This window comes from Sminthopsis crassicaudata, chromosome 3, assembly GCF_048593235.1.
Source record: "Sminthopsis crassicaudata isolate SCR6 chromosome 3, ASM4859323v1, whole genome shotgun sequence".
NCBI lineage: Eukaryota > Metazoa > Chordata > Mammalia > Dasyuromorphia > Dasyuridae > Sminthopsis > Sminthopsis crassicaudata.
In genome coordinates this window covers 165729557-165801645 of record NC_133619.1, presented here as the reverse complement: position 1 = coordinate 165801645, position 72089 = coordinate 165729557, and the positions used below count along the sequence as shown (strand labels likewise).

Below are 72089 nucleotides of genomic sequence, written 5' to 3'. Positions count from 1 at the left end.
ATTTAAGGTTTCACCCTAAATCTGTTTTCATTTTGGCTTTTCTCTTTCTGTATATAATATCATCGTTCCATCATTCATACAGAATCCTACATTTGAAGCCTGGTTTCATATTTGATTCTCCTTGCCCCCTGATTTCTCATGCTCAAAAAATGATCAAGTCATATTAATTTCATTACTATAGCATCTTTAGTATCAGTCTTTCCCTCTCTATTACCATTATCATTTGGCAGGGTTACTATAACAGTTTTCTAAGGATGTTTCTATTTCAATTACCCCTCACCCCTATTAATTATTTCATTCCTCACTGCTATAGGAAACTTAGGAAAAGAAATATTTCTCTTTTGAAAAATATTCAGTGACTTTCTGTTATCTAACAAATAAAGTTGTGTTTCCTTTGACTGGCATCCAAAGTCCTCTACCATCTGACACCACCCAAATTTTATAGCTCTATCCCATTTTTTTTTCCCTTCCTTGTATCTATGGCCCAAACAAACTAGCCTACTATAAAAATTCTGGACTTTCCCAACTTTGTGCCTTTTCTCATTCTCCTTCTTCCTCTTCAGCTGTTGAATTCATAGCAGGAATTTTTTTTTCCAAGTCCTGGATTATCTCTCCTCCCTCTTTAGCAATTTGGCAAAATCTAAGGATTCTTTCCAGAATAATTATAGTTATCAACATTTACATACATTAACAAGTTTGTGAAGCCTCATTTGAAAACCTTTAAAATCAAACTCAAATGCATTCTCTTTTAGGATGTCATCTTTAATGATCTTTCTCCTTAACCTTCACTTAGCATTTTTGCTTTATGATTTCAATGCACTTATCATGCAATATTGTAAGTCACAGTAGATTGTATGTTATTCTTCTACAAAACTTCAAACTTCATGAGCGAAGTGACCATGTTTTATCTATTTTTTTTTATTTCCCTTAGCACCCATTATAGTGCACTGTTCACATTACATTTAATAAATTTATTAAATGACATGGTAATATACACATTAAGATAATACTCTCCCAATGTTCTAATACAACATATATATATATTTATATATTCTAATAGATTCACTTTACTAGTCCTAATACATCCCAGTACAATATTAACTCCTTTTTTTCTGGATTCTATTAATGAAGCCTAAGGTTCTTTAGTTTTATTTATTTATTGTTCTCATCAGTATTGTCAACCATATGGCAGTATTAACCTAAGAATGCTTTCAATTAAAACTCCTTTCCTAATGAACTGTTATTCTATGTTTAATTCATTATATTCATGGTTAATAGAGTCAAGAACAGGGCCCTGAGGATTTTTGTTCAAATTCAAAATGATACATTAATATTCTTTAGATATAGTTACTGTAACAGATAACAATTCAATTCATCTTGCTTGGGTTGCTTGTGCTATCCACAAAAATGTCAATCATGAAATCCAGCTATTTTCAGAATCATTGCAGATAACTGGCATGGCCAGATCATCTTTATGAAACAAAGGGGAAAGGCCAAATGATCCAGCCAACTCCTAGAGAAGTGTCAGTTCCCTTAAGTTCATTGGGATAATGAATTACTTCCTAGGAGACAGGCAGCATAGTGGAGCAAAACATTAGGCATCAGGATACCAAGGCTTTGAATTCTAGCTCTGTTAACCACTAACTGTATGACCTTCAGCAATTTAACTTCCTTAGAACTACTTTCCTTATCTCTAGGGTTTCTCTAGATCTAATTATTTATGACTCTTTTATAACTACCAATCCAGGCTGTTTATGATTACATATGAGCTACTGCTCTTTCCCCTCGAAGAACTGGCACTACTTTTCCTCTCTCAATCTTGCCCTTTCAACACTGGTACCAGCAGTAATATTCTATCTCCTCTGTTTTTTTTCAAATGTCCTGCCTTCCCACAAAAGACCTACCAATCAGACTCCAAAACTTTGGTTGTTCCATATCTGAGCCTGAAAATAATTATTGCCTGGCATCTTCTGTAACTGGAAGAATTTTCCAAGTAGAGATCCCTCTTACTTCCTGAGGTCTCCTCACTAATAACTTTTAGCTCCTAAAGTGAGGTTTCTGTTGGCTTTGATCTCCATTCTCTTACTACTGGACTTTATTATTCCAGACTGCTTGAAAGATACAATTGATAAGCTCTATCTATGGCATTTTTCTGATTTCATAACTATAGAAAATGAACTTTGTTTGGTATGAATTCTTAGAGAAGAGTGCAGGCTTTCAGTGTTTTTCATTTCATTTTCCAACTATTCATAAAACATTCAATAATCTATGTGAGAACTATCTTCTCACTTATATCTTGTGCTTCAGTTTTCTCTCAACTTTAATTGTTCTATTTTTTTCACTCTAAATAGAGAAAACAAAAATGAAATAAAAGTTGAGTACTTCAACTTTTTTTTGTCTGACTACTGTTAACATTACATTATTTATTTCAAGTAGTAGGTTTATCCATGTTCTAATTCTTCTTTACCTAAATATATGTAAGAGATTTTTGTTTGTTTGTTTTTTAAAAATCATGATTGGCAAGCCATTCTCCAATTGAAAAATGGTCAAAGGATACGAAGACAATTTTCAGATGATGAAATTGAAACTATTTCCACTCGTATGAGTGTTCCAAATCACTATTGATGAGAGAAATGAAAATTAAGACAACTCTAAGATATCGTTATACAACTGTCAGACTGGCTAAGATGACAGGAACAAATAATGATGAATATTGGAGGGGATGTGGGAAAACTGGGACAATGATGCATTGTTGGTGGAGTTGTGAAAGAATCCAACCATTCTGGAGAGCAATCTGGAATTATGCCCAAAAAGTTATCAAAATGTGCATACCCTTTGATCCAAGCAGTGCTACTACTGGGCTTATATCCCAAGGAAATACTAAAGAAGAGAAAGGGACCTGTATGTGCCAAAATGTTTGTGGCAGCCCTTTTTGTAGTGGCTAGAAACTGGAAAATGAATGGATGCCCATCAATTAGAGAATGGTTGGGTAAATTATGGCATATGAACGTTATGGAATATTATTTTTCTGTAAGAAATGACCAACAAGAGGAATACAGAGAGGCTTGGAGAGACTTACATGAACTGATGCTGAGTGAAATGAGCAGAACTAGGAGATCGTTATATACTTCAACAACAATACTGTATGAGGATGTTTTCTGATGGACGTGGATATCTTCAACATAGAGAAGAGCTAATCCAATTCCAATTGATCAATGATGGACAGAATCAGCTACACCCCGAGAAGGAACACTGGGAAATGAGTGTATACTGTTAGCATTTTTTGTTTTTCTCCCCAGGTTATTTTTACCTTCTGAATCCAATTCTTCCTTTGCAACAACAACAACAAAATTCGGTTCTGCACATATATATTATACCTAGGATGTACTATAACATATTTAATATGTATGGGAATGCCTGCCATCTAGGTGAGGGGGTGGAGGGAAGGAGGGGAAAAATTCAGAACAAAAAGGAGTACAAGGGATAATGTTGTAAAAAAAAAATTACCTATGCATATGTACTGTCAAAAAATGTTATAACTATAAAATTAATAAAAATAAATTTAAAAACAAATAAATTAATTAATAAATAAAAATCATGATTGGTAAATTACCCTTCTTCCAATTTTGATACATATCCCTTAAAGTGTGGTTTATTCAAGAGTTTTCTATGGAGCTACATCCATCTCTTTAGATAACATTTTCTTTACAATTGCTCTCCATTTTATTTTCAGAAATCAGTTTTTCAGAGTCTCTCATATTGTTTCAGCTGTCTTTGCTTTTATAATCTTAAGCCATAGTAGTATACTTAAACAGAACATTTCACAAGGTCTCCATTACTTCCATTTCACGAAACATTTCCTCTTTCAAGTTGTACATTTAATGACATTTATTTTTCTTTCTGAGGAAAAAACAAAATGAAAACAAACAAACAAACTTTGCTAATAAGGCATAAGTCATCTTGATTTCTGCAAGACCTTAACTATCAGTTTCATTTGAAAATGCTTCTTCATTTTATTTGGTGACCACTTTAAGTCTTGGTGCTCATGAACCAATGTAGAATATGTGTGTGTGTGTGTGTGTGTATCCTCTAAAGAATCATTTTTCTTCCTAGTTTTAACTATTTTTGTCCCGAATAAAATAAACACCCCACAAAGTACATTTCCATTTATAAAGTAGAGCTGAAAGAATATTGTATGTGAAAATGTTAATAACTCATAGATTTCACTTTTTAAAATATCTAACATATTCAATGTTACTTTCAAAACTTTCTTGAATGATGCTTTTTGAACGTCTTTCAGTATACTCTTCTCCTAATTTCAAAAATGCTTCAATGACACTACTTTTTTATAATCCTATTAATGATTCTATTCTCAAGTTCTCCTACCAAATATATAAAGAAAACAATCCTTATAACAAGTAAGCATAGATAAGCAAAACAAATGCACACATTTGCCATGTATAAAAAATGCATGTCCTATTTGATAAAATGAATCCATCATCCCTCTGGGTAATATATTTCCTCCCAAACCTGTGGAGTCATGATTGGTCATTCTATTGATTAGAGTTAAGTCTTTCAGAGTTGTTTTCTTTAAACTATTATTGCACAAAATCACTACCTCATTCCATTCATTTGTTTCTGCATCAGTTATACATTTCTCCTCCTAGGTTTCTCTAAACCTATGACATTTATCATTTATTATAAAATTGTATTTACAGATCATAATTTGTTCAGTTAATTCAAAAAATAATGGCCACTCCCTGTTTCTAACTCTTTGCTATAACAAAATAGATGTCATTTAAAATATTTTTTTCAATTTCTTTGTCAAGAACAAGATATAGTGGTTATAGAACTATAGTTGCTATAGAACTAGTAGTGATATTGCTAGGACAAGGAGTTAACTGCTTACTCTGAGGGCATATTTCCAAATTGTTATCTAGAATCAAGCTTCTAAAAAGCTTCTAAAAAAGTGCACAATTGTGTCTCTCTCCATAGCCCTTGCAATGATTGTGACTTCCTCTTCTCCTTTGACAATCATACACATATTAGGTAGAGATTCAGAACTATTTTAATTTTAAATTCTCGACTTCTTAGTGATTTAGAGCACTAGAGAATAGTTATCATTTTATATTTTATTTTATTATATACCTAATTTGTTACACTGATTAACCTATTTTTTGGTATGTACTAGATTTGATGATTAGAGCTTTGCAATACATTTTGAGATCTGGTTCTGCTAGTGTTTGAGTAATATATATTTATGTATATATGTATATGTAGGCATACATACATATATATATATATATATATGTATATATATATATATATGTTTTCATTTACTTAGGTATAGTTTTTATTTCTTCAAATACTATTCTGTAAATTGTATTTATATAGCTCCAGTATCTGATAGGTAAGTTCCTAAATATTTTATTCATTGTGTATACATTTTAAATGGAATTTCTCCTACTATTTCTTCCTAATGGGTTTAGTAGTAATATGCCAAGAGGCTGATTACTTCTTTGCGTTTATTTTATATATATATATATATATATATATATATATATATATATATATATATATATATATATATATATATAGCAACTTTGCTGAAATTGAGGATTCTGAGTTTATATATGCAACTTTGCTGAAAATTATTGTCTGTGGAGGTAGAGCCAAGATAGTGGAGAGGACACATCCTTCTTTCTGAGCTTTCCTGCTACCTTCACATAAATTATAAAATTCAGTCTCTGAAATCGTGCTTGACTGGAAGGATATTGGGAGTGCAGCAAATTGTCAGCAGAAAATAAATTCAAAGATTGCCAGAAAAGGTCTGTTTTGATTGGGTGGCAGCACAGGAGGAGGCCAGACACAGGCAGGGAGGCAAAATGGGGAGTCCAATGCATGCTGAACAGTCCAGGAGTGGGATGTAGTCTCCATACGGTGAAGAATCTACAGAGAAGATTCTACCACAGTGTTGGCTACTCTGCCCTGGTTGCAATTCAGAAGATCAGCAAAGAAATTATAAAACATCCAACACATGCAAAAGGTAGAGTATACCCCAAAGAGACAGAGTCTCACTGGATCTGGCCATGCCGACCCAGCACCTGGGAGTGACTCAGTACCAAGTCAGCGCCATCACAGTACAACCGCTGTTCTGATGCTACTTCCTGGTGTCTATAGAGAAAGCCCCTCCTTGCCCTAAAAGCAGATCCCAACATTTTTTTTTAAATCACTAAAAAGGCAAGGCAGGCTCTAACTATAGATCGCTTCTATAGTGAAAGAGAACAAATTTCAAACCCTAAGGAGAATAAAAACAGATTGTCTCTAGATGAAGCCCCAAAGGGGAATATAACGTTCCCCACCACACAAGGCTCTCCTAGAAGAAATTTAAAAGGATCTTAAAAGAGAGCTAGAAGAAAAATGGGGTAAGGAAAGGAAAACTCTGTACCAGATCTAAAACTATATTATAAAGCAATGATCATCAAAACCATTTGGTACTGGCTAAGAAATAAGACTAGTCGATCAGTGAAATAGGTTAGGTTCACAGGACAAAACAGTCAATAACTATACCAATCTAGTGTTTGACAAACCTAAAGACCTCAGCTTTTGGGATAAAAATTCTCTATTTGACAAAAACTGCTGGGAAAATTGGAAATTAGTGTAACAGAAACTAGGCATTGGCCCACACGTAACATCATATCCCAAGATACGGTCAAAATTGGTTCATGATCTAGACATAACAAAAAATGATATTATAAATAAATTAGAAGAACATAAGATAGGATAGAAGAACAGTCCTTCTCAGACCTGTGGAGGAGGAAGGAATTTGTGACCAAAGAAGAACTAGAGATCTATACTGATCATAAAATAGATAGTTTTGATATCAAGTTAAAAAGTTTTTATACAAACAAAACTAATGCAGACAAGATTAGAAGGGAAGCAACAAAATGGGAAAACATTTTTACATTCAAAGGTTCTGATAAATGCTTCATTTTCAAAATATATGGAGAACTGAATTGACTAAAACTTATAAAAAAATCAAGCCATTCTCCAATTGATAAATGATAACAGGATATGAACAGACAATTTACAGATTAAGAAATTTCTAGTCATGTGAAAAGGTGCTCCAAATAACTATTGATCAGAGAAAGGCAAATTAAGACAACTCTGAGATACCACTACACATCTCTCAGAATGGTTAAGAATGCAGGAAAAGATAATGACCAATGTTGGAGGAGATGTGGGAAAATTGGGACACTGATACATTGTTGGTGGAATTGTGAATGGATCCAACCATTCTGAAGAGCAATTTGGGACTATGCTTAAAGTTATCAAACTGTGCATACTCTTTGATCCAGCAGTATTACTAATAGGGCTTATCTCCCAAAGAGATCTTAAAGAAGAGAAAGGGGACCTACATGTGCAATATTATGGCAGTCCTTTTTGTAGTGGTGAGAAACTGGAAACTGAATGGATGCTCATCAACTGGAGAATGGCTGAATAAACTGTTGCATATGAATGTTATGGAATATTATTGTTCTGTAAGAAATGGCCAACAGGATGATTTCAGAGAAGCCTGGAGAGACTTACATGAATTGATGCTAAGTGAAAGAAGCAGAACCAGAAGATTATTATACATGGCGACAAGATTATACAAAGATCAACTCTGATGGATGTGACTGTCTTCAACAATGAGATGATTCAAACCAGTTCCACTTGTTTAGTAAAGAAGAGAATCAGCTACACCCAGAGAGAGAACTATGGGAAATGAGTGTACCCACAAACATAGCATTTCCACTCTTTCTGTTATTGTTTGCTTGCATTTTTGTTTTGCTCCTCAGGTTTTTTCTTCTTTCTTTCTAGATCTGATTTTTCTTGTGCAGCAAGATAACTGTATAAATATGTATACATATATTAGATTTAACATATACTTTAACATATTTAACATGTATTGGACTACCTGCCATCTAGGGGAAGGGGTTGGGGGAAGGAAGGGAAAAGTTGGAACAGAAGGTTTTACAAGGGTCAGTGTTGAAAAATTACCCATGCATATGTTTTGTAAATAAAAATCTATAATAAAATAAAAAAATAAAAATAAAAAGTAATATATATATATAGAAAATTATTCTCAATTTTACTTGTATTTTTAGCGTTCTTTATGTAGACCATGATATCATATACAAAAACAATAACTGTGTTTTCTCTTTACCTATAATTATTTCCTCAATTTCTTTTTATTCACCATTGCTACAGTTAGCATTTATGGCATCATGTTAAGCAAAAGTAGTGATAATGATTAATTATATCCTTAAAAAGAAAACTAAGCTCTACCTTATAGAGATTTACAATTTCACATGGAATCTTATTTTTTCTTGATTTACTATGTATATGAGGATGGTCATTTTATTTAATGTTTGTTAAATTCAGAAACAAAGCAAACATATAACACTAGCTCTTGGATTTATATATTTACAATATAAAGAAAAATCCATTTATTCTTTTTCTTGAGTGTTTTTTGTTGTTGTTGTTGTTGTTTTTGTGCTGAAACAATTGGGGTTAAGTGACTTGCCCAAGGTCACACAGCTAAGTAGTATTAAGTGTCTAAAGTGTCCACATTTGAATTTAGGTCCTCCTGATTCAGTCGATGATCTATCCACTGTGCCATTTAGCTGTCCCCCTTTTTAATGTTTTAAACAGAAATGAATACTAGTTTTTGTCAAAATCTTTCTTGTATCTACTAATATAATTATATATTTGAGTTTCTTGTAATTTATTATGTTTATAGTTTATCTGACCATGAGCCCACTTTGCTTTTCTAATATAAATTCTACCTATTCATAAGATATGCTTTTTTTATTGCACTGTTGTAGACTCTTTGCCAACATTTTATTTCAAATTATCAGATTGATAGGTATTATCGGATATTGGATTAGGTCTATTGGTATATAGTTTTCCTTTTCTTTGTGTCTCCTAGTTTAGTACCACAGAAACAAATTGATAGTATAGAATCTTTTACTATTTTTGCAAACAGGTTACAAAAGTCTTATGTGATTATCCTATTTGGATACCTTACTAAGTACGTGACATCTTTCTTATTTCTTGAGGTATTTTTTCCTTTAATCTAGGCTTTTTAGGTTTGCCTATAATGTTCTTGGGAGTCTTCATTTTGCAGTTTCTTTCAGAAGACGCTTAATAGATTCTATTTTCAATTTGTTCTTCAGGTCTAGGTCTAGGCAAACTTAATTCATAGTATTTCTTAAAATATTGAATATAACAACATTTCTGACATGCAGCTAAAGATATCATTAGGACAATATTTCTCTAAACACTTGGTTCAGTCATGTCCAATTCTTCATGACTCTAGGTAAAATACTGTACATAGGGTTTTCTTTTTTCTTTTCTTTTCTTTTTCTTTTTCTTTTTTTTTTTTTTTTTTTTTTTTTTTGCTGAGGCAATTGGGGTTAAGTGACTTACCCAGGGTCATATAATTAGGCAGTGTTAAGTGTCTGAGATCAGATTTGAACTCAGGTCCTCCTGAGGCTGGTGCTCTATTCACTGTGCCATCTAGCTGCTCCTCCATGAGACTTTCTTGGCAAGGTGTTTGAGTGGCTTACCATTTCTTTTTCCAGTGGATTAAGTCAAACAAAGAGTTAATTGACTCACCCAAGGTTACACAGAGTAAGTATTTGAGGCCAAATTTGAACTCGGGTCTTCCTGATGAGTCCCAGAGCTTCATCTACTGAGTCACCTAGCTGACTCCTTTTTAAAATACACAAAAATACATTAATCAATTAAAAAAAAAAAGCTAAACAAAACAAAGAATAGATCAATGAATTGAGAAGGGAACAAATAAAAAAGCCAAGAAAAACAAAAGATGGCCAAAAAAACCTAAACACCAAAACAGATATCCTGAAAGTCAAAGAAAAGAATAACAAAATTGAAAATAACAAGTCTAAAAAATATTAAATTGATAAAATTATAACATTTAAAAACTAAATTAACTAAATTAAATCTTGATTAATAAAAGAAAAAGCAAATAAATATTAAAATGAAGAAAACATAATTCACAGCAAATAAAAGATGAAATAAGAGAAACAGAAACATTGTTAATCAAATGCCACGAAAAGTGAGAAATAAATGGATGACTTTATAAAAATATAAAGCAAGTAAATTGTCAGGACAAGAAATGCATATTTAAAATAACTCAATATCAAACCAAGAAATTGAAGAGGTCCAGGGGATACCTAAAAGATCAAAATCCCAAGACCAGCTATATTTATAAATGAATGCTATTAAACATGAAAGAAAATTTCCTAAATTTTATAGACCACATAAGAATAATAAAAGATTCTAAAAAATTCTATGATAAAAAATATGATCTTGATAGTGGAACCATGGAAATAAAGAAAATAAAACTATAGATCAATACCCTAATTACTATTGACACAAATATATTAAACATATTTGTTTCATTGTAATGAAATATAAATAAGTAAATATATATATAAATATATGTAATAAATATACATTACATATATTTATAAATGTTATTTATTATCTATTACATATAATAAATATTATCTATTTTATAATATAATAACATAAACAATATATTTTTATAAATAAATATGTATAAATATACAAAGCAAATAAATATAAATAAAAATTTTAAAAATAAATTAAAACTATTTTAATAACAAAATTAAAAAAAAAAACTATTAAGATCTTGAAAAGATGCCTGAAAAGGCATTTAACAAAATCCAAAATTTATTTTGGTTTAAAAAAAAAAAAAAACAAGTTAAAAAATAGAATGCATTGAATAAATGCGCCATTCTTTAATGTGGTAAGGTGTTTTCACCAAAACACATGAACAATTTCAAGAAGAAAACATGTAATGGAGAAAGTTTAAGGGAGATTAAAGGAAAAGCAAAGATTTCTATTATTGTTACTATAATAAAATTCTAGAAATGCCATCCATAGCAATGCACACACACAAATTAAATCAAAGAAATAAGCATAGAAAAAGAATAAAACTATCACTTTTTGAAAATGATATATGTCCATCACACATGACACAAAAGAGTCATCCGATATCAATTAAAACAATTACTAATTTTTTCATTATAAGCTTTTTATATACAAAACATATACATGGGTAATTTTTCAACATTGACCCTTGAAAATATTTCTATTTCAATTTTTCTCCTCCTTCCCACTCCCCCAAATGGCAGGTAGTTCCATACATGTTAAATATGTAAAAGTATATATTAAGTACAATACATGTATGTATATTTATACAGTTATCTTGTTGCACAAGAAAGATCGGATTTAGAAAGAAGGTAAAATAATCTGAGAAGAAAAAAATGCAAGCATACAATAATAGAGTGGAAATGGTATATTGTGGTCCATACTCATTTCTCAGTGTTCTTTCTCAGGTGTAACTGGTTCTATTCATTACAGATCAATTGGAACTGATTTGGATCCTCTCATTGTTGAAGATATCCACATCTATCAGAACTGATCATGTAGTAGTGTTGTTGAAGTGTATAATGATCTCCTGGTTTTGCTCTTTTCACTCAGCATTAGTTCATGTATGTCTCTACAAAACTCTCTGTATTCATCCTGTTGGTCATTTCTTACAGAACAATAATATTCTATAACATTCATATACCACAGTTTATTCAGCCATTCTCCAATTGATGGGCATCCATTCAATTTCCAGTTTCTGGGCCCTACAAAAAGAACTGCCACAAACATTTTTGCACATACGTGTCCCTTTCCCTTCTTTAAGATCTCTTTGGGATATAAGCCCAGTAGTAACACTGCTGGATCAAAGGGTATGCACAGTTTGGTAACTTTTTGAGCATAGTTCCAAATCGCTCTCCAGAATGGTTGGATTCATTCGTAACTCCAACACAATGTATCAGTGTCCCAGTTTTCCCACATTCCCTCCAGCATTCGTCATTATCTTTTCCTCTCATCTCAGACATTCTGAGAGATGTGTAGTGGTATCTCAGAGTTGTCTTAATTTGCCTTTCTCTGATCAATAGTGATTTGAAGCACCTTGTCATATGACTAGAAATAGTTTCAATTTCTTAATCTGAAAATTGTCTGCTCATATCCTTTGACCATTTATCAATTGGAGAATGGTTTGATTTCTTATAGAGTCAATTCTCTCTATATTTTGGAAATGAGGCCTCTATCAGAACTGTTAGCTATAAAAATATTTTCCCAGTACATTGTTTCCCTTCTAATCCTGTCCGCATTAGTTTTATTTGTATAAAAAGCTTTTTAACTTAATATAATTGAAATTTTCTATTTTGTGATCAATAATGACCTATAGTTCTTCTTTGGTCACAAATTCCTTCCTCCTCCACAAGTCTGAGAGGTAAACTATGTTCTTCTAATTTATTTATATTCTCATTCTTTTTGCCTAGATCATGAACCCATTTTGACCTTATCTTGGTGTATGGTGTTAGGTGTGGGTCAATACCTAATTTCTGCCATACTAATTTCCAATTTTCCCAGCAATTTTTGTCAAATAATGAATTCTTATCCCAAAAGCTGGGGTCTTTGGGTCCGTCAAACACTTGATTGCTATAGTTGATGACTATTTTGTCCTATGAACCTAACCTAGTCCACTGATCAACTAGTCTATTTCTTAGCCAATATCAAATGGTTTTGGTGACCACTGCTTTATAACATAGTTTTAGATCAGGTACAGTGAGGCCACCTTCATTTGATTTTTTTTTTCATTAGTTACCTTCAAATTCTTGACCTTTTGTTCTTCCAGATGAATTTTGTTATTTTTTCTAGGTCATTAAAACAGTTTCTTGGGAGTCTGATTAGTATAACACTAAATAAATAGAATAGTTTAGGTAGTATTTTTATCTTTATTATATTCACTCGACCTATCCAGGAGCATTTAATATTTTCCAATTGTTTAGATCCAACTCAATTACTAATTTTTAACAAAGGATCGGGATATAAAATAAATCCACATAAATCATCAATATTTCTATATATTATGAATGAAACAACAAGAAAATTAAAAAATATATATATATAATTCACAGTAACTTCAAAACACCTAAGATATTTTTAAGTCTACCGACCACAACTTTGAAAAGAAATATATGAGTAGAATGTGGAGTGAAGTGAGCAAAAACCAGGGGAACAATTTTGCAAATATAAATAACTTCAAAAAAAAAAACACCTTGAGAATTATAATCTATTTAAAAGTATCAAATTCAAATAGAAAATATCCCTGTAGGCTATCCAATGACTTAGAAAACATCAAATTAACTATACCTATGCTGTACTGTATTTTTATTTATTTTCTAATTACACTTGAATCTAGTTGGGGCTGCACTCGGGAATCTTACTGTGGCTTACAGCCTGTGGGCTAAGAGTTTGATACTTCTAAATGATAACCAGACTCAGGAGGACTGATGTAGAATCAAGCTACTTACTTAATTCCTGATAGCCTGAAGAATAAGACAGTTTTGGAAATAATTTGTCCACGTATAATTTTTGACTATGCTTACGTTAGAAAAGTTTTATTTTCCCTTTTTCTTGGAGGATGTAGTGGGAAGTAATGGTTATCAGGAAAAAAAAAATAAAGGGTCATTGAAACAAGTTATTGAAATGCAATGGAAAGAAGAGGAGAGCCAGAATAATCACAGACAACTAGAATAGCTTTGAAAATTTTTCATTTTTTAAAAAATCTAAAAATTATCTTTTTTAAACTATTGTTTCAGTTCTACAAATTCTAATATATTTTGTGTCATATTTGTGGATTTCTTTGAAGCTTTGCTGGTAGATGATGTGAACTTATCTTTTGAATTTACTTCTTAAGCATTTGGGTGTCCATAATATTTTCTTATCATGTGTATATTCTTTTCTTTGCTTATTTTTCCAATCTTACTTCATGAGTTGAAAATTTATGTCTAGGCCTGACTGTGCATTGGAATGAACAATGAGGCCTGCCTTTTGATTGAACTATATTATAGTCAATCTGAGTAAAAAGGACTGTGTTCTTTAAGCCCAGAGTTGCTGGACATTTTGATGTGCTGAGGCAGTATATGATGAATAGCCTGCATTAACTTGGGTGGATATGTATGGCCTGTGCTGGGAAACTTTGGATGCAGAAGTTGACTTGATATTTCTTGCCAAGACACTGATCCAGGTTCCCATCAAGGTTACACATATGCAGCCTGAGACTCTAGAGTTCTCTTTCACAACTCTGGTCCCTATTCCTTCAGTAAAAAAAGACTTACCTAAATCAAGCTTGAGTTCTTCTGGTTGTCACTTCACTGATATCTGAAGGCTTCTAGGTATCTCTCTGGATAAACTTGAATTGGAAAAATACACTTACTGTAGTTTCTACTTCATTATTTGAGGCACTACCCTTTAAAAAAAAAATCCTTGTTGAAATAGATATAAGTGAACTGTCTGACTCCCATTCAACTACGTCATCTTGAGTCATTTTCAATTTTGATAGTATTTTCTACAACTGACATAATTCAGTTCATCATCATGCTTTAGATTACTACCAAAATATTGCAAGCATCCTTACATTGAACATATAATTTCATTGTTCTTTAAAAGTACTGAATGATTATTCATTATGATTATATGTTGTAATTATAGAAAATTTGTTTATTCTATGAACAGTAAAATAAAGTATCTGTAAAAAGCATTTAGCATAGTTTCTGATATATAGTATGCTCTACATAAATGTTTATTTCCTTCCCTTCTCTACTTGCATAGCTTTACATAAATGCTAGTTACTATTTTCTCATCATCATTATGACCCTCTCCATCTCAAACAATAAAGTAATCTAAACAAAATATTAAGAATTACAAGAAGGAAAATGAAACTAACCCATAAGAATCTGACCAACCCCCTCCCCCCCAAAAAAAAAGCTGTATTAGGAAACTTCCTTTCCCTAGTTTCACCAAATACTCCGTCTTGTTAGGCCCACATTTCAAGATATGATTTCATAAGTATCAGTTCTATGTTCCAATCTGTTCCACATGTATGTGCCAAGAGGAAGAGAGCATTGAATTTGTTCAGTACTACCAATGGAAAAGTGGAAAATTGTTGATCTTGGTGTGACACTAGTGGGCAGTCAGGTAAAATCCTATTTAGTATGGAGTAAAAGAGATGTCTTTATGATGTCCAAGACAAAGGAGAAATATAAACCCAAGTTTGGTCATTTCCCCTCAGATAATCCACATGTTACGGATCCAGTGAAACCCTATTACAAATCCTTTATTGAAAGTGGTCACTGAAATTATCCAGCTTTGGAGTGATATGAGAAAATGAATGGCACTGAGAGAAGTGCCAAACAGTGAGGCTCTTACAAGCCTAAGTAGAATGAAAGGAAAGGAACAATTGGCAAAAATGATGAAAGAGAATTTGAGTTCACTTCAGGTAAAATTATCAGGCAAGTAAAGATATAAAAATAAGGAAAAATCTTGGAAAAGATAATACAATTAATAAATCAACAAGATAAAATATAGTGACTTGAAATGACAGACAAAAGAGAAAGGAAAACAATACATTTAAGAGTAATCCCATATAAGTGGGTCAATAGTAAGAAACTTCAGAATGGTTCAAAAAAGAAATGAAGTTAAAGGACAAATTAGAGTAAAAATAAGAGCTCTCAAATAAAAAAAAAAAAACCCTCAAATGCAAGAGAAGATTCAGAACATATGATAGAGGATCTATAGAAAATAACAAAGCACTGAAAAAAGAATGGCAGAGTTGCAACTCAAAAATACAGTTAATAAAAGAAATCTGACAGAATAAAAGCACAATCCTACTGTGTTTTGAAGAACACAAATTCTATCCAAACCAAACTGATTTTTAAGATTGGATTCACAGTTATAATTTAAGATATATAGTTTTTCTGCACTGTCCTGCCCCCCCCTCAGATAAATTTAAAAACCCGTGTACATACAAAAGAAAACAAGAAAACTGCTAATTTGGTATTAGAAAAAGGATGGATTCAGGGTTTGAAGGGGAAATGGAAAAGAACACAAAGTACTGCTCAATAGAATCCATAAAATGCCAAAAAGAAACATCAAGAATAGCTGACCAAAAGGCAAAATGTTCCAATTTTACAATTTTAGCATCATCAAGTCTTTCACCCACCAAGGTGAATCAGTTTAATTCATTCAGTAATACTCTTCATCCATTAAAATGAAATTTGAATATTTTTTTTAAAATACATTTTTCCTCTTTCTTCTGAGGATCATGCAAAAACAAAACAAAACAAAACAGAAAACCAAAACAGAAAAGACCAAAAAATAAAAATCAATGAAACCAACAAAAATTATATCACATTCACCAAACAAGTTAACTTCATGTGGAAAGAAGTACAGAAAATGTAAAACCTACTTTAACATTTTCTTCATTTTAGAAGACATGATGTGTTAAATCATTACTAATATAAACAAGAAGAAAACTAACCATAAAGTATACTGATTACACAACTTCAAAAATGACTACAAAGTGGCTTTCATTTTCTGGTGCACTATCTTTTTTGAAGCATGAAAAGCATGGGTCCTCCTCAATGTAAAGAAATATCTCATAAACCAAAATAGGAGTATTAAATTAAGTTCTACATAAAGCTGAATTCCAATTATCTGAACTTATTTTGAGATATGATTGTATCATAAAAAACAAAGGAGATAAGTTTGTATCTCAAAATATAAAACCCTGCAAATCCAACATCAATAATAAAAAGAATGTGAATAATTACTTTTAATGAAATCAGAAGTTACGTAGTATATTCAAAGTATGAATATTTCAAACAAAAGAAACAGAAATTTTTAAAAATTATATTCAATAAAACTAAACTATGAATTAATACTCTTATAATGTTGAAAGTGAGAAAAGCCTTCTTTAAAAGAAACAACTCATTAATTGAAGGCTGACCTCCTGAACAAAACTTATAGATTGAACATTTTAAGCTTAGAAGAAAGGATTATTTTTTGCTTTTCTTCATGTCCCTAATTGTAAGGGCCCTTTAAATGGGCGGACACAGTACATTGGGAGATTGAGGCCCAGAAGTAATTTCTGTGGATATTAGGACTGCCTTATAGGTGGGATCTTGGCCACGATGAGATAGCTTCGTAATGGGTGACTCTCTCGCTGATTGGCTGTGTGTTTGACCTCACAGGCCCTTTATAAGCCCACTGCAGGCAGCAGTCGCTCTCTTTAACCTGGCACTCTTCACCCTGGCTCCCTAGCCTAGGTGGCCAAGCCAAGATGAGTAGCCAAAAGAGGTAAGAATTTTGGTAGTGAACACGTGGGTCTTCTGACCAGGTGTTCACTCGGGAACCAACAAGTCAGGGCATCAAGTCAGGGCATTATGTGAGTAGGTATAATAAAGGCTTTTAAGATTACACGCGGCTATTCTTGAGCGTGCTACCGGTTATTAAGCTATAGATTCAAGAGATTGTGGCCAGAGACTTTTGAAGGCCTCAGAGGAGGCGAGCTGGGTAGAGTTGACACTGCAAAGGACAGTGGTCAAAGGTACTCTGTTGGGTCTAGGACTGACTAGTAATTGTAACTGCCAGGAGAACACGCTACACCTAATACTTAGCAAATTGTCTGGCATACAGTATGTGCTCATTGTTTGTTCAGCTGAAGTTTATGAGCAAAAGAATATAAAGACATTAAAGAGCCATGCGGGGAGGGGGAAAGGGACATACTGAAAGAAGTCAGAGGAAAAAGAGAGAAAATAAGCAGAGAACAAGACAATCAAACTTGCATAGTTTGGGAATAAGACAAGAGGGCAATTTATTTTTGTTTAGTCCTTAATCTTGTGGCTTTGTATTGTACTTCCTCTGTGATAAGAGTGAAGCAGATGGAATGATCAAGGAAGAACAATTTATAATTTTTTGTTGGAGAAATAAATAAATTGGTAGAATTGGTTCAATAGACAGTATGATATGATAGTTTTGGAAAAGGTGGTTAAGAAGACTTAGATTTTAATCTTACTAAGATATGATGAATAAGCTAATCTCTTTGAAACTTAATTATCTCATCAATAAAATGGAGAAATAGCCCCTATCAAATCACAAATTTGTAAGGAACAAATGAGATATGTACACCACCATAAAATCATAGACTTATTATCCTGCTCCCATAGGCAAAAATCTTGCTTCGTAGTGTACAAAACAAGCAAAAATAGAGGCTACTATAAAGATAATGGCACCTTGTATAGCAACACCTGTTAGGGAATGAAGAAATAAGGATCTTTGAGAAAAAGTTAAGATCGTCATCAACCGATTTGTGATTCCTTTGGTACAAGGGATTCTAAGGGAAAAAACTCTGCAAACATCAATTAGCACCACCTTCTACAGCTTACAATCTCAGAGATTTGCCTGGGATAGTCAGAGGGATATTTGGTGACATGAATGTGAAAAGGGAAACAGAAAAAACAAAACAACACTACATATATATGTATATATATATATATGCATATGTGTATGTATATGTATTTTAATAGACAAGGAATGGTCACTGACAAATTAATTTAAAGATAAGCTATGACATTAATTAAGACCAAAATGTATAGAGGGTCACAGTCAGTAGAGAAACTCTGGGGAACCTGCTAACAATGTCTGGTTTCACTCTCCATCTCTTTAAGGGCTCTCAGCCTTCCTGAGAAGTCAGGGGGCAGTGACTGTTAGGATTACAAGGTGAGTTCTCACCTTGTCACTGTCCAGACAACCTGAGTTCTCACCTTGTAATCCTAACATCCCTTGTAATCCAAAAAGTGACAACCTGTGTTGAGATTGAAGAAGAGTGATATCAGGTGGAAGAGTGATACCAGGTAGCAAACTACATACAACAGCAAATTGTATATGTGGTCCCACGCTAGCAGTGTTGTTTTTGTTGCATTATAAAAACGGAAAAGCCCTTGAAATAAATGGACTCCATTTTTCCACCATCCTCAGAAGTCTCGCCTCATCACTTCTCTGTTAGAAAGGTACATTTTGTCACCCCAACTTGGGGGCTCTAGAAAGCAGGTCACAACAAAAGTGAATATAACAAAAAGGTACAGATGATACTAAATTACATGGAAATAGATTGGCTATAAATAAATAGATTTGTTGAAAATAAGCTGTTGATTCTGTAAACATAAATTTTCACTGAGGTCTTTTTTTTTTTTTAACACAATAAAAATGTTTCCCACCATCTCTCTACGGGACACTTGATATAACAAATAATGTTTAAAAAAAATAGAGGGAGAATGTTTTAAAAAATAGAGACAGAGAAAGGGTTTTTAAAAATTAGTAAAACATCAGTCAACAAGCATTTATTGAGTAATTACTGTGTGCCAGGCTCTATATTAAGCACTAAGCACACACACACAAAGCAAAGGATAGTCCCTGCTCTCAAGAAGCACACATTCTAACAAGGAAGACAACATACAATTTTAAAGAAAGAACATATATAAAGTATTAATTGAAAAGCATTAAGCAGGATGGCAGAAAGATATAGATAAGACTTGAAGGTAAACAGGAAACTCAAGAGGAAGAGTTAAGGAAATTGAGTTCCAGGCACGGAGGACAGATAGTGAAAATGCCCCAAAGCAGGAGATGGAGTATCTTTGTTCAAGGAACAAGTCCCTGGCACATAAAATTTGCTTAATAAGTATTTATTGATTGATTGAAGGAGCAAGAAAGTCACTATCACTAGAATGAAGCCTCTATGTATTTGGGGGATGAGAAGTTTAAGGTGTAAGACAAGAAAAGTAGGAAGAATTCAAGTTATAAAACACTTTAAAAGCAAAAGAATTTCATATTTGAGTGCAAATTCAATAAGGAACTGATTAAATAAGAGAGTAAAGAGCTAAGAAATGCATTTTAGAAAGATGAATTTGAATAACTGAATGGAGGATGCATTGGAATGGGGAAGGACATGAGAGAAGGAGACAAATAAACTACTGTAACAGTCCAGGTATGAAGTGATGAGGACCCTATACCAAAGGGTGGTAATGTCAAGTGAAAGAGGAGAATTTATGAGAGTTATTGAAGAGATAGAAACAATAAGACTTGTCAACTGATTGAATTTTTTTTTTGGTGGGGGTGGGGGAGGGAGAGTTGAGTGTGATAGTCAAGACTGACAACTACATTTTAAGCCTGGCTAATTGAGAGGATGGTGCTACCCTGAATAATATTAGGAATTGAGGAAAAGGAGAAAATTTTGGGGAAAAGATAAGAATTCAATTTTGTATATGTCGAGTTTAAGATTAAACATCCAGTTTGATATTTCTATTAGGCAGTTGAAGATGTGAGTCTTGGGGTTAGGATAGAGAATGGGAAAGGACAAAAAAATCTGAGTATCAAGTACACAGAGATAATAGTATGGGTGGGAACAGATTTGAAATATAACAGAAAGAAGAGAAGAAAGTCCAAAGCAAAACCCTGGGAGGTATGCAAAGTTAATGGATACAACCTGAATAAAGATTCAGAAAAGAAAATTGAGAAGTCAACCAAAGCAGGCTGAGAACCTCAAACTATTACAAAAGTCTGAAAATATATGCAATGTATCCATCCAGTAGTATTTAAGTGCCACATACTTTAAAGTTTACTCTGCATTATTAACTGTTCTCTCAATCACTCTTTTAAACCTAAGCAACCAACAAAACAATAAATCAAGCCTTTATTTCTAATATTTATGAATTTCTAAGGTGTAAATGTTCACATTGAAAGTATAAAAGTCAGGATGTTTGGAAGAATGATCAAACAAAAAAAAAATCACACCATAAAAAGCTATTATGGTGACAGGGAAGCTTATGCTATAAACCTAGAAGACAAAACTGACTCTAAAATGTTTACAAGCTAACCCTCAAAGAATAACACAGGTCGAGCATATTCAACTACAATTTCTGGAAATTACAAAAAGTTTAAAATGTTTTGTTTTGTTTTCCAAATGAAATTAGAGTGCTTTAAAAAAAAAAAAAAAAAAAAAAAAAAAGGAAGAAATGAGCAATATTGAAGGATCGGAAAAGGTTTTTGTTTAGCTTAACAACATAAAATATTAAATACAAAGCCCAAAGATGAGAAAATATAGAAGAAAATCAAAGTTTTATCATAGCAAAAACAAATGATCTGAAAACAGACCGAGGAAAAAATAATGAAGAATCACTAAACTACCTTAATGCTATGGCCAAAATAATTTTTTTTAAAGGCCTACACATAATATTTCATGACATCTTAAAACTGCCCACATCTCTTAGAACCAGATAACAAAATGGAAATAGAAAGAATTCACCAGTTATCTTCTGAGAGAAATCCCAATATGAATATTCTTATGAACATTATAGTTACAATCTAGTGTTTCCAAATGTCAAAGAAAAAATATCATCAGCAGTCAAAAACAGATATTTCAAATATCAAAAATTCATAGTTAAGACCATATATGATTTAGCAACTACTACTATAAGGGAGTGGAAGTCTTGTGAAAAGACATTCCAGAAGGCAAAAAGGATAAATAATAAAGTACTCATCAAAACTGAGTATAATCATACAGAAGGGGAAAAAAATAGGCCTTTAATAAAAGAAAACTTCCAAATATTCCTGAAGAAAAAAATCAGAATTGTATAGAAACTTTGAAATTGAAACACAGGAATTAAAGAGAAACAAAACATAAATACCAATGAACTACACAGAAAATGGATCACACAAATATAAAGTGCTCACATTCAAATATAGGTAGGTAAGACATGTATCCTCTTTTGAATCCTATCATCATCAAAGGTGAGGAGAGTCTAATTAGACAAAAGGCATTTTGTCTAATTACATTAAAATACACTGGGAGAGAGGAGAAGGAAAAGGAAGGTTAAGGAAATATCTTGTAATATAAACAAAAAATTAACCAGGCCCAAGATTTAACAGGGATAGAGCAAACTGTATTATCATTGGACAACTGTAAAGTTATTTTAATGACCCTAAGCTTTTCCTTTTAAACAAAAGTGGGCTGGGTCACATTTAGAAAATTGCATAGCATTTTCAAATAATCTCAAACTGCCAAGCATTTGCTTTTTAATATCCTCATTCTACCAGTGATACTTTATAGCTATGAAATATTATAAAGTCCATAGAATTGCAATTGTTGCAGAATCAATAGGCAACGGCATATACCTATTGAGTGTAAATAAACCACGTTTATTACTGATGACTTGCACATCATATTAAGATTTTTTTATGTATGGAAAAGGAGGATAATCATATAATAAGAGTAAGGGAAAATAAGATATATGACAAAGCACTAGAAATAAACAAAAGTATTGCTAAAAAGTTGAGAAGATCATGAAGGATAAGTTTTTATAAAGAATAAAGAAGGATCATATGGACTAAGGTGCTAAGGGGTTATTCTCTAAATCAAAAGAAATTCCATCTACTATGAAAGCACAGAAGCATTTATTTGAAATTAGTACTTAATTCAATAGAACAGGGAAGTTAACATAATATGTTAGAGCTGTAATGTTTGGAGCAATTGAGAGAGAACAATTAAAAATATTTTTGACTTTTTGATCGGCAAACACTGATGATTTCTCATACAGAAAGCTTATGATTTAAAGCAAAAAATTTAAAACAAATAGAATATAATAAAATCCTATATCAAAGTATTTATTTATGGTTGACTAATAGTGTACAATTATTGCAGGTTTGTGTTTACAGAGGGGAATCATTACAAGAATCATTTTAGGCAAAAAAGATTTGATTCCATTAACTATCCAATTCAGTGAAAAAGATTTTTCTTTTAAAGTGAATTGCTGAATTTCCAGTTGATGGTGAACAACTAGAAAGTACTCAGATATGTTTGTAGATTATACAAATAGATGCCACTGATACTTGGGATCGTTACATTCTATCAGAGATAGAATTAAAATGAATAGAATAAAAGGAATACAGAAGGGTTAAAGATGCTTTTATAAAATTTAAAGTAAAGGATTGCAAGTACAGAGAGGAACTCAACAAACCATGCTAAGATCTAGAGACCAGGTTCAAAAGACCTTTAAATTTTGTCTCATTATTAAATAAAGGATAAGCGGCTATGAGTCCAGGATTCTCATTTAACTCATGGATTTTTGTTAAGATGAGTGAGAAAATGTGTCAAGTGTTTTATAAATATTAAAATGCTATATAAATGTCAAGTATTGTTGTTATTCACAGTTTTACCTTCTTATTCTCCTTGTTTCCTTTTCACATATCAAAGTTAAAAAATAAAAAGTTGAAGCCTTAGAGTAGGTATTTTCCCTTTGAATTGATTGTCTTACTGGATTTTATATTCTATGTCCTCCACTATATTTTAAATAAGGATTAGGTATATGTAGGTACCATGATAAACACACACTAAGGGAAATGAATATGTGTTATACAAAACTTTCTTGATTTTTGGTTCCCCATATTAGCAATTCCAATAAGGAAGATTTTAACATATGATTAAATCCAAATAATTTTGGTTTTAGATATACTACATTGCCTCAAAAATTGAAGATAGGGAGATAGGGCCAAGATGGTTGAGTAAAGGCAGGAACTCACCTAATATCTCCCCTACACTGTTCCAAATTTCTTTAATGATTTTAAATAAATTTTAGAGCATCAGAACACCCAAAAAGATGGAGAACATTTTCCAACCGAAGACAACTTGGAAGGTCAGCAGAAAAGGTCTGTGGAGCCACAGTGGGAGCTCAATGCTTAGTCCCAGTGGAGGAAGCACCAGCCTCAGCCACACACCAGTAAAGTCAGAACAGGTCTAGCAATCTATATCAATGTCAGTCCAGTCCAGACATACCCAACACAACTCAGATGGTCAGCAGAAAATTTCTGTGGAAGCAGAGTGGGAGTCCAGCTCTAGCACAGCCACAACCTTGGACCCAGTCTGATCCCAGCTTCAGCAAAGTAGGATCTCTGAATCACTCACAATACTGGTGGCTTCCAAAACTCTCAGCCCAGAGATATCTAAGAGGACTTTGAAGGTCAGCAGAAAGTCTGTGGCAATGAGTGAGAGTCTAGCATGCAACCTTAGCTTAGGCCATGCCAGCCCTGGTCCCAGAGCCAGCTAAGGACTCTGTTGCATTAGCATACTAGATCTTATAACCAAGTAGAGATACTCCTAATAGTTACAAAGCAGAAAAGACCTATCTAAAGACCTATCCTTAGAAGAATCTCTGAATAGCTTGGGACAGTATATCCTCCACAATGGAAACACAGTCTTAGTTTAAAAAAAAGTTAAAAGCTGATTAATAGGCTAGGAAAATGAGCAGAATACAAAAAAGAGAAGGGGGGGGGGTAAGGGAAATTAGGAAAAGAATTGAGAGTGGATCAAAAGGAAATACAAAAAGCTAATGAGGAGACGAATGCCTTAAAAGCAAAATTGGCCAGTAGAGAAAGGAAGTATACTGAGGAAAGCAAATCCTTAAAAATTAGAAATGAGGAAAGGAAGCTAATGACTTTGTGAGAAATCGAGTAACAATAAAGTGAAACAAGAAGAAAAATGAAACTATAGAGAAAAAAATGAAATCCCTCATTGGAAAAACAAATGACTTGGAAAATAGATCCAGGAGAGATAATTTTAAAATAATTGGTCTGAGAGTCATGATCAAAAAAAAAAAAAAAAAAAAAAAAAAAAGAGCCTTTCAAGAAATTATATTTTAGATATTTTAGAACCAGAGGGCAAAATAGAAATTGAAAGAATTCACCAATCACCTCTTAAAAGAGATTTCAAAATAAAAACTCCCAGGATTATTGCCAAATTTACAGATCAAGAAAATATAGCAAGAATCCAAAAAGAAAATTCATGCATTATGGAGTCACAATTCAGGATAATATAAATTTTGACAGTTTCCACAGTAAAGGAGTTATTAGGAGTACAACCAAAAAAATCACCCACCCAGCAAAACAGAGTATAATCCTTCAGATATAAAGGTGGTCATTCAGTGAAATAAAAGGATTTTGAAGTGCTCATGATGAAAAAATCAGAACTTAAAGAAAAATTTAATTTTTAAATACAGGATTCTGGAGAAGCATAAAGAGGTAATCAAGAAAGTGATATCTTATTTGTTTTACATTCTTACATGGGAGGATGATATTTCCAACTCATGAAAACTTTCTCATTATTGTGGCAGTTAGGAGGAGTATATATAGATAAAGAACACAAGACTAAATTGAATATGAAGGGATATCTAAAAAAAATGGTAAAATTAAGGAGAGAGGAAGGCACTGAGAGGCAAAGGGAAAAGTGGAATGGTGTAAATTATCTGCCACAAAAAAAAGGGGGGGGGCAAGAAAAAGCTTTTAGACTGATTATTTCCTCTTTGAACCAATTCTGATGATAGTTAAGGTTCACTCACTCATCCTCTCTTTCCCTTCTTTCCCCCAGTGTAAAAAGAATCTGAAGCAAGTTTCTCTGATAAGGCCTCATTTCTCAAACAGAAGAAACTGAGTCAAACTTATTAAAAAATAAGAACTACATCCCAATTGGTAAATGACCAAAAGATATGATCTGTGACCAAAGAGTTATAAATTCATGTTGACCCAACACCACTACTACTAGTCATTAATATAAATTAGAATAAAAAAAAAAAAAAAAGGAAAATGACCTATATAAACAAACAAAAAAAAATTTATAGCAGCTCTCTTCTCAGGACAAAAAAAAATTCCATCAATTGGGGAATGGCTCAATGAAGTGTGGTATGTGTTTGTGATGGAATGTTACTGCTTTATTGAAAATGGTGAGGAAGATGTTCTCAGAAAAAAAACGAAAAAAAACTTGAAAGTCATCCTTCTTTTGTTTCCAGTCTTCTTATACTTCCTTACCCCTAACCTCATCTATATACATCTCCCATACTTTGTGATCCAAAGACAGTGGCCTACTTTGTGGTTCATCAAGACACTCAATTCTTCCAACTCCACACATTTTTCATTGGCTATACTTCATTCCTGAAGTTTGTTTTCCTCATTTTTAGCCTCCAGTTCTCTGGCTTCCTTAAAGTTCCAGAAAACCCTACTTTTTAAAAGAAGCCTTTCTTGATCCTACCTTCTGTATATTGACATCTCCAATTTCTTATACTTTGCAGACCTCTTACCTATTTAGATATATATTTTGCTTTTACATAGTTGCTTGCCATATTGTTTCCTCCATTCCACTGTGAAATGATCAAGACCAGATCTCCAGTACTTAGTATAGTGCTGGGCATATAATGACTCATCTGACTCATTTTCCCCTATCCATTCTATCAATACTTTTAATCTCCACTCACTCATCACTGTCAATGCCACCACTTTAAATCAATGTCATATCTATCACTTGGATTAAACAATAATCTAACAAGATTTCCTTACTTCATCTTTTCCCCTTTAATTTATAATATAGTACAAGTATTTTCATGTGATTCCACTACTTAAAATCTAGAACAAGCATTCATCATCTTACTAAATGACAAAGTGAAGCTCTCAACAATCCAGCTTTGATCTATCTTTACAGATTCACTCCATACTGTTCTACTTCTCAGCCAAACTGGATTTGAAAGGAGACAAGAGCATATCTAATATTTTAGTAAAACATTCTTTAGTTGCACTTTTCGAACTAGAATGTCCTGTCTTCTCTTCAACCTCAACTCAAACTATTATGTGCTAGTAAATCATTTTGTATGACTTATTTGAGATACGTGTCTAATATTCCCCTTCCAGATTGTAAATTCTTAAGAGCATGAAAATTCTTGTACAAAGTAAAAGTTTACTGCAATTATAAGAATTCTAGGGCAAGTCCTCTGATAATAAAATGCCAAAGTCTCACAAGTATAGCACTAAATGAGCTTCAACTTAGAAATACACTTAAATCTTATTAAACTGAAGTAATGGGAATTATTCTAGGATGGCTATATAGTGTCTATCTGGGGACTTCTCTACCCTCTAGCATTTTTAGGGTTTCCTTTTCCCAGTATCTAATTTGGAATATCCCCATAACAAATTTCGCTACTAAGGAGTATGAGGTTGCAAATTCACCAAAGATTTGGCAAATTTTTTAAAAAGTTTGGTAATTCCTTTTATTAGCATAATTAAGTGAATAAAAGGGAATTCTTGGAAATTTTTAAAGAGCTGTCAATTTATCAACCCACTTACAATATTCCAATACCAGATTCACTTTTCTCAGTGACTGAAAATGCTTTGAGGCTTTCTCCTATTACCATCAGCTAATAATATTGAGGGAATTCACACTAATTTAAGTATTAGCCTAAACTAAATAATTAAGCAATTTACCACAGGAAAAAAATTCTAATTTATAGATTTAAACAATGCCAGAACAGAATGTTAAATTGTTCAATAAATTTGGAACATTTATTTTTGTCATTAACAAGACATGACTTACTATGGAATTTAAAATACTCTAGCAGGAAATAAAAACAACCAACTACAGATTTTTTAGACATTACTCAAACTTTTAATGTATCAATTTATTGCATATGTCAGTACAGAAAAATAGAAAGTGTTCTTTAAAATAAATTTGTTGTAAAAAAATCAAAATGTAAATGTTTAAGACTGCCATGGTTAGCACATAAATATACCGCAATGTTTAAATTTAATTTATAAAATGCATTACACCACTATTTGAAATAAGAATGGCAAGGAAATGAAAAAATATATGACTTACATTATGACTTCAGAATCTTTTTTTTTTCAACAACCTGAATTTACTTTACGTAGAGAATTTAATTTTCAGTTACACTGTACTGATGGGAATTCTGCTAGCATTAAAATAATTTTCAACACCACATACCACTCTTCCTTGTTAAATGGGTATTTATATATGGCACTTTTGTAAAGTGTCTCTTGTATACAATCCTATTTTAAAGTATACATAGTTCTAAAAATATGAAATATAAATGGAGGTATATTTGTGTCACTTGGCCAAGATGGATTGATTTATGGGTAAAATGAGTTTGCATTAATTTCACCATATGAATTAATGTATGACACTTTTGATTAGCCAAGAGATGCTGATGTGCATATATTATATATAAACAAACAAGTGCATTTCACTGACTATCCTTTCAACTGGGAGATTTATAAATAGATGTTTGTGCTATGTCATTTTGTAACTTTACCTGAGTGATATGAAGGAAGATAGCTCAATTTAACTGGATAATCTGAAAGCATTATTTGCATTTTTTTCAAAATTTCATAAATGATGCCAAAAATAACGAGTTGCTGAATCCTTATTAGTAGTCTCCATTCATGACCTAGAAAAAAAAGTGATTTCTGAGAGACATGCTCATGATCTTATCCCAAATTCACTTCCAACTATAATGGAATGCAATTTAAAATAGTATTACAAAATATTACTATCAGATTTTACAAGATAAAAATTTACATAAAATTGGTTATGGCCTTTATTTCTTGTAAACCCGAAAATAAGTCTATTCCCTCTACTGTTACTGACCAACTGGATAGACAAGTAAATATTAAATAAAACAATAAAATGTTTGCCAATTCTACCAAGCCAGAAGACAGCAAAAGAACTAGTGAACAGCATAAAGATGCACAAAATTAAAGTTGGAAAATATATAATTATCAATGACCAAGATGTCTAGTATAAAACAAGGTAAGCTTTTCTAGACATTAAAATCCAAGTTCCATCCCCTGATTTTGTTTTTAAAGAAACAATAAATGCAATATAATTTAAAAACTACTTCCAGGCCTCAGGGTGATAGCATCAATTAGTGTCTCAAAGAAATTTATGTATTTTAAAAGGGCTGTAAGAGCTTTTAACGCATGCTGGTCAAGTTTCTTGCTTATCAAACTCATTTTGTTGCAAATCTCTAATATAATGAAGCCTATTTAGATTTCCTTTTCTGGATATGTTTCCTTCCTCCTATAACTTCTATTGTTGCAGTGTTTGATATTATCAGAGAACAAAAGCAAATTTGTTTTCTTTTATAGTTCATGTCCTTATCCTGACAAGATTCTTAAAAATGGGATCATGCTAGATTTTAAGATAGATTTTCCCCAAAATAACAATTGCATACTAAATTTAAATTTCATGGGGTAACATTCTTATGGCAACTATTACATAAATTAAATCAAAAAATTTATATAGGTATTTCCATTATTTCTTGCAGACTGTCTCAAAGAGAACAATTGTATTCATTTTATCATGACCAAATGATCACTTTTGGCCACAAAACATGAGATATGCTTGAAAACAGGTTGCTATGGATTTCATAGACCTCCGATGGACTATTAAAGTCTGTTTTTCACCCCCTCAACCATCTGACTAGATAGAGGATGCCTTCCCTCAAATACCTAGTAAATAAAGAACAGAAAACTCCACATACAGATTGCTCAATACATTATAAAAGTCAGAAGCGCTTTTCCTCCAAAAGACAGAGGACATAATACACTAGCACCCTTTAAAAAATTGCCAGTTAGCAATTTTTATGATTTAACAAAAAAGTGGGCGAGGATAAACATTTGGCATAAATTAAAATTTTATTTTCAACACAAATTCCTAAAGTGTGTACAATTAAGTGTTGCTGTGTAAATGTGGACATTACTAATTGTTCCTAATTTTCCAGAATCAACTTATTATATAATATTAGAGATTGATGAAAATGTATTCTTTTGAATGATATTAAAAAGATAAAACTCAAAAGACCACATGGACAAGATATTATGTAAGTTTTTAGAATGGAAAATTTATCCATATAGATTATACTTTCCAAACCCGAGGAGCTTTTCTTAAGAAGACCACTTTTCTTATTTATTCAGTTATGTTCAAAAAAAAAAAAAAAAAAAAAAAAAAAAAAGTACTCCCAATAACTCTCATTGACTTTATTATCTTTAATATTGAAGTGGATTGTATTATAAAAATGTGATTTGTGAAAAATATTTCTGGTCTAAACTTCACAGAACAATTTTTAAATAAAAGCTAAAATTATTACTGATTTACTGAATCTTTATACTATGGCTGCTTTTATTAAGTCAAGGAATGCAAATTGGAAAAGATACAAACTTAATGACAATCTTAATTAAAATTGTACTGAAAAGTTGATATATATGTACAAACCTCATTCACATAGAACTGTCAAACATTACTGAAAACAACTTACCTTATATCTATGGCTCATCTGCTACATTTTTGGTTAGGTAGCATTATGGAATACTCCAAGAATCAAAGGGAGAATTATTTCTGCAAACACATCTATCTACTACTTCCATTTAAGCCTACTAAACTGTGTAGCCTAGAAACCTTAAAAAAAAATTACTTATTGTGAAAATATGCTTTATGGCAAAATGGGAAATTCTCTGTCCTCCACTACAGAAATAAAATACTTCTTATAAAATCTACCATTTGATATAGACACTATTCTTTTCAATACCAGATGAAGCAGGAAACCAAAGAACATGATGTTTTCTTTCTACCTTTTTTCTTTTTTTGGTAAATCTGCTGAGCTGACATCTTGGCTTTGGTTTGGGGTTTACATGGATACTGGGACTTAAAATTCAAATAAGGGTTATAGTTTAACTCTTCTAATTTAACAATCACATAATCAGAAGTACTTTCAAAGTTAGTTCTTTTAAAAGTTCAAATCTTTGTTATGGCTGCTATTAGTATGTCTAGCTACAGATTGTTGATATTTACATAAGCTAAAATTCTCTTTGCCACCAAAATGACTATAAATGTTTAAAAATTTAAATAAACAACAACCAATAGAAGCTGCAGAAAAATCCTCAATATCTATTTTGACATGCCAAGGATTTTAGTTGTACTCAACAGAAATACTAAGATTACATTTGTTTAAGGGCTTCTACTTATTACTTAAGGGGGGAAAAAAGACTTCAGCACTCACAGAAGCTAAGTCAATGGCACCCTGCACACAGGCCTTATGGTTTATCCTTTTGACAAACATGTAATAAAATGTTTACATAAAAATAGATATAACTGAGATTATAGTATACGCTAGTATACTACTGGTGCTATTTACATTAAAAATGCTGAATTGCATAATTCAGGGAATAAAATACTATCATGCATTTTATATTAATTCTTGAAGTGAAATATGCAGTTACAGAACACAGTTTGCTAACCATGATTGTCCCAATATTTCCTAAAGTGAAGAATACAGAAAAATGTCTTGCTATCTCAACTTTTTCTTCCCTCATCTACCTTTCTTCTCACCAAAGTATAAGCATAGCATTGATTATAGATTATTACCACTGCTGTAACCAGGGACCTTTGAATAGTCTTCATTATATTGGCATAATAAAATATGGATACATATCCATATTGAAAGATTTGATGAAAATGTATGAAACTATTCCAACAATGACAGCTTTTCAAATGTAAAAACTATCTGGATCATCACAGAGAAGTATTAAAGACCTTTCAAAGTTTAATTTTACTCTTTAGGCAAGTACAGACATAATACACATTTAAAAATTAACATTCTTTATCACTTTGCACAAGTCAAGATACAGTGCATTAATCAGAAAAAGAATATTATATAATTGTTACATTGGATGAAGTCTTTGCCATTTCTTCAGGAGAGTGACTTTTTATAACTTCTTTGATGAATTGTTCAAGTGCAGTGAAATAACCTTGGCACTGCCATGTATCATTGTGAGTTCCATCAGGAAAAATTGCTAATCTCTTAGTCCGAGATGGGGAAAGTTCATAAAGCTGCTTCATCATTACTGGTGGAATTAACTGGTCTGAGAGCCCAGAGATGAAAAGAGAAGGCATTCTGCACTGAGATATTTTTCTGTAGGACAGGAATTTATTTTTGTAGCACCACAAAGGAAGATATCGCATTGGAAAGAAAGAAAATAAAGTAGTGGCCATATGTGGTATGCTTAGAAATGTGTTCTCTACCATGATGGCTGAAATCCTATGGGAATTCTCAGAAGCTAAGTGAATAGCTACTGCTCCCCCCAAGGAACGGCCAAAAAGGAAAATTTTTGTTTTATCAAGGTCAGGTCTGGTCATCACATAGTCCAGTACTGCTTCAGAGTCTAAGTAGAGTCCTTCTTCACTTGCTTCACCTTCACTCTTTCCATAGCCTCTATAATCAACAAGTAAAAGGTTAACTTTCAGGTTAACCAGCATAAGCAAAGCATTTGGCAACCTGTGACCAATATTGCCTGCATTTCCATGAAAATAAATAATAGTTGGGGAATATGTTGAATCATCTCCAGTATATCTCAGTAAAATAAGATTGAGAAGCACTCCATCTTTGGTTCTGATGAAAATGTTTTCATGTGGAATGCCAGTGGGCATAGGGACATAAAGGCGGGATGATGATGGTTGTTCTGGAAAATAAAGCAATACATCCTGGAATTTATATAGAATACCTGCTATCGATACAAATATTAACACAAGTAAGGTGATGCCTCCATACAGATGGAAAGTCACTATTAAAGGTAAAAGAGAAATACGGCAGAGAGCCCAAGACCATGAAGCTAAGGCTAATAGCCATCTTTCAACAAAGGTCCACAACATCCATGACTTTTCCATTGTAGGTCTCCTTGAACTATTATTCCATATGTATCCTAAAAAAAGAAAAAAAAAAAGAAATATATAACCAAAAATTCAACAAAGTTTTTCATTCACTAAAGAAACAAAAAATTCCAATCACCCTTTTTTATGATATATGACAAAATTATTAGGTTTTAAGTTTATGTATGTGGAGGTATTAATCCAAAAAAAAAAAAAAAATCCAAAGAAAAGAAGGAATTTTGTAGAGATACTTTGACTGAGAACTTCTTAAAAGTTACATTTTGATAATTAGGCTATTAGATGAAGAAGGGCTCAGTATAAGAAAATTCTGTTAAAAAGTGAAATCTTGCTAAAATAACGTGGCTCCTAAAATAATTTATTTTTTGCAGCTTTCAATATCCTTTATTTGATCAATTTACAGACCTCATAACTTGACTACACTCTAACCCACACAATATTATTTCTATAACCTATGTAAAAATTTGCAAAATGTACTAATTTATGAAACCAAGTTTATATTGATAGTGCAAGCCACAGCTAAAAGTGGCACTGCTTTCTTATTAAGGACACATATGGACTGGTAATATGAATATTTTTTATTTTGAAATAAGAAAAATTGTTTTTAAAAAATTAGGGAAAAATTTCAAGAAAAACATGGGAAAAAAAAGTTTTCTTCCCTCCATAAGGCCTAACACCTTGGTTCAATAAATCTTTTTGTTAAGAGGCCTTCAAAACAAATATTTCTTAATATTTGAAGACAATTAATGCTTTCCTTTCAAATGAATTAAAAAGTGATAAAGTGGAAAAAAAAAAAAACACAACTGACAAACTGAAAACTTCCCCCCCCCCCCAAGGCAGGGAATTAAACACCTTCCGATCTATACTCATCTCTTACACAAATTCTATTTTCACAACTATATCTAAAAGTGATTATGCCAAAATTACATATATACAAATCATTTGAGAAAAAACATTTGAAAAGCAACAAAAAAATTAAGATAAAACAGAAAACAAAATAAAATTAAGAAAAACTACTAAAAATATGAAATAAATCAATAGATAGAAAAATATTAAGAGAATAGGATGATCCCATAAGGTTCATCAATGTCTAAAATGTAAATATAGCATTTTAAAAATACATTGAAGTCTTAAATTACCTTCATATTAAATTCTACTTTATAGCAGAAAAAAAAAAAAAAAACCTTACAATATTCCATGGAACTATTAAGTCATTTTTAGACCCTATCACCACTATTTTTATTTTCCTCAATCTGGTATCATAGGATAATAAGTTTGGAGTGGGAAGATATTTTCAAAGTCATTTGATATAAGACCTTTATTTTACAAAGGAAAATTTACATGAGGAAACTGGGGCTTAACAGACATTAAGTGACTTGTCATACAGTATCAGAAAAAAAAAGTCTTCTTGACTAAGTCCAGTGCTCTATTCTCTATATAACAATAAACCTTTTCTAGGTTAATGACTATTTTAAGCTTACATATTATTCTGAGATATTAAAAATGTAACAGATTTTAAGACCTAAAGAATAATAGTCTATATGAATGATAAAATATAAGGGCTTAAAGGATTGTTTAAAAAATCAAGTGTAATTTAGATGTTTTTCACTGTGATACTGATAATCAAATATTTAAAGTAGTACTCATTCTTTGTTTAATTTTGCAAAGTGATTTACAAAATTTGAGCTAAATTTCAAAAATCAATTAGTCTTTATCCACATCCCAGGAACCAATACTGCCACCAAGCTGTAGCATGCTTTATTACAATTAGCTATTTATATCTAGCAGAATCAAGTTTATGAAACTGTATACTCATGACAAAGCCAGCTTACATTTAAATAAAAAAAAAAGCTAAATAATAATATACTAATAGCATTCAGTCCAGAAACTTAAACTAATAAGTAAATTCTATAGTAATCATTGCTAACATTAACAATGCTAAGGACCAATACAGTCCTTTTTAAAATTATTAAAACCTCATTGGAATGCAAACTTATTTCTTTTAAAGTAATTTATTTTTTAAAAACACAAGCAAAAACCTGTATTTGGAATATTTAATTTATAAAGAAGAAATAAATGATTCCTTTGTTCTAAAATTATTCTGGCTAAAGTTTAAATAGGAAAAGAACAAATAAGTATTGTAAAATAACTATTTTAAAATAAACCTCATATTTAAAAATATAAATCAAAAAGGAATAATTAGATTAGGTTTAGAATATATAATATTTTACAAGGTAACTAAAGAAAATAAAGGTATTTGAGGAGTACTAAATGCCAAGTAACTGCTAATTTGAAAACCAACAACAAAAAGGCCTCATTTCCAAAATATATAGAGAATTGACTCTAAGCCATTTTCCAATTGATAAATGGTCAAAAGATATAAACAGACAATTTTCAGATGAAGAAATTGAAACTCCAATTCCTTCCGCCAATTCCAAGCTCCAAATCCTTATTGATCAGAGAAATACAAATTAAGACAACTCTGAGATATCACTACACACCTCTCAGATTGGCTAAGATGATAGGAAAAAATGATGAATGTTGGAGGGGATGTGGGAAAACTGGACACTGAGAGCAATTTGGAACTGTGCTCAAAAAGTTACCAAACTGTGCATACCCTTTTGATCCAGCAATGTTACTACTGGGCTTATACCCCAAAGAGATCTTAAAGAAGGGAAAGGGACTTATATGTGCAAAAATGTTTGTGGCAGCCCTTTTCGTAGTGGCTAGATAATAGAAATTGAATGGATGCCCATCAATTGGAAAATGGCTGAATAAATTGTATGTTATGGAATATTATAGTTCTGAAAGAAATGACCAAAAGGATGATTTCAGAAAGGCCTAGAGAGACTTACATGAACTGATGCAGAGGGAAATGACCAGAACCAGGTGATCATTATACACTTCAACAACAATACTATAATGATCAAATTTGGTGATGTGGCTCTATTCAACAATGAGATGAATAAAGTCAGTTCCAACTGTTCAGTAATGAAGAGAATCAGCTACACCCAGAGAGAGAACTATGTATGGGAAATGAGTATGCACCACAACATAGCATTTCTATTGTTTCTGTTATTGTTTGCTTGCATTTTTGTTATCCTTCTCAGGTTTTTGTTTTTTTTTTTAAATCTTCTTTCTAGATCTTTCTTGTGCAGTAAGATAACTGTATAAATATATATACATATATGGGATTTAACATATACTTTACATATGTAACAAGGAGAAGGAGGGGAAAAGTTGGAGCAGAAGGTTTTGCAAGGGTCAGTGTTGAAAAATTACCCATGCTATGTTTTGTAAATAAAAAGCTCTAATAATAAAAAAAAAAAAGAAAAGAAAGAAAAGCAACATCAAAATCCTACACCATTTGTTATGAGCAGAAGGTGGTTCCTTGAACAGAATAAACCCAGTTTAAAACATGTGGAACAGAGAGACTATCAAATGTCTTGGTTTAGATGAATTCTAATGGAAATAATCAGAAGTTATTAATTAAAAGTATTGAGTTGACTCCTCCCTGGATGTTTCTAACAGTGATGAGAAATAAGAACAGAAATTTCTGGAAACAAAGGTTAAATATATAACCACTAAGCCTGCTTTGTCAGTCCTCTACCCCGACAAAATTCCTCTAAAAAAAAGAAAGCAGAAACTTGGGGAAAGAAATATAAATATTAACATTTATATAGTACTTTACACTCACAAAGTGTTTTATTTTAACACAAAGTGTATCTTACAACCTCTTGAAAAAATAAGTATTATCACTATTTTGTAGAAGAAGAAACTGTACAGCTAATGTAATTATTCTGCAAGGTACAGAATCAGAATTCTGTGGTCTGGTGGTTAAAAGCAACAAGGATCATGAACATGTGTTGGATGGTTCTGGAAAATAGGGAGCTAAATCCCTTAGTGAACACCTGTTATTGGTCCAAGCAATATACTTTTCCAAAGGGTGAGGTCATCCAAAGTGCAGAGGAGTATCGTTATGCCAAGCTCAGGGCATAGCCAGCTTTTGCTGGACTTTGGCTCAGGAAATAAAGTGTGTCCAAAATATTTTGACAATATTAAGACATGTAAAACCTTAAGGGTCAAATCATTCCAAATGTATTTGGCTCTATTATTTTCAGTTAAGGTGCATTTGGAAAACTAATAATCCCCTTCAATACAATGTGAAGTGAAAAAAGAATTTTTTAAAAATAAAACACCAGTGGAACAATCCTGAATACTATGGATGTGTTTTTACTCAAAATTGGGCGTCTTAATCATGGACTAACATTTAGCCATAATCTACATTCAATGTATCTTATGTCACACTTCAGCAGACTAATCAGAGAAGAATTCCTAAAATACTATTTGGAATGCTCTGGCATTTGGGACTCATATGGTTGAAGCCAGAAAATCTGGGAGATGATCAACCCAAGTCCCACATTTCAACATGAAGAATTCCACATTTGTAGTAAGGATCTGCTTTCTTTAACAAAGAGGAGAAGGCATGGAAAATATGACATTAGACATATTTCCAAACTTTTGCGGTTTTTTCACCTAAGAATACTGATAGAGATTCACATTAAACATGAAACAATACATAAAAACAAAACAAAAGACAAGAATAACTAAAATTTCTATCTATTTTTAACCTCCCCCAAGTTAAACATTCTGATCCATCTTCAGTTCCTTAAATGTGGGTCTAAACAAATATATTTCAAAACATGTGGAAGAGCATCTCTTCAGAACGTAGCTTTTCTTGTTTTACACACACACACACACACACACACACACGTCTTCTTTCTATACTAACTCGATGGCTTTGTCAATTATCAAAAATATATTCCATGCCATCCCAATCAAAACTACCAAAAAATTACAGAGCTAGAAAAAATAATAAACAAAACAAAGAGTCAATAATTTAAATGGAAATAACAAAAAAAAAATTGCAAATAAAGGTAGTCTAGCTGTACCAGACCTAAAATTATATTATAAAGCAGCTTTCATCAAAATCATTTGATAGAATGAAGAATAGAAATCAGTGAAAGCAGTTAATTCATAAAATAACAATAAGCAATGACAAAAATAATCCACCCCAGCTTCTAGGATTAGAACTCACTATTTGACAAAAGTTGCTGGGAAAATTGGAAAATAATACAGCAGAAACTAAGCACTGATACTATAAGCAAATTAGGATAAAGGATAGTCTACCTCTCAGAACTGTAGAGAAGGAAGTAATTTATGGCCAAAGAACTACTAAAGTATATTATGAAATACAAAATGATTAATTTTGATTATTTTAAATTAAAAAGTTTTTATACAAACAAAACCAATACAGACAAGAATAGAAGGAAAATAGAAAAGTAGAGAAAAAAAAAAATCTTTATATCCAAGGGTTCTGATAAAGGCCTCATTTCTAAAATATACAGAAAACTGATTCAAATGTAAAAGAATACAATTTTTAAGTGATAAATGGTAAAAGGATATGAACAATTTTCAGATGTAGAAATTAAAACCATTTCTAGTCATATAAAAAAAAATTGCTCTAATCACTACTGACCAGAGAAAAACAAATTAAGACAACTCTGAGGGACCACTACACCCTTCTCAGAATGGCTAAGATGACAGGAAAAGATAATGATAAATATTGGAGGGGATGTGAGAAAACTGGGACACTATTGTTGGTGGAGTTGTGAACTGATCCAACCATTCTGGAGAGCAATTATGCCCAAAGGACTTATCAAACTGTGTATACCCTTTGATCCAGCAGAGTCTCTACTGAGCCTATATCCCAAAGAGATCATAAAAAAAGGGAAAGGATCCACATGTGCAAAAACGTTTGTAGCAGCCCTTTTTGCAATGTCAAGGAACTGGAAACTGAGTGGATGCCCATCAGTTGGGAAATGGTTGGATAAGTGATTAAGAATGTTATGGAATATTATTGTTCTATAAGAAATAATCAACAGGACGCTTTCAGAAAGGTCTGGAGAGACTTACATAAACTGATGCTAAGTGAAGTGAGTAGAACCAAGAGTACATTGTACACAGCAACAGCAAGATTATGAGATGATCAATTCTGATGGATGTGGCTTTTTTTTCAACAATGAGGTGATTCAGGCAAATTCTAATAGACTGAGAGAGTCATCTGCATCTAGAAAGAGGACTGTGGGGATTGAAATGTGGATAACATAGTTGTTTCATCATCTTTGTTTTCTTTGTCATTTTCCTTCCTTTCTATAATCTGATTTTTCTTTTGCAGGATGATTAATGTGGAAATATGTATAGAAAAATTGTACATGTTTAACATATATTGGACTATTTGTTGTCTAAGGGAGAGAATAGGGAAGGGAGAGGGAACATTTTGAAACACAAGGTTTTGCAAAGGTGAATGTTGAAAACTACCTGCATATATTTTGAAAATAAAAAGCTATTATTTTTCAAAAAAAGAAATAAAAAATGTATTCTAAAATAAAGCAGTCAAAGTTCAAATAACAAGGATTTATTAAGCACCTAATTCTGTGCTATGTGGAAGGGATACAAAGATACACAAAAGCCAGACTGTTCCCAAAGTGCTTATAGTTTAATGAGAGCAGGGAGGAAGGGGCACACAACAGGGGAAAAAACCACACAATTTAAATGCTTGATAAATTGGAGATAAACAACAGAAGGAAGGTACTGTACAGGTTTTAAAGGAAATGGGGAAAGGATTCTTGTAGAAGAAACCAGGAAGAGATGTAAAAAGGGAGAGAATCTCGGGTACTGGGCACAGGCAATGAAGGTTGCCTGAAGTTAGATGATAAAGAGTTTTGTATAAGGAATAGCAAGACAGTCAGAACCAGTGGATCTCAAAGTATATGTGTGAGTGTGGAGGAGAGGGGAAATGGAAGAGGGGGAATCTAACGAAAATAAGGTCTCAACATATTAATTTAAAATAAATTGAAAAATCAGGTGAAAGTACTTTCACAAGAAAGTGTTTTGTTAACCATAAAGTATGTTACAAATATATGGCATGTTTGCATTTCAATGAGTGATAAACTCATTTAGTATTATTTGGGGTACTTCTACTTACTTCTAAAAGTCCTAAATGCAATCCTGACCTTATCCTCCAGCAAGAAATTATAATCTGGATAGTCCATGACAAAAGTGAAGTAGTTCAAGATTGTACTTCTCTATTGTTATGTTGGATTATTCATTCTATAACTAAATTAAATGGGAATTGGAGATTTAGAGAAAATGGAAGTAGATGAATTCATTTAAATTAAACTAATTCTTTTTTTACCACCACAGAAGTTTCACTTCTTCAGGCTGGGCCCTTCTATTATTGAAAAAATTGTACAATTAAGAACTTTATAGATGATCTAAGCTCAAGCCTTTTATTTATTGTACATTTGTATATTATTTTGTCAAGTTACAAAGCATAAGATTATAGATTTAGAGATGAAAAGAATCAAATGGTCATCTAGGACTTGTTAAATTTTTTCTACTGTGACCCCTTTTCACCCAAGAAATTTTTATGTAACTCAGGGTATATATTTTTTAGGTATACAAAACATTTACTGATAATTATAATTTTGTAACCCTATATTCAGTTACATGACCCCATAAGGGTTTGCAACCCACAGATTAAGAGCTAGGATTTAGTCCAAACCCCTCATTTTATAGATAAAGAAAATGAGGCCCAGAGTGATTAAATGATTTTCCCAGAATTTCATAGAGAGTAAGTGAAAAAGCCAGGATTCTTATCCAGGTCCTCTGATTCTACATCCAGTCTTCCTTGTGAATTGACATGTCATATAAAAATGTGTGTGTGTATACATGTATATGTATAATTTATATATATAGATATGTATATATTATATATTTATGTATGTGTATATATATGTATTATAACAATTTTTTGAAGTACAAGAAAAACAATAACTTCTATTTTACAGATGAAAAAAATCAAGACTTATTAAGCCCTGACTAAAAGGTAAGCAAAGAACCAAATGAAACCATTTTTGCCCTCAAGGAGTTTATATTCTAGTGAGATGAACTATATATATATATATCCCTATAAGTATATAAAAAATAATTATAAAGTAACATTGTGGGGAGGAAGCAGAAATCAGGAAAGATCTCATATAGAAGATGGTATATGAACTGAGTTCTGAAGGCAATAAGCAATGTAAAAGAGGTATTAGGTAAAGGATGACTGAAACGGCAAAGTCTTGAAACCAAGAACTTGAAGAAATAACCTATCCAAGGTCACCCAACTAGACCTTTTCAGGTCACCTAGTAGTCTATGTGTTAGCCACCTCTGTAATGGTGACATATACTGGTAAAAAAAATTCAAAACATTTTATACCAACATAGCATTAAACTTTACTTACAAAAGTTTACATTAAGGTAATTAAAATATCAATCTTAATTTTATCTACAATAGCAGAACCAATGTTAATAAAATATATCTTTATAACTAATGAGTTATGTAGTATATAAATGAAATTAGGTAGTGAAGATTAAAAAAATTTTCAGAACAAATGACTTAAAGGATTGATTTTGTTGTTGTTACTAATATTCATTAGTATCAAATTCCTTATTGTAAGGGTATTGATAATGATAGTTCTTTATATTATGTTTAGCAACTACCTATGTCTTATTTTCTCTTGGGGAAAAAAAAAAATTCAAGGGGCAGCCAGATAGTGCAGTGGATAGAGCACCAGCCCTGAAGTCAGGAGGACCTGAGTTCAAATCTGAACTCACACACTTTAATACTTCCAGGCTGAGTGACCCTAGGCAAGTCACTTAACCCTAAATGCCTCAGCAGAAAAAAAATTCAAGATTATGTTTTTATAACCTTAAATACATTAAGCATAAGTAGACTACAATGGGGTGTTGAGAAAGCATTACTATTCAATCACAGTTCCAGATGCTTTTCTCTCCTATGACACTTCCTTTAAATTAGGATTGAGATTTAACATGCTCTCAACATCCATATTTTTATCAGCCAAGGACTGAAAATTTGAGAAACCATGCCATCTGGGCATCTGAAATGGAGATACAGATGTGTGCCATCAAAAAGTTGGAAATAAAATACATTATCTATTAATTTCATATACAATGATCAAGAAAAAAAAAATAAATAATCATGTGGAGTGAATGAACATCACTATCAATAAATTAGATGGCAACTAGCTGGCCAAGAAAATTCCCACAATAATAAGCCCTTCTGAACAAAAATTGGGGAATGCTCTTACTTGACAAGGAGTTAACAGTAGTCTAAATACCTTGTACTTCAGTGTCAGATCCTAAATCCAAAGGGGATGGTGCATGTTATGGAAGATGTCAAACATAATCTAATCTGAAAAAACTTATTTAAACAAAAGTCAGTAAAATGTAAATTCCTCAAATTCAGGGTCTGCTTTTAAATTTTGCCTTTTTTATTCCTTTCTCAAATCCATGATTATAATAGAGCCTTTAAGATGCATGCTTAGTAAGTGCTTGCTGAATAATAACTACAATTTTTTGGTCAAAGCTAGGGAAACAATGAGGAAGAATGAAAAACTATAATGCTGTAGTTAAAATATTTTGTTAAGTGCCTTACACATTACTTAATCATTCTATGATTTACAAATGGATCTTGTAAAGAGTTTGTTTTACATCAATTCTACGTAGATTATAGAACAGTTTCCCAAAAAGATACTGTTAGTTTCCTAGACAAAGCTCTAAAAGTCTATTTAACCTGTAATGTAGATGAAATACTGTTTCTAATAAAAACAGTATTACTAAAATAGTAACAATTAAAAGAATGAAATATAAGAAAATACAATTTCTAAATGGATAGTAGAAAATACTACTGCTTGAGAAAAGGGTTAGATACTACATTTTTGATTTTCACAGATCTAGGCAGTTTAGTGAATAGGCCTCAGGAAGAAATGACTTCAAATGTGACCTCAGAAACTTATAAGCTGTTTGATCCTGGCAAATTACTTTAACTCTATTTGCTTTACTCCACTGTAAAGATATGGCAAACGACTGCAGTATTTTTGCCATAAAAACTGTATGATCTAAGGAGTCAAAAAGAATAGGACAAAAATGAACAATACAAAATGTTCATAGTATACAAACTATTATTATTGTGTAACATCACTGATATTTTTAAAAGCAGCTAAGTAGTTAAATGGATAGAGAGGTGGGAACAGAATCAGGAAGATCTGAGGTTCAAATCTGACCTCAGACCCTTATTAGATGTGTGAGTCTGAGTAAATTAACCAAAGTTAATTGGCTCAATTTCCTCATTTGTAAAATGAGCTAGAGAAGAAAATGGTAAATCACTTCACTATCTTTTCCAAGAAAGCCTCATGAAGAGTATGGTCCTTAAGGTCATGAAGAGTTGGACCAGACAAGAAAGCTCCTTAACAGGTTGGTTCATTTACTCAACTTGGTCTTAGAGAGATTCCTGGAGAGGTTAAGTGACATGTCTAGAGTCACACAGCCAGTATATGTCAGAAGAAAGGCTTGAACTTCATTTTGAAGCTTTGAGGTTCACTCTTTCTTTATGCACTACAGTAGAGGAGTCAAACATTAATGATAATAAAGTGCTGTGTATGTAGACTACAAATAAATAAAAATACTACAATAAAACATAGGTAATACCACATTTTAGAACTAATATATGACCCACAGGGATCCTATGTACAGATTATTGGTCATGATTTTGATTTGATTTTGACATTACTGCACTAGAGTACCATGCTGCCTCTCTTGAGAAAAAGTAGTTACAGGATAGAAAGATTAGGAACTGAGAGTCTGAAGAGAATTTCTGGATATTGAAGGAGTTTAGAGAGAAAAAAATATAGCTGAGGAAACTAGGCAAGACTGGCGATAAAATTAGGGTAACTGAAATCAAAATCTCCTCAGCACTGAATTCAACTGTGTGTTGTTTTAAAGGAGGAAATGGAAAAGTGCATCGAGTTAGAGCAAAGAGATCTTTCAGAACTCATATTTATTTCAAAATACACTTCTTTTTCAAGATTCTTTTATTGTTAATGATTCTCATTTCCAATAATACAAGTGCATAAAATTCAAAATCATTCTTGCCCCCTCAACATCCCTTGGCTCATATATCCGATCCATATGTTCCCTTCTGCCTTCCTCAGGGCTCCCAAAATTGCTAGAATGGATTAATGAAAACCTATTCTTCATACCTCAAATGCCTCATCCCATCAATTCAACCTTTACATATCTTATCAATGAAATTTTCTTAGAGCAAAGTCTAATTCATGTCATATTCTCAACTCAGTCACTCTGTGGAAGCAAATAAACCTTCTTTGCACTGAAATTCCTTAACAAGCTGGCTTCAACCTACCTTTTCAGCCCCCTTACGTAACTCTCCTTCAAAAATTAAAGTCCAGTCAGTAAGGCCTTATAAAATTCACCATAATACATGACACTCCGTTTCCCATTCCTTTTTCCTAAATTGATTATCCCCCATTTCTAGAACATGCAATGCCCCTCAAATACTCCTCTTAGAATCCTAAGTTTACTTTGAGATTTAACTCAACCTTACCTTCTGGATCACAGAAGTGGATCTAAGGCTAGAAGAAACTTTTCATCTGATATAATCTTTTTACTTTACAAAGAGGAATCTGAAACTAAGGAAGGTTAAGAGACTTGCCAAAAGTCTAACACGGTTAGGACTGAAGCTTAGCATCCATCCTTAAAACATTATCTCCATGTTCAATGCTCTTTCCTCTTCATCAACTTGCATCCTAAAATATCTCACAAATCTTTTCTCATCAACAAATTTCCTTTGTATATATCAATAAATGCACATGTTGTTTTCACATCCTTTAACTCCCCCACAGAATATAAGTTCTTTCAGGACAACATAGCACAACAGAATTGAAGTCAGTAATATGTGGGCTCCAATTTTGCCTCCAATAACTACTAGCTGTGTGACCCTGAACAAATTACCTTTGGGGCCCTCAGTTTTCTCATATGTAAAATGAGTTGTTTCTAAGGTCCTCTCTTCTTGTTCACTTTGTTTTTCCAACACATAGTACATATGCAACTATTATATATACAAACACATATTCAATGTACATATACTTTCCTCATCATGATAAAACCTTTGTGTTAAAAATCAAAACATACAGAGGAAGCTGGTGATATTGAGTCTAAAATATGGAAAACCTGAGTTTCCAGCCTCAGACACTTAAATGTGATTCTGGGCAAGCCACTTAATCCCTGTTTGTCTTAGTTTCAACTGTAAAATGGGGATAATATCACTACCTGCCCTCAAAGGATTGTTGTGAGAATCAAATGAGATAATATTTGTAAAGTGTTTAGTATAGTGCCCATGATATACCAAGTACTATGTAAATGTTAGCTATTATTACTATTAGTATTGGTGTGGTTGATAATATTTTAGAATCTAACACAATGCCTGGCATATAGTAGGTGCTATGTAAATGCATACTGCCTTACCTTTACCATATATCTATATATTCATACACTATATATACACACATTGCACATGTGTGTACATATGCACACATACAATGGTTACATGTGCACAAATATAAGTATATGTAACTATCACATAACTATTATTTATTATACAATTATAGCATAATCGAATCAATTCAGAAGCTCTTAGAAATGAATGGCCTAAAAAATAAGATACATCCTCTTATGCAAATTAAAGGTCTAGTTTAACCTAACAATAACCTAATGACACATGAATAAAGCATTATTAATTATCTACACAAGGATTATATTAATAACTTTATTTAATATCATTTTAATAATCTTAGCAGTATGTTTAAATAAATCTAGCCCTAAACCCAAAGATGATGTCATGGAAGAAAACAACTATAATCTGTCTGAAAAATCCTAATTAGATCAGATCATTTCAGTTAAAATGTCAGCTCCTAGAGGGCAAAGGGTATAAACTTTTCTTTTAACCTTCTCCAACCCCCTCCAAAGCCTGGCATACTTTACTGCATACTTTCAAGGGAGAATATTTCACTATTAAACAATATGGGGAAGGAGGGACAGGAAAATATTCATGGAGGAAGTGGCACATAACCTAGAACTTAGTTCTTTCTTGTCTCTAGGAAAAAAAAAAATACAAATTCCTCAGCCTCACATTTTTTAAAGCCCTCCACAATTTAGATTTCCTTACATGCCCTCATTTATTTTACAATGATTCTATGATCCAGCTGAATGAAGTAACTCCACCTTCTACCCATTTGGTTCCCTCAAAAAGATTGTATCTCCTCATATCTGCATTATACTGCCTTTTCATTTTTCATTTTCATATATATGTTTATATACATACACACAAAGAAAATGGATGCTTTTTAAGGGCAAGAACTTTTTAACACTTTTGTCTCTGTAACCCTGGTATTTGGCACTGAGCCTAGGTGGTAACAGATAATTTTAAAATGTTTGCTGGATTTTATAACATTATTTCAAATGTAGTTGAACACTGTACACAAGGGAAACTAACTTTTTTAAATGCTTTGCATTCTGACTTCCATCATCATAAATGAAATTGATATATTCAATTATCAATGATATAAATTTTATGGACTTTTCTTAGATGCCGCCTCCTCAACCTCTGCAATCTCTGACACTGTCAATCATCCTCTTCTCTTTGATATTTTATTCTTTAGATTTTCACTATATTGCTCTTTTCTGATTCTCCCCTTACCTGTATGATGGCTCCATAGCTTTCTCCCTTGCTGGACATTCATCCACATCACACCCACTAAGAGTGGGGCTCCCCAAAGCTCGCTCTGGAGCCAATTTCTCTTCTTCCTCTACAGTTTTTCACTTAGTGATCTCATAAGCTCCCATGGTTTCAATTATTATCTCAGATCTACTTGTCCAGCCCTAACTTCTCTCCTGACCTTCAGTGCTGCATCTTCAGCTCCCTTTTAGATATTTTAAATTTAACTTTCCTCCCTAAGCTCTCCTTTCTCACTGCCTTCCTTACTACTGTCGAGGACACAACCATCCTTATAGTCAATCAGATTTATACCTTAGGTATCATCCTCAACCTCTCATATATTCCCCATTTCCAATGAATTGTTAATTCCTATCATTTCTACCCTACTAACCTTTCTCTGATATGATGGCTATTACATTCCAAGTCCCTAGATCACATCAGACCTGAAATGTCTCAATAACTTTGCTGGTTGGTCTCCCTGAAAAAAGTCTCTCCCACTACAATGCATCTTCCACTGAGCTATCAATTAATCTTCCTAAAGCATAAATCTGACCATGTTAGTTCCCTACTGAAATAATCTCCAGGGGTTATCACCTTTAGGATCAAATATAAAATCTTGTTGGGCATTCAAAGTCCTTCATAACCTGGCCCCTTTCTACCCTTCCAATCTTCTTACACCTTCCTCTCTTCCATATACTGCCAATCCAATGAGGCTTATCTCCTTGCGTTCTTTGCATATAACCCAAAGTGGCTGTCTTTCATGCCCAGAATTTCTTGTATCTCTGACTCTTAAGTTTCCCTTAGGTTCTTTCAAGTTTCAGGTAAAATCCCAATTTCTGCAATAAGTCTTTCCAATGTATCATGTACATATCTTGTTTGTATAGTTATTTCCACATTGTCACCCCTATTAGAATGAGAGTAAGGGCTATTTTTTGCCTTTCATTGTTTCTCCAGTGCTTGGCATATTGCCTGAAACAGGAGGAGCTTGCTAGTGTTATGATAGGTATTATGTTAAATTGCTAGGTATCTGACTAAGAAGTTTCATCAACAGAGTAATAGTAGGGAAATCAAAAAAAAAAAAAAAAAAAAAAAGGAAGACAGTATTTGATTATTTAAATTTTAGGTCTTGGTAGGCCATCTACATGGAAGCCAACCTCACACATTGAGCTGTGTAACCCTAAACAACTCACTACCTCTGCCAGTTTCAATTTCTTTACCTTTTAAAAAGAGAATAACAATAGCACCTACCTTCTAGGGTTGTTGTCAGGATCAAAGAAGATAATATACATAAAGAATTTTTGTAAACCTTCAAGTGCTAGATAAATACTAGTTACTAAGTATCTAGTCAGCAGTTGGAAATTCAGGTTTCATATTTGGGGAAGAGGTCAGGGATGGAGATTTTGGAGTCATTTGTGTAAAGGTAACTGAATCCATCTAAGTGAATGAATTTCTTAAAAAGTATAAAGATAGGGAAAAAAAGGGGGAAGAGACTGCTCAGTACAGATGTTTAAGAAATATAAACATTAAAAAGAGCAGGAAATAAAAAGAGAAGAAACTATTAGACAAATAAGCAGAGATATTGGAGGAAACAAAAGAAGAAAAACAAAAATAACCCACAGAACAAAATAGTACCTACAAACTGCTTGCATTAGACCTGTTTTAGACAGAGAATTTACTTTAGTTATTTAAATATAATTGGTTTCTTTCACAATTCTAAGTATCTTATTTTACGCATTTAAAGATATTATTTGGAAGAGGGCCAAAGATTTCATCAACTACATACAGTGGGATCCATAACACTTAAAAGAAAGTTAAGAATTCCTAACCTCCAGTTTTAGTTTCTAATGAAACCAATTCATGGAAGCTTAAAATCATTAGCACAAAAAAAGGATGTGAGGAGCCATTCCTCCAATCCTCATTTTTAGAATTCCAGTGAGTTTGAAAGAAAGAAGGGACAAGAAGAATATAGGTATTTTACCTGAAGTTATTAAAGTAGTAAGTCAGAGGTTGAACTTGGGCCCAGGTCTCTAAATTTGAGAATTAATACTCTTGGGGCTACTTCTAGCACAACACTCTTTTTGAGAAATATATCCAACTATTTTGCTTGGTTTATTTTCCCTCAGACTCAGCTTAAATTTTACCTTTTTTAAAGAGGTCTACCCTTATGCCTCCATTTATCCTTAAATACCTAAGATATGTATATGTTTGCACACGTCTACCTGACTAGAATACGAGTTCTAGAATATTCTAAGTTTTTGGAGGGCAGTCAGATTATAAATTGCTTTAACTTTTGTTTTACTTCTATTTGTATCGCAACTTCCAGCACAACATGAAACAATGAAGGAATGGGGGGGAAAAAGGCTCTTAATGTTTTTTTCAGTAATAAAATCTCAGTATCAAGTTATATACTATGCTCTAGGGTGGTTTGTTCCGAAAACTTAAAGTTACCTTTAGAATTTTCTCAAAACAATTTTTACTTATGAAAATTTTTATTTTTTGCTTTTAAAATGTTTGGTACATTTTATTTTGAATCACCAAAAATTTTTATCTTTATTTGGTCTACTTAGATTTTTTAGGAAACGTCATTCACACCACTGCAAACAGCTATAACTATACAAATTTCTCCTGCCTGTTTTTAGGGAGGTGGGAAAGGGGACTTCCAGGGTACCGACTTGTCAATCTAGTTAGAATAATTCAATTCTAGGAGTATTTAAGTTTTTGGCACTGGAGTGCGCAGGCAATTCAGCAAATCCTAGATAATTTTTTGGATTGCTTAGTTACAAATGTCAAGAAAAGCACCATCAAATGCACATCATGATAACATTATTTTCCAAAAAAAAAGAAAAAAAAAATGGCTTTTCAGCTACTAGGCTCCCGCAGTGATAGACAGACGCTTACAGCCCATAGGACATACATCACCAGTAACCAAGGTTCTCATTACAGCCACCCACGACTTCTAACCAAATGAGCCCTAGAAATTGAACCCTTTTCTCCTGCTCGTGAAGGGGGGCGCTTATTTCCCTTTAAGGTCTCCTCTCGGCCGGTTCTGATCCGGAAAAAAAAGGAAAATAAGATGCTTCAGGTTAGCGAGCCCGGGGACACGGGCAGCACTTTTTTCGGGGCTTCAGTTCCGGCCCCCGCCGCGGCCGGTCCCGGCACCTGTTGCAGGTCATTTCCCTCCCGGGGCCGGGGCCGCCCGAGGTCCTCCGTAGGAGAGCGGGGCCGGCCCCAACCCCCTGCCTACCTCTGTAAACCTCACTTACTCAGATACGCTCCTCGGCCGCGCAGGTAGCCAGAAACATTAAACCTGGAAGCGCGCAATAGCCCCGACCGCCGCTTCTTCCGTCGTTCTTCATCCTCCTCCTCCGCCTCCGCCTCCTCGACCCGGTCCGCTGCCGCCACCGCCGCCACCTCCCCCGGAGCTCCTACAGCGCCGATCCAGCCACTTCCACTTCCGGCCCACGCTGCGTGTGTCACCTCCAAATGTCGTCCCGCGGTCTCACGCTCCCGACGCCTCCGCCTTCTCCCCTCCCTCGCCCCCCCCCGCCGCGTCAGGAACCGCAGCGGCAGCGACCAGTCGCACAGCTTCCCCAAATCTAATACCTGTCTGCGCACCTAGGCATGCGCAGTGGTGTCAGCGTCTGGGAAGGTGGAGTTAGGATGGGGTAAGGGCGGGCCTTCCTCCTCGGTTCCGGGATTTGAACGGTGGCCGCCGAGGAAAGAAAGCTTGTAGATATCTGAACCGCTGGGGTAAATGCAGAGAGCTTCTGCCTGAGAGTTAAAAATCCCAACGTTCCGACTGCGCAGGTGTTCTTCAGTGACGTCATACAGGCACACGTGACCGAGCCCGCAAGGAATACCCTGCTAGGATTCCAGAATGGGTTTCAATTTCTGTTGGGTCTTATCACTCTCTGCTTCCTAACATGAGTCCACGGTCCAGCAGGTTTCTCTTAGCATCATCATCTGCAGTCATCAACATCAAGTTGCACTTTTGTCTCCGCCCCACTATTGTCTACCCAATAAAAGTTCTTTTTTATTTTGCTTTTAATTGATGGTGAGATGGAGAGTAAGAACTATCTACAGAATATGTCAAAACAGATTTTCATTCATTCGGAGCATTGAGAGGGTAAGATAGAAAGTTGTTTTGTTTTTTTGCTTAGGCATTTGGGGTCACACAGCTAGGAAGTGTTAAGTGTCTGAGGTCATATATGAACTCCGGTCCTCCTGAATTCAAGGCTGGGGCTCTATCCACTGCACCACCTAGCTGCTCCCAGGCAGAGGTTTTTAAATGGCTTCATTTAATTTGGTCTTGAAAAAAAAAAATTCAAATAGCTCCGGATTGGGAGCCAGAAGAGAATTTAGTTTGGCAGAGGAAAATTAATTGGACAGCCTTAGTTTAGGAGCCAGGAGATGACTCATGTTTATATAATCCTTTATGGTTTCTAAAGCATTTTTTCTTAAAAGAAACCTAGGTAGCTGGAGGTTGTGACTTATCCAGACCAGTTGCTATTAAGTTCCAAAGAAAAGATTCGATTCTGGATCTAGTCTCTTTAGAACCCTTAGCCTCCTATCTTTGCTCTTGTCCCAATTCTGTCACTTAAGACATTTAACTATTCTTGGCTTCATTTTCCTCATCAGTAACAATAAATTATTGTCCCTAATTCAAAAGTTTCCTCCCAGTTATATGGTTCTTTGGGTCCTTTTCAAACTAATTAAGGAGGAAAACTCATTTCCTCACGTAAAATGAAATAAAATTTTAGTCTGAAGCATGATTAATAAAAATCTGAAATAATATAGAGAATTTTAGAGGTGGAAGAATCATTTTTATTTAATTTTAATAGTTTTTATTTACCAGATAATATGCATGGGTAATTTTACACCACTGACAATTACCAAACCTTTTGTTCTAATTTTTCCCCTCCTCCCCCCACAGATGGCAGGTTGACCAATACATGTTACATGTGTTAAAGTATAAATTAAATGCAATATATATATATATATATATATATATATATATATATATATATATATATATATATATATATATATATATATATATACATGCTATTTTGCTGTACAAAAAGAATCGGACTTTGAAATAGTGTACATTTAGCCTGTGAAGGAAATCCAAAATGCAGGTGGACAAAAATAGAGGGATTGGGAATTCTATGTAGTGGTTCATAGTTGTCTCCCAGAGTTCTTTCGCTGGTTGTAGCTGGTTCAGTTCATTACTGCTCTATTGGAACTGATTTGGTTCATCTCATTGTTGGAGAGGGCCACATCTATCAGAATTGATCATCATATAGTATTGTTGTTGAAGTATACAACGATCTCCTGGTCCTTCTCATTTCACTCAGCATCAGTTCATGTAAGCCTCTCCAGGCCTTTCTGAAATCATCCTGTTGGTCATTTCTTACAGAAAAATAATATTCCATAATATTAACATACCACAATTTGTTCAGCCATTCTCCAATTAATGGGCATCCACTCAGTTTCCAGTTTCTAGCCACTACAAAGAGGGCTGCCACAAACATTCTTGCACATACAGGTCCCTTTCCTTTCTTTAGTATTTCTTTGGGATATAAGCCCAGTAGTAGTACTGCTGGGTCAAAGGGTATACACAGTTTGATAACTTTTTGAGCATAGTTCCAAATTGCTCTCCAGAATGGCTGGATGTATTCACAATTCTGAGATGGAAGAATCTTAAAGACATCCTAATCCCCTGGTTTTACCAAAAACTGAGGAAGCTGAGCCTTGCACAGTGGGTAGACTACAATATAAATTTCAACTTCTTTTCAGACTTTTTTCCTCTTGTTGCCCTTGTCCAGTGCCACTTCTCCACTTTAAGATATTAACTCATATAGGAATCTTTCTCTGATCTCTTTAGTTAGGGGTCCCACCACTCTCATATTTTATTTTTTGTCAGCAGTAGCACTCATTGTATTTATTTACTTTTCCATCTAAATATATATGTGTACCTATATATATATATATATAGGTACACATATATATACACTTAAATGTGCACATATACACACATAATACATATAAAATATCACATTTAAATATATATAGGTATATGCATTTATACAATTATACAATATACAATTAACTACATGTATATATACATGTATGCAAATGCATATCTTTGTTAATATACTCAGTATATAAACCCTTTAAGGGAAGTGACTAATTTTCATTTTGTATTTAAGTTCCCAGTGCTTTCTCCTTAGTAGGAACTTAATAATGATTGAATTGAATTCTCTTATTTTTCATTTTGTTTTACTGTTGCTGATCTATTTTCTGAAGCCGCCATGATTTTTATTCTTGGACCAACACTCTAGGAAAATTTCCCCAAATGGATGTTTTCTACTATTAACGTTATTTAACAGATCCAAACTCAGACTAAAATAGATTTTTTTCTCCTCACATATACAAATAAAACCGTGTGGGGCCAAACTGAGGGAAGCAAAAAGGACAGTATTGTATCAGAGTAAACTTCTATTACTAAGAGATACTGATAATCTCTTCCATTTAATTAAAAGCTGTTACTTGATAGGATGTGAAAATAGGAACTGAAGTTTCTAAATTGAAACTGTAAATAGCTTTTTATTCATGTCATGCAAAAGCAAAGTTCTTTTAATTAACCTATTTTACTTGCGCCTCATATCATTTAATCTCTCTGAGTCTCAGTTTGCGCTCTTGATTCAAGGAAAGGATCCGACCAGAGGGACTAAACTTTTGGGTCAACAATTTTAAATCCCACAAAGCAAGCAGGTTTTCTGTGCTGGATTCCACGAGCATGCGCAGTAGCTGCGAGGGTTGCCAGGCGATGCTTCTTCTAGACTGCGCCTGTGCGGGGTTCTTGTTTCTGCCGAACCCGCTACGGTGAGCAGAGTTCGGAGCGGAGCCTGGGACCTGCCGAAGTGCTTGCTTGAGGAGCTTGGGAGTAAAGTGAGGCAGGGCAGGGGAGCAGGGTGGTGACTTTGGGCTCCTTTCTCTTCTGCCTCTCTCCATCTCGACTCTTGGATTCCATAGTTGTCCCTTCCCTCTGCATTCCTTTTTTGGGCAACAACCTCCAGCATCCCCTAACCCGGTTACCGAATGCCCAGGCTGCTGACGCCTGCTCTGAGGATTGGGGATGCGTGGGAGAAGCGACCTGGAGCTGATTCTGAACCTGAAGTTAGAGGAACTGGGAGCCTCTCCTTGCGCTGACGTTCAGTAGGGTGTGTCCCCAAGGAGACACCGGTCACTGACTGTAATGGAATCCTGGGATCCTAGACCCGGAGCTGTGCCAGAGCCTCTTCCTTTCCTTTACTGATAGGGAAACTGAGGCCCAGGTGGTTGAGTAACGTGACTTAAGTTCCGTAGATAGTAAATTCGAAAGGCAGGATTTTCTCTCTGTTCCAAACTGCTATAGATTTTTGTTTTGTTTTGTTTGTTTTGTTTTGTGCAAATAAGACTTATTGTACCACCTGCCTCATTGACATTTTATAATGAAATCAGATTTTTATTCTAGGAAGAACCTTGTGAAGAATGAGAGACCTGAATTCAAACCCCACTCCTATTGTGTACTATTTGTACTAAATTGTGTAAATTTGACTCACTTAACCCTTGGGACTTCATTTTCCTCATTTTTAAAATCAGGTTATTGGCTCCATGCCCTCTCAAGTCCTTCCACCTTTAGGTCTTTAATTCTATGAACTAAAAACTGTAACTTAGTAACATTCCCCTACTTTTGTGACCCCCATCTCCATTGCCTTTATTTTTATAATAAGGCGACAGTTAAATGATTGCTCCATTAAGTAGTATAGATCATTGCTTTCTCTTCCAGTATGATCCTTGTCTATCTCCCTACCTTAAATCCTTCAGAAAGGGTTCACCCCATTTAGCTGGTGATTTTCCCCCATGACTTGTAACATGAGAGTACCAGTGAAACAAGAATTTTCTACATTACGTAGATTGATTTTTAATGCTTGACCAGCCCACCTCTTTTTTTTAAATTCTCATGGGGTGTGCAGGTTTGTTTGTTTGTTTTAATTTTATTTATTTATTTAATTTTTTGCTGAGGCAATTGGGATTAAGTGACTTGCCCAGGGTCTCACAGCTAGGAACTGTTAAGTGTCTGAGACCACATTTGAACTCGGGTCCTCCTGAATTCAAGGCTGGTGCTCTATCCACTGCGCCACCTAGCCACGCCTCTTTTCCTTTTTTCTTTTCTTTTTTTTTTTTTACATGACTTACATTCATTCAAATAAGTATCAAATTATATTCTCTAGACCTTCCTCATTCCCTTGATTTTAACTCAGTTCATAGTTGAACCAATAAGATCTTATAAGAATGATTTTGGATCTGATTTTAGGGAGTTCCATTGTGTTTCTGGATTTGCATTTGAGGGACATCACCTTCCATAAGGAATCCTTCTGTTTGGACTTGCAGTAGACATCTTCAATGAAGGTGGCTAACACCTTTGGTGAGCATGTTTGCTTTTATGCTTCACTTGATAATTATGGCTACAGTAAAGATATCTCTATTGTATCTTTCAAATTTTTTTGTTTGACTTTAACATGAGTGAATGAATGCTTGATTGAATGAATGAAAAAAACATTAAGTGATTACTATGTCTGTGCTAAGTACAGGATACATAAGTAAAAAAAAATGTAGAAACAGTCTTTGTTCTCAGCTAGCTCAAAATATAAAGAAAGATGATAATTAAAATTGAAGTGATCAGAAACAAATCAAAGATGTTAGCAGTTGTTGAGTGGCCATTCATATCAGTGGCCATTTTTTAGCTGGTGGTAATATCTTAATTTTGCCAAGTATTTAGCATTGTTCCCTCTTTTTAATATATTGATGATTAATTCCTCCATGCCATCAAAATTCAGTTGACATTAGCATGAACCACTTCTAAGTCTTCTTGCTTTAGGCTAACTGTTCTCATTTTTAGTGCTATTTTTGCAGCAAATTGGGAGTTGTGATGTTAGAGGATAAGTATGGTAGCCTATTTGACATTGCTTGAGAGAGCACTTTTTTTTAATAGTAATCTGGACACATCTTGTCACTTTTACGTATATAAGTCAGCCTTCAAGTTTCATATTTAAATGCTCTTGGCATGATGGCTTAATTGAATTCCTCATCAGGCTTTTTATAAACATATTTTTTCCCCTTCATGGCTCCTTGATGTTTTGTGGAACAATACTTTTCCCTCCCTAAGATCATTCAAATTTATATTCTAAAACTATTCTAAATACCTGTTATCTTTAGTTGTCATCTTAGTCGTCTTAGCACAAATATCAAGTGTTTAAAGGCAAAAATTTCTGCATTTGTTTAGTTTCCTTTTGCAAGAGTTTATTTACATTGGGTAAAGTTCCTTAAGAAACAGTAATTACCCATTTTAATGTTTGTTCTTTTGTTTTTTTCCTATAGCAGAAGGAGTCAATTTTTTGACCTCCTAAATAGGTCAGTTGAAACTATTTTAATTATATATCATGCCTTCTCATTTTTATGCTTATTTGATATTAATTTTCATCTTTACTCTTAACAGGTTACCAGTCTGATTTTATAAAGACAAGCTGATTCAGAAATGGCTCTAGAACTGTTAAACAGGTGTTTCCTGTCTGTTAAGAGATAATTAATTCTCTCTCTCCTCTTTTTTTTTTTTTTTTTTTTTGGTGTTGTTATTTGGTATTCAACATATTCCTTGCTTCCTAGCTCTCTGATGAATAAAATATTCTTGATGTATAAATATAAGGTTTCTATATAAGCTATATTTGATCACTTTTGTCTTTTTCTGTTGACATTTTCCAACACCTTTTCTACTACTCCTTCTTTACCAATTTTTTTTTGAGTCACTGAGTATTAAGACAAAGATTAATTTTATTTTAAGGGTATTACCTAGGTTTTTATGGAATTTTTCTTCCTTCTCTGAACAGATTTTGGCCAATAATCTTCAACTGTTTTCTTGTTTGTCTTTTTGCAAATACTTGTCATGAGCACTGGAATATGAAATTTCAAAGTAACGTAAATAAGTGTTTCTTGTTATGTCATGGTTTTTTTGTTGTTGTTGTCTTTCATACATGTCTATTTTGAAGTCTTCAGAAATGTCCAAAATATTCTTACTATATTTTCCAAATGAGTTGTGCATAGGAAAGAGTTCTACATTTGAGTCATTAGATCTGGGTTCACATCTGCTCCCTATTTATGACTGTATGACTTTGGTCAAATCACAATGCCTTAATTTTCTGAGACTAGATGGTCTTTGAACTATCTTTTAAGTCTATGATTTTCTGCTAGTCACTGAACTAGACAGTGATGATAATGTTATATATTTTACAGGAAGAATAATATATACATAAGTAATCACAAAAGGCATTCAAAATAATTTCTGATGGAGAACAGTCTAGAAATTATAACTGTTACTGGGATTAGGCTATTTCTTGTAGGAGATGGAATTTGAATTGATTCTATGTAGCAGAAATGAGGTGAGAGTATATTTTAGACAAGAAGAATTGCCTAGATAAAGACACAGAGATGGAATATCATGTACGGAGAATAGATGTAGGCTGATTTCATAGAACAGAGTTATGGAGAGTAAAAGGTAGGTTAAAGCCAAATAGTGTTGGAATTTGGGGTCTTTTTTTTTAATTGTCTAATGATCTTTAGCAGAAGAATGACATAGTTATACTTATGATTTGGGAAGGTTACTTTCCTAGCTGTGTGGAGGTTGGATTGGAGGGTAAAAAGACTTGATTAGAAAGACAAATTAGGTCTCATAAGAATCCAGGCAAGATAATTTAAATGCTTGAATTCTGGTAGTAGTTGTGTGAATCAGAGAGAATGGTATTAATGTTTTAGAGGTTGAATCAATAAGACGTGGCACTTGACTGGATGTGAAGAGCAAGGGAGAGGGAAAAGTCAAAAGCAATTTCAAGGTTGTAAACTCAAGTGATTGTAAGGATGATGATACCTCAACCCAAATAAAGAAGTTATAACAGAGGGGATGAAAATATGAGTTCTGTTTTAGACATGTTGTGTTAAAATGCATGGATGAATGAGTGAAAATGTATTTGGTAAGTACTCACTTATATACTCAGGACTGAACTAAGAATTAAGGGGGAAAAATATATATATATGCATATATATGTATATGTATATACACACACACACACACACACACACACAAGACAATCCCTGTCAGTAAAGAGCTAACATTCTAATAGAACAAAACAGCATTTTAGGGAAGTGTTAAACTGGTAGGAGGTATTTTGGTTTGGAAAGTTATAGGGATAGGAGAATAGATTGATATACCCTTTCAAGAGCAATGGCAGTGCTGATTTATTTGATTGTGGCTCTGAAATTATTAAGGAGGAAAGAGTAATGCTAATGGCAGCCATTGAGAAAATAGCCAGGAAATGAGATGCACCATCAGAAATGCCCATGGTACATCTAGCAGAAATTGGGACTGTCAATATTGATATGGTTAAGAGTATCTAGTAGTGTGCCAGTTCTAGACATTTGAAAATAATCTGACATTCAAATTACCTGCAGTAAATATTTTAGTTTAAAAATTGTAGTAAAATGTGTGTTTGATTTGATTATGGAATGACAGTGTTTACATCTTGTCCTTGATCTGTGACTATTGACAAATCACTTGGCTTCTCTGAAATATAGAATCTCTTCTATATTTTCTCATATACAAAATGAGCCTAATAATACTTATAGTGTCTTTCCTCACAAAATTTTGAAGTCTCAAATAAAATAATCAATGTAAATGTTTTTCAAACTTTGAAACATATAAATGTAAGTTGTCATTTTTAATGATAACTTTTGCAGTTCTTAGGATTCTTTGTCACCTTTATACCAGACTACCATCATTTTTGTAGTAGCTGAAGAGTGGCTACATAAAACTGAGGGCCATTCTGCTTTTTATTGTTGTTTTATTGGGTTGCCATGGCCAAAAAATTAATCACCAAATAATCTGCCCACTGATGATGAGGGTCTTGTAGAAAGTAAACAATGTCCCTTGTCAGGATCATATTGGAAACTCTTCTAGCAGTTTGATAGTTCCTGCCATAACTAGTACTCTGTTGGCATAACATTTGAGAACTCAGTGTCACTTACATGCCATGCTGAGGCACTAGCATAGAACTCTAAAAAATAATTGCTTTGGATGATGAAAAACTGCTATTACAAGTATTAATTAGAAAAAATATTTAGTATTTTAGAATTTCAGAACTATAGGGAGAATAAATGAACCCTCACTTCATCACCCACACTTTATCATGTATCTTACACTGGACTCTAACAGTTTTGTAATTACATTGGGTTTTTGTCAAGGAAAGGAAGGAGTACATCAGGTAGTTAGACATCAAGGAATAGCATCCTTAATGTTAGATTCTTTGTGGTGTTCTCCAGTTGTTCTAATATGCATAAAAAGCATGTAGGTTCTAGAGCAGAAGAATATAATGCTTATTCAGATAGGAAATTGACTTCCTATTTATTAGATTCCATGGTTTCAATTATTAACTCTCTACAGATGACTCCCAAATCCGTATTTTCATCCTTGACTTCTCTTTTAAGTTCCATGTCAGCAGCAGCCTACTAGACATTTCATATTGAATGGGCTATAAACATTCTCAACAAAATCGATTTCTCTTCCTAATTTCCTTCCAGTCACCCAAATTCACAACTTTATTATTATCCTTGATTCTTTACTTTCCCTCACTCTAAATATCTATTCTTTTTTTATTATTTTTTTTAATTAATTTTATAACTATAACTTTTTTTTTTGACAGGACATATGCATGGGTAATTTTTTACAACATTATCCTTTGCACTCACTTCTGTTCCGAATTTTCCTTTCCTTCCCTCCACCCCCTCCCCTAGATGGCAGGCACTCCCATACATGCTAATTATGTTATATTATATCCTAGATATATTATATGTGTGCAGAACCGAATTTTTTGTTACACAGGAAGAATTGGATTCAAATGGTAAAAATAACCTGGGAAGAAAAACAAAAGTGCATACAGTTTACACTCATTTCCCAGTGTTCCTTTTCTGAGTATAGCTGATTCTGTCCATCATTGATCAATTGGAACTGAATTAGATCTTCTCTTTGTTGAAGATATCCAATTCCATCAGAATACATCCTCATACAGTATCGTTGTTGAAGTGTATAATGATCTCCTAGTTCTGCTCATTTCACTCAGCATCAGTTCATGTAAGTCTCTCCAAGCCTCTCTGTATTCCTCCTGCTGATCATTTCTTACAGAACAATAATATTTCATAACATTCATATACCATAATTTACCCAACCATTCTCCAATTGATGGGCATCCATTCATCTTCCAGTTTCTAGCCACTACAAAAAGAGCTGCCACAAACATTTTGGCACATGCAGGTCCCTTTCCCTTCTTTAGTATTTCTTTGGGAGATAAGCCCAATAGTAGCACTGCTGGATCAAAGGGTATGCACAGTTTGATAACTTTTTGGGCATAATTCCAGATTGATCTTCAGAATTGTTGGATTCTTTCACGATTCCACCAACAATGTATCAGTGTCCCAGTTTTTCCACAGTCCTTCCAACATTCATCATTATTTTTTCCTGTCATCCTTAGCCAATCTGACAGGTGTATAGTGGTATCTCAGAGTTGTCTTAATCTGCATTTCATGGATCAATAGTGATTTGGAACACTCTTTCATATGAGTGGAAAATAGTTTCAATTTTGTCATCTGAAAATTGTCTGTTTATATCCTTTGACCATTTATCAATTGGAGAATGGCTTGATTTCTTACAGATTAGCATCAGTTCTTATATATTTTGGAAATAAGGCCTTTCTCAAAACCTCTAACTGTAAAAATATTTTTCCAGTTTGTTACTTCCCTTCTAATCTTGCTTGCATTAATTTTGTTTGTACAAAACTTTTTAATTTGATGTAATCAAAATTTTCTATTTTGTGATCAATAATGATTTCTAGTTCTCCTTTGGTCACAAATTCCTTCCTCCTCCACAAGTCTGAGAGATAAACTATCCTATGTTCCTCTAATTTATTTATGATTTCGTTCTTTATGCCTAACATGGACCCATTTTGATCTTCTCTTGGTATGTGGTGTTAACTGTGGGTCTATGCCTAGTTTCTGCCATACTAATTTCCAGTTTTCCCAGCAGTTTTTGTCAAATAATGAATTCTTATCCCAAAAGTTAAGATCTTTGGGTTTGTCAAACACTAGATTGTTACAGTTATTCACTATTTTGTCCTGTGAACCTAACATATTCCACTAATCAACTAGTCTATTTCTTATACCAAATGGTTTTGGTGACTGCTACTTTATAATATAGTTTTAGATCAGGTACAGCTAGGCCACCTTCATTTGATTTTTTTTTCATCAATTCCCTTGAAATTCTTGACCTTTTGTTCTTCCATATGAATTTTGTTGTTATTTTTTCTAGATCATTAAAAGAGTTTCTTGGGAGTCTGATTGGTATAACACTAAATAAATAGATTAGTTTAGGGAGTAATGTCATCTTGATTATATTCGTTGGGCCTATCCAAGAGCACTTAATGTCTTTCCAATTATTTAGAACTGATTTTATTTTTGTGGCAAGTGAATTTTGCTCCTATAATTCCTGACTTTCCTTTGGTAGATAGACTCCCAAATATTTTATGCTATCGACAGTTATTTTAATTGGAATTTCTCTTTGTATCTCTTGCTATTGGATTTTGTTGGTGATGCATAAAAATGCTGAGGATTTATGTGGATTTATTTTGTATCCTGCAACTTTGCTAAAGTTATGAATTATTTCTAATAGTTTTTTAGTGGAATCTCTGGGGTTCTCTAAGTATACCATCATATCATCTGCAAAGAGTCATAGTTTGGTTTTCTCATTACCTACTCTAATTCCTTTTATTCTATTTCTCGACTCTTATTGCCGAGGCTAGCATTTCTAATACAATATTGAATAGTAATGGTGATAGTGTACATATCTATTCTTATCTCTGATTAAATCTTATTTTGCCCTAATTAGTTCTCTTGCATCTATCTTTTTTCTCTACTAAAAAAAAAAACAACACACTATTATCAAGTTATGCCTTCATAATATCTTTCTTGTATTGCTGCATTGACCTTCTATAGTTGAGTCTATCCTCAATATCATCTTTCTCCATAAAGCTTCTAAATTATTCCCAGAATGCAGATCTGAATGTGATATTCTCATACTCAAACTCTAGTGGCTCTCTATAATCTCTAGAATCAAATATAAGACTCCACTGTTTAACTTTAAAATTGTTCCAAACCCTACTTCAAGTTCTACTTCCAATCCTGTTAGATGTTACTCCTCTTTATATATACTCCAGCCACACTGCCCTTCTTGCAGTCTTTCACACAACATTAAATTCCTCCCCCATTTTTCCTTCATGCCTGGTCTGCTTTCCACTGTTATCTCTAATTGCCTTCAAAGCTCAGCCCAAATTTTGAGTCCTCTGAAGCCTTTCCAGATCTCCCAGCTGCTAGTTTTTCTCAACCTCCCACAAATTTAGTTTGTATTTCTTTTGTATATATTTTATATATACTAGCATGTGTACATATTATCTCTCCCCACAAATGTAAACTTCTTGAGAAAAAAGTTTAATTTTTGTCTTTGTATCCAAGTGTCTGGTACACAGTAGTCACTTAATGCTTGTTGAATGAGAGATTTGAAAACACCTTTAAGATCTTGAAAAATATCTTGGATGTAATGTCATGGATTTCTTATGAAAATAGAAAGATCTCATGACTGACATTGAGAAGACAAATTAGTTTGAAAGAATGCCATCAATGTATATTAAAAAGAAAAGTAATTTAATAAAACATATATATATAAAATCAGCTGTAGTTTAAAAGAATAATGACATTGTGACTATAATTCTGTCAAAATATATGAAATCACCAACCAGTCCTTCTGGCAAGGCTTATAGCTGGCTCTCTACATATACACTTGTTTATGATGTTTAAAATTGAAACAACTGATGACATAGGCTTGACTGCTAGGAACAATAAGAAATCTCATGATGTTGAACCTGTAATGAACATATAGCCTGATTTTATCTTCTTAAAACTATGTTTTTGTCCCCATAGGTAAATCAAGGGATTTGTTAACTTTGTAATGGCCACTTCACAACCTTCCCGAACAGTAGCATCACAGGTGCCTTTTGCAGATTTATGTTCAACTTTAGAACGAATACAAAAAAGTAAATCCCGTCCAGACAAAATCAAATACTTTAAGGAATTTTTAGATTCATGGCGGAAATTTCATGATGCTATTCATAAAAATGAAAAAGAAGTCACAGACTCTTTTTATCCAGCCATGAGACTTATTCTTCCACAACTGGAACGAGAAAGGATGGCCTATGGAATTAAAGAAACCATGTTTGCTAAACTTTATATTGAGCTGCTTAATTTACCAAAAGAAGGAAAAGATGCTCAGAAACTTTTAAATTACAGAACACCAACTGGAACTCGTGGAGATGCTGGAGACTTTGCAATGATTGCATATTTTGTATTGAAGCCCCGGTGTCCACAGCAAGGGAGCTTAACCATACAGCAAGTCAATGATGTTTTAGACTTGATTGCTAGCAGCAAGTCAGCTAATAGAAAGGATCTGGTAAAGAAGAACCTTCTTCAGCTCATAACTCAGAGTTCAGCTCTTGAACAAAAATGGCTTATCCGAATGATTATAAAAGACTTAAAACTTGGTTTTAGCCAACATACTGTATTTTCTCTTTTTCACAGAGATGCTGCTGAGTTGCATAATGTTACAACTGATCTAGAAAAAGTGTGCAGGGAACTTCATGATCCTTCAGTTGGACTCAGTGATATTTCAATTACATTATTTTCTGCTTTTAAACCAATGCTGGCTGCTGTGGCAGATATTCAGCGAATTGAAAAGGACATGAAACATCAGAGTTTCTATATAGAGACAAAACTAGATGGTGAGCGTATGCAAATGCACAAAGATGGAGATGTATATAAGTTCTTTTCTCGAAATGGATATGATTACACCGAACAATTTGGTGACTCTTCCCTTCAAGGTTCTTTAACACCATTTATTCATAATGCATTCAAAATGAACATACAGAACTGTATTCTTGATGGCGAGATGATGGCCTATAATCCCAACACACAAACATTCATGCAGAAGGGAAGTAAGTTTGATATTAAAAAAATGGTAGAAGATTCTGAACTACAGACATGTTATTGTGTTTTTGATGTGCTAATGGTCAATAATAAAAAACTGGGACATGAGACCTTGAGAAAAAGGTATGAAATTATTGATAGTGTTTTTACACCAATAAAAGGTAGACTAGAAGTGGTACAAAAAACAGAGGCTAACACTAAAAAAGAAGTCATTGATGCCTTAAATGAAGCAATAGATAAACGTGAGGAGGGAATTGTGATTAAAAATCCATTTTCCATTTACAAACCAGATAAACGTGGTGAAGGATGGTTAAAAATTAAGCCAGAGTATATAAATAGGTTAATGGATGAATTGGACATTTTAATTGTTGGTGGTTATTGGGGTAAAGGTTCTCGAGGAGGAATGATGTCTCATTTTTTGTGTGCAGTAGCAGAAACACCCCCTCCTGGTGAAAAACCTTCTGTATTTCATACTCTTTGTCGTGTGGGTTCTGGATACACTATGAAAGAACTATATGACCTTGGTTTGAAATTATCCAAACACTGGAAACCTTTTCATAAAAGAAGTCCACCAAATAGTATCTTGTGTGGTACAGAGAAACCAGAAGTTTATATCGAGCCTTGTAATTCTGTCATTGTTCAAATTAAAGCAGCAGAAATTGTCAGCAGCGATATGTATAAAACTGATTGTACACTACGCTTCCCTCGCATTGAAAAGATAAGAGAAGATAAAGAGTGGTATGAGTGTATGACTCTGAATGAATTAGAAAACCTTAGAGGAAAAGCATCTGGAAAGCTTGCTACTAAACACCTTTTTATAGCTGGTGATGATGAAGAACCACAGGAAAAAAAACGAAAAGCTGTTAAGGTTAAGAAAGCTTTTACAATTATTGAGCACTTAAAGGCTCCTGATCTTTCAAACATAAATAAAATTTCAAATGTATTTGAAGATGTGGAATTTTGTGTTATGAGTGGAACAGACAGCCATTCAAAACCCGATCTGGAAAATTGCATAGCGGAATTAGGTGGTTATATTGTACAGAACCCTGGCCCATACACATATTGTATAATTGCAGGTACTGAAAATGTGAGAGTGAAAAATATCATCTCTTCAAACAAGCATGATGTGGTAAAGGCAGAATGGCTCTTAGAATGTTTTAAAGCCAAAGAGCATGTTCCATGGCAGCCTTGCTTTATGATTCACATGTGTCCATCCACAAAAGAACATTTTGCCTGTGAATATGATTGCTATGGGGACAGTTACTTTGCTGATACAGATCTGCTACAACTGAAGGAAGTATTCTCAAGAATTAAAAATGTTAAGGAGAATAGTCCTAAAGAAATGTCTCCAGTAATTACAGATTTGGAGTATCGTTATTCTTGGGACAATAGCCCTCTTAGTATGTTCCGACAATGTGTCATATATGTGGATATGTATGCTGTTATTAATGATCTCACAACACAAATCCAGGGAACCAGGCTGTCTATTAAAGCTCTGGAACTGCGATTTTATGGGGCACAGGTTATTTCATGTTTAGAAGAAGGAGTGTCCCATGTAATCATTGGGGAAGATCACAGTCGTGTTGAGGAATTTAAAGCTTTTCGTAGGACTCTTAAGAAAAAATATAAAATCTTACAAGACCTTTGGGTGACCAATTCTTTGAAAGAGGGTAATTTGCAGGAAGAAAATTGTTACTTGATCTGAAATGTTTTCCTGATAAGCAAAGCCCTTCATTTTGCCCAAGAGGATTCACTGAGGTAGGTGTAGCTAGCTTATTCAATGTATCTTTAATGTTTACAAGTTCAAAACCTGTACTTACAGAGCATTAATAGATGTAGCAGAAATTTTTTCAGAAATTGAAAGGTAACTGGATGATTAAACGATGAAGGAATAAATATCTTCAGCAAATTAGCATTTAGTGATTTTTATGATCAAAACAAAATAATTACTGCTTGTTAAAGATGATTACAGACCATAATTCAAGAGAACTAGAAGTTTAATTATGTAGCAATAAAATATGTTTTCAAATATCTGAAATAATAGATGACATTTTAAATAATAGCTGCTAAGTAAATGACAAGTATCTTTTTTATTTTATGCTTTTAAATACACTTTTGGAACTAGCATATATCTCACACACGAAAGAATATAATACTACAGATTTTCTTAATTCTTAGTTGATGGTCATGGATTCTTTCTTACAATAAGAATATAATATCCAACTATAGGCATTAATTTTAAGTTGACAGTACATTACATTAAGAAGTTGACACCAAGCTTTAGGTAGAGTAGAAAGAGCTGAGTTAGCTTTAATATTTTGGATAATTAAAGTTGGGATCTAGATATAATAAAATTAAACATCTGTAATTTTAAACAAAAGTTTTGTTTCTTATGTTTTTAAGAAGATATTTTTATCTGCATTAATCAGAATTATCAGATTAAAAACTTGTATTACATTTTATAGCAAAATAAGCTATTTTGTCATTTTGTTTTAAAAACATTCATATTTGAACTTTATAAGGAGATTATTGTATTATTTATTATATTTTAAATTATATAACCAATTTTGGGAGACTGAACACTGTTTTAAATATCTTTGAATGTTTTGCAAAGTCTGCTTTTTCATCACAAGATGGAAATGCAATTTAAAAATCAGTACAGATGGTAATGATAAACATCTCATAAATATTTTAGAAATAATGATGTCATATGCTTTTGTTGTATTTATTTAAATAAAGTATATGGTCTTTTGCAGAAAAAAAAAAAACCTTGTTGACATTTTGATTTAAAATGATGTATTTAGAGGGGTAGCTAGGTGGCACAGTGGATAGAGCACCAGTCTTGAATTCAGGAGGACCCGAGTTCAAATCTGTCTCAGACACTTAACACTTCCTAGCTATGTGACCCTGGGCAAGTCACTTAACCCCAGCCTCAAAAATGAATAAATAAAATGATGTATTGTTCAGAGTAATCACTAAATTTTAGACAACCACATGTACTATTGTCTTAAGCAACATATTAGCTAAATTAAGTCTAATTCCACTTTTTTATGTCAAATTAATTAAATTCAACACAAATTTATCACACACCTACTATGGGTCAGAGTATCATACTAGATTCTGATGAAAATGGAAGGATTAATAAAATATTAACATTGTCATCAAGGAGCTTACAATCTAACAGGAAAGGTGAGGCACATAAAAATGAATAAATTAAAATACAAGTGCATAAGAAAGTCTCAGAAAAGAAATTGCTTTAGAATAAGGAAATGGTGAGAAGTCATCTGAATTCTACCTTAAAGGATGGGTAGGATTTCAACAGATGAAGGTGCAGAGAACATATTTCAAGCAGAAGGTACTGTGGTCAAAGGCTTCTCACAGAAGTAGTTAAGGGAGGAAGGAACTGAATTCCTGTCATGTGGAGTATGATAGACTGAAACATAATTAAAGAGGAATAGTACAAGACAAGTATTTATATTTTTTCCATTGAATTCCATGATAATTTAAATTTTATTCAAGAGGTTTTATTGAGCATTAGGCAATTTTTAGAGAGGAATTAATATATAAATTGTGTTTCACTGGGTGGCTTAAAATTGCAGAAATGTGTGTGAAGAATTAGAGAGGAGAGAAGACATTGGAAGAAGCCAGACCAAATAGGATTCTTACAATTTGTCATACAAGGAAGAGTTAAAGGATCTGAACTAAGGTGGTGGTAATGAAAATGCAAATAAAGAAATAAGGGTGCTTCTGTAGAGATGTTACAGAAGAAATAAGTAACTGCTGCTAAAATATATTTACAACATAGAAATTAAAGAGGTAAAAAATATTAGGTTTTATTATTATGCTTAAATATTGGTTTACCTCAGAGAAAACTTGTGCTCCCATTATGAGTCTAAAAAAGTTTTTTAGAGGTAAAATTATGTCACAGTGACAAAAATAATTCTTTTATATAATGAATCTTGCATTCCTCCTAGGCCATAATAGTAAAAGAAGATAGATCCATAATCCCTGGTTGTTTTTATTTATTTATTTATTTGTTTTTGGTGTCATGAAAGTTGAATAAATTTAGTTAAAGTCATAATTTCGTGCATTAACCAAGTCAAACAGACTTCTTATCTAAGACATTTTTAGGCTTTAAGTAAATTTTGACATCCCATGGAGCATGTATTCATCAGGTGAGGTTAATGTGGACAAAAAGGCAGATACTTAAAATTTGCAGGAGGGATGACCTTATATTCTGTATTTATATACATATATATATATATATATATATATATATATATATATTCTCTATGAGATGTTTATTTAAGCAGAGCAAAAAATCCAATATCTGTATTAATTATTATATTAAACTAATATTGAAAGCATAACCCTATTATCTTGATTTAACACTGATAAGTCTGACTCAGTTGAGTCAGACAACAGCTAGAATTTTTTTCCCATTTATCTCATGTTTTTCAGTATGACCTACATAATCTTCTGAGATTAAGCTAAGAAAAAGAAATGAGTCAAATATTGGTCTGTTCCTTTCAGGAACTCCATTTTCCTTTTTTTAAAATGTTAAAATATATGTTAAATCCAATATATGTATACATATTTATACAGTTATCTTGCTGCACAAGAAGGAAGAAAAAAAACTGAGACAGAAAACACAATGCAAGCAAACAACAACAGAAAGTGAGAATGCTATGTTGTGGACCACACTCAGTTTGCACAGTTCTCTCTCTGGTGTAGATGGCTCTCTTCATCACTGAACAATTGGCACTAGTTTGAATCATCTTCTTTTTGAAGAGAGTGTTCATCAGAATTGATTGTTGTATAATGTTCTTATTGCCATGTATAGTGATCGCTTGGTTCTGCTCATCTCACTTGGCATCAGTCCATATAAGTCTCTCCAGGCTTCTCTGAAATCATCCTGCTGGTCATTTCTTACAGAACAATAATATTCCATAACATTCATATACCACAGTTTATTAAGCCATTCTCCAATTGATGGGCATTCACTCAGTTTCCAGTTTCTTGCCACTACAAAAATGGCTGCCACAAACATTTTTGCACATGTGGGTCCCTTTCTGTCCTTTTAAGATCTCTTTGGGATATAAGCCCAGTAGAAACACTGCGAAGTCAAAAGGTATACACAGTTTGATAACTTTTTGAACATATTTTCAAACTGCTTTCCAGAATGGTTGGATCCATTCACAATTCCACCAATGTATTAGTGTCCCAGTTCTTCCACATCCCCTCCAACATTTTTCATTATCTTTTCCTGTCATCTTAGCCAATCTGACAGGTGTGTAGTGGTATCTCAGAGTTGTCTTAATTTGCATTTCTCTGATCAATTTGGAGTACTTTTTCATATGTTATGTCCTGTATTATAAAAGGACATAAAAATTTCTATAATAAATATTTAATTTTCTTACATAAGATTAGCTAAAGTAGACTTTTTATAAAATTAGAAAGAGAGAGAGAGAGAGAGAGAGAGAGAGAGAGAGAGAGAGAGAGAGAGAGAGAGAGAGAGAGAGAGAGAGAGAGAGCTTGTCCTAAAGAAACTTGCATTCCAATGGGGAGAAGATATTATGTAAAAAGAAGCCGAAAATGGGAAAGTGAGGAAAAAGTGGCCAGTATATAGGTATGCCAGCATAAAAGAGAAAATGTTGAGTATGGGTCAGCAATGCAGCGTGGAGAAGGATGAAAGAATCTTTAGTTTGAGTCTCCTCCTTAAATTGGAAGTTGTCTTCAATGTTTTTAACAGTAACTTGAATGAAGCCATAGATGGCAGACTTTTCAAATTTATAGATAATAGGAAACTGGGAGAGATAATACATTGGATATCAGAACTGGGGTCTGAAAAGATTTTTGCAAGCTAGAATTATGATGGGGAAACATTAAAAGTGTAAGGTCCTTATATATATATATATATATATATATATATATATATTTTTTTTTTAATAATTATATAAGGACTATATGGGAAAGATATGTCTAAACAAACAAACAAAAAAAATCCTGTGGCTTTTAGTAAACTGCAAACTCATAAATCATGTGCATTAAAATAAAATATAATCAGGTTACATTATTAAAATAAAACAAGAGAGGTAATACAAATCCCCAGAATACAGATTATTGGTCAAAACATATTTGAAGAATTTTCAGTTATAAATGCCACTAGGTAGGTAGGGTTTTGACAAGCTGACCTTTATCTAAAAGAGGATAATCAGAACAGGGAAAAGATGAAATTGTCATATACAGATCAACTCAAATATTTAAATATATTTATTCTAGAGATTTAGGAGGAACATAGTTGCTGTCTTTAGAGATTTGAAGGGTCATTCATTCAAGTATTTATTAAGCATGTTTTGCAGAGAAAAAAAAATAGTCCCAATTTAGCATAGAGGTATTTAGCAGCTAACATTTACATAGAGCTTTAAGGTTTGCAAAGCACTTTTACATATGTTATCTCATTTCAATAACATAAGTCACAATAATAGATGTGAAAACTGAGATTAAGCAATTTTCCAGGGGTCCCATAGCTATTAAGGATCAGAGGCAGGATTCAAACTCGGGTCTTTCCTGATTCCCAAGTTCAGCCCTCTATACATTTCACCAATCCTTCTATTATGAGAGAAGTAAGCATATCATAAGCAAATGGTAACATAAATAGCATGAAGTCAAATAAGTAAACACAAATTATACAAGGTATATGATAATATGTAAAGTAAATATACAGAAATTTATAGAGTGGGAGAGAGGAATAAGGAAAGTGTGGCAAGCAAAATGCAATAAAGGGAAGGTGAGGTAGTTCTCCAAGCCAGATGAGTTTATTAACAGTGACACATACAAGTAAAACCTGTGACCTCAGTGAGAAGGGAAAAACTAATGATAAGCAAGAAAGTCAGGGGCCTGGGTAGTTGAAGACTATTACAATTGGATATTGTGAAAAATGGGTTGATGTTCAAATGTGGATGATCATTCCCTTCTTTGAGAATTAGTTAATTAAAATTAATTAATTAAAATATTAATTGATATATGGGACTTGCCCCCTCTTATAATCTTGACTGTGAGATCAGAGCCATCCTTTCATCTCCACAAAAGGACAATCAATCAAATCTCCCCAGGTTGTACAAGGAAGGATGTGCAATGGCACATGCATCAGTGGATTGTTACTTGCTTTGAGTTGGGCCTGACTCAGAGCAGTTCTCTGGTAATTATAGTTCAAACACTTGTAGTTCATTCAAGAGTTAATAAAAAGTTTTATTAGCCATAGGAGGAGAAGGACATTCAATAAGAATAGACATTGGGGATATCTCAAGCTGATTCAACTAAGCTAAAACTTTCTTGCTTGTCCATAGTAATCCACCAACTAAGCATCAGAATATTATGGAGCTCTTTGTAACTTCTGTGCATTCAGGTAACCATGAAGTGATGTCAGCAGGCTGACCCTTCAGTCCCCTGAAACAATCAAGATTTTTTTTTTAGTCAAATTTGTTGGAGAATCAGGATATTGTTCCTATCACATTATAACTTGCTGTATGAAAATCTGTCTTAATGAAATATAAATTGTAGTATTATTCACAATTAAGATTTTTCACTTTAAGAAGATTTTAGTGCACTCCTTAATGCACTCCTAGAGTACAAGTATGATTCAACTTAAAAGATTAAATTTCCTAGAATGTTATCTATTGTGCAAAATAAGGCATACACTTCCATCTGTCCTTACTTAGGTCTTTAAAACTTTCCTTTCCATATCCTTAACAGGAGCAACATGATGCTGTACAAGTTATTGTTAAGGGACAGCAAAATGGACAATGAATTGTTTTTTCTTTGCTAAGACATGCACTTTCTGCATGTTATTTGGAAATGATAAAGTATAGACACATAATATTAGCTGGGATGAGAAAGAAAGAAGTATATTTGAAGAAAGAAACCTCCACCAAAAGACCCAGGGTAAGATATTTGCCAGAAACCATCTGGAATACAATGGGAAAGAAGCTTACATTACTCCTAAGGCAACTAATTTACCCTCAGCATAAACTATCAGCCTTAAAGCTTGTTAGCTTCCTCTATAAAAAATAGGTGGTCATTACCTGCTTGCTTATATGGCTAGGATTTGAGTTAAATAGTATTTACAAAGTTTTTGTTGGGATACAAAGTACACAATAAATGTTTATTGACTATGAATTATTATCCTGGAATGTTTTGGTTCTGGTAATACCAGCTCACTAGTTGGCATTACAGCCAAACCATTTATTTGAGGGATATGGATATGTATTTTGATAAGTTAGGCAATTTATATAAAGAAGTATGCATCAGGCTTCACGGATCATTTCTTGTACCTATACAAGTACCAGTACTTGAAATTTAACAATATATGAATTGTTTCATCAAAATACTAAAGGACTTATTATTATTATTATTATTATTATTTTGCTGAGACAATTGGAGTTAAGTGACTTGCCTGGGGTCACACAGCGAGGAAGTATTAAGTATCAGAGGTCAGATTTAAACTCAGGTCTTTCTGACTTCAGGGCTGGTGCTCTATTCACTGTACTACCTAAAAAGGATGAATATCCATACATGGATTTAAAGCCTTTAAAAAGAAATAGAATTAATTGATCAAATGGAGTTTTATTTTTTTCTGTCTATGCAGGTTTTTTTTTTTTTTTTTCC

At 33.2% G+C, this 72089-nt stretch overlaps 2 protein-coding genes across 10 annotated transcripts; one reads left to right on the top strand and one right to left on the bottom strand.

Annotated features, from left to right (window-relative positions):
• Positions 1-27353: 27353 nt before the first annotated feature.
• On the bottom strand, positions 27354-50066 carry ABHD13 (abhydrolase domain containing 13). 2 transcript variants are annotated; one of them, XM_074299512.1, is made up of 3 exons: positions 49511-50066; positions 31550-32583; positions 27354-28274 (listed from the first exon to the last, which is right to left on the bottom strand). In XM_074299512.1, the coding sequence occupies exons 2-3, from the start codon at positions 32546-32548 to the stop codon at positions 28254-28256; spliced, it is 1020 nt and encodes a 339-aa protein (XP_074155613.1). In that variant the 5' UTR covers positions 32549-32583; positions 49511-50066; the 3' UTR covers positions 27354-28253. The 2 variants fall into 2 exon arrangements, with proteins under 2 accessions (XP_074155613.1, XP_074155614.1); XM_074299513.1 differs by lacking the exon at positions 27354-28274 and having other exon boundaries at positions 31404-32583.
• On the top strand, positions 50043-71885 carry LIG4 (DNA ligase 4). Of its 8 annotated transcripts, XM_074299507.1 has the most exons (5): positions 53082-53201; positions 54610-54720; positions 55674-55706; positions 59374-59469; positions 62364-66181. In XM_074299507.1, exon 5 carries the CDS (start codon positions 62392-62394, stop codon positions 65125-65127), a length of 2736 nt encoding a protein of 911 aa, XP_074155608.1. In that variant the 5' UTR covers positions 53082-53201; positions 54610-54720; positions 55674-55706; positions 59374-59469; positions 62364-62391; the 3' UTR covers positions 65128-66181. The 8 variants fall into 8 exon arrangements, 7 of the variants coding, with proteins under 7 accessions (XP_074155611.1, XP_074155606.1, XP_074155612.1 ...); XM_074299510.1 differs by lacking the exons at positions 53082-53201; positions 59374-59469 and adding an exon at positions 50043-50373; XR_012487815.1 differs by lacking the exons at positions 55674-55706; positions 59374-59469 and adding an exon at positions 71178-71885 and having other exon boundaries at positions 62364-65180.
• The last annotated feature ends 204 nt before the right edge of the window (positions 71886-72089 follow it).

Coding starts and splice junctions, on each gene's coding strand:
- ABHD13 (XM_074299512.1), bottom strand. CDS start 32,548: ATGGAAAAGTCATGGATGTTGTGGACCTTTGTTGAAAGATGGCTATTA. Junction 28,275..31,549: donor TGGCAAAGACTTCATCCAAT/GTAACAATTATA, acceptor TTTTTTTTCTAG/GTCATGAATGGAGACTACTA.
- LIG4 (XM_074299511.1), top strand. CDS start 62,392: ATGGCCACTTCACAACCTTCCCGAACAGTAGCATCACAGGTGCCTTTT.